The sequence below is a fragment of the Onychomys torridus genome, chromosome 4, assembly GCF_903995425.1.
Source record: "Onychomys torridus chromosome 4, mOncTor1.1, whole genome shotgun sequence".
Classification (NCBI taxonomy): Eukaryota; Metazoa; Chordata; class Mammalia; order Rodentia; family Cricetidae; genus Onychomys; species Onychomys torridus.
Genome location: NC_050446.1, coordinates 132904942 through 132975862, shown reverse-complemented (window position 1 = coordinate 132975862; position 70921 = coordinate 132904942). Strand labels below are relative to the sequence as shown.

Genomic DNA, 70921 nt, shown 5'->3' with positions numbered 1-70921 from the left:
ACTAATGTTGAAAGAGTGTAACCTTCCAAACATGCACAGAAGGGCCCCCACAGCAGCTCCAGGAAACCTGCCCAAGCACACCCAGAACTTTCTCCAGATAGATCACATTAGACCACAAAAACAATCTGAAGTTTAGGAAGACTGGGAATCATATCAAAGATGTCTTCCAGCTAAGGTGATATGAAACCAGAAATCAATACAGAAGGCATTTGAGAAAGTTGCAAGCCTGGGACGCAGACAGCATATTCCTGGACAATCGATAGACAGAAAAATAACGACCAATTATCTCGAGACTGATAGACGTGGGAGCAGAGGGCACCTGACGCACAGGTATAGTCACTGTGTGCTTACAGAGTTTGCAGGGGTAATAGCTCTGACAGCAAAGGAGAAAGGCCTGGAATCTGAAAAGCCACCACAGCACCTGGAAGGGATATGTGAGATTGCAGGAAACCTAGAGTGAGCAGAAAGAAGAAAAAAACATCAGGGCAGAAAGAAATGAAAGAGAGGCTTCAAAATGTTATCCATCTAAAACTCAGATGGGTGTGGTAGAACACACCTATAATTCCAGGCTTGGGGAAATGGAGACAAGGGTCAGAGGTTCAAGGTTGTCCTTGGCTACATAGTGAGTCAAAACCAGTCTGGGCTTCATGAGACCCTGTCTTTAAAAAAGCAATCAAACAATCGACCAAATAAACGTACTGGAAATACTAAGAGCTGGAGCTTAGTAACAACAAGTAATGAGGGGGATGGAGGGATGGCTCAGTGGTTAGGAGCACTAACTGCTCTTCCAGAGGACTGGGGTTCAATTCTCAACACCCACATGGCAGCTCACAACTGTCTGTAACTTCAAGATCTGACACCTTTACACAGACATGCATACAGGCAAAACACCAGTGCACATAAAATAAAAATAAATAAAATTTTAAATAGACACCTAATGAAAAGCACCAAAAACAACACAGCAAAAATTTAAGCTACATTGGCCATGAAGATAAAGGCAACACCCTACATATTAAAAAATGCAAGGCATTCTGGGTCCTTGACACCCTGGAGCAGGCTGGTTGGGCTGGCTGTGACTCCCTCTGTGAACAGGCATGAACTTCTCTCCCATTGCCCCAGGTCAAACATTTTGGCGTCTCTGGGACACACTAGACAAAGAATGTCATAGGCCACACATAGTTTAGTGTGTCACAAGAGGCCAACCCAATGAGCCAACATCCAAACCACCCAACATATCAATCCCCCATCATTTCTTACATCCCAGCCTATCTGAAATCAGCTCTCCAGTCCTCTTCAGGATCTCACTACCTCTCCTTCTGTTTTCTTTTCTTTCTTTCCTTTTAAACTGAATGTCTTTACCTATTTTATGTTTGTTTATGGAGGAGGGGCCACGGGCTGTGTGTAAGGTCAGAGGACAACTTGGAGAAGTCTGTTCCCCGTTCTGCTACATGGGCTCTGGGAATTGAGCTCACATTAGCAGACTTGGAAGCAAGCACCCTACCTCCTGAGCAACCGAGCTCGCCCACTGTCACACTGCACCATCATGGCATCTTTCTCAGCTTCACAGGGGTCCCTCTGTTCCCTCAGCCTCCCCCACTCCACCTGTCCCCAGAGCCACTGACGTAGTCATCACTTAACTGACAGCTTGGTATTTCTCTTATTATATCATCTTTACTTCTAATTAATATAATTCCAATTAATTATAACGAAACATAAAAATAATACACATTTTTGGTGTGGGTGATGTTTCCAAACTCGGCTTCCTTCCCTCAGTGTTTAGATCAGGCTATGCATCTTTGTCCTCAGACATTGATCATGCCTCCCTGATGAAAATATCCAAGATCTTTTCGTGAATCATTATTGTTGCACCATCCTTCTTGCTGTCAACTGTAATGTGGCGCTGATTGCTACTTTCTCCCTAGACCTCCCTCCTTTTTGCCTTGGCCCATAGAAGACTCCTGGCCTGCTTCTTGTGGCAGAGAGATGTGAAGAGTGAGGTAGTAAAGGGCCCTTGGGCCGGAAGAGGCCCAGATATTTGCAGAGACTGATGGTTAATATTGATATCAAGTACACAGGATCCAGAGTCACCAAGGGGACAAGCCTGCAGGCACACCTCTGAGGGACTCTTGGCTAGCCCCTGGGTGTGAATGTAGAGGTGATCTTGATTAGGTTAATCGGGGTGAGGTCTGCTCTAAAGTAGGGTAATGGTGTCCCAAGCCCAGGCCTTGGGCTACAGAAAGAGAAGAGAGCAGAATGAACACCAGCCTTACCTCCCTCTGCTTGACTGGCTGCCGTGGGCCGGCAGCCTCATGCTCCTGCAGCTGTATCCTCCCCGCCATGACAGACTGTACTCTTGAGCTAAAATTAAACTCTTTCCTGAAAGTTACTTTTGTCAGAGTAATGTTCCCACCACCAGGAAAAGTAACTAATACATAGGACCCAAACGCTGCTCAGCATTCTACTTCTCATGTGCATCAGTGTGTGTGTGTAGGGGCGGGGAGGGGGGGAGTGTGGTACAGATGCATGTATACCACATCAAGCCTGTGGGGGTCACATGACAACCTTGGGTGCCAGTCTTCTTCCACATTTTTTAACCACTGTTTTTACCACCGTGTACCCAGCCCACCTGGCCCGTGAACATCCAGGGACTCTCTTGTCTTTACCTCCTATCTCTCCCTAGGCACAGTGCAAACACAGATGTGTGTCACCACACTCAGCACTATGTGGGCTTGAGGGATCCAAACCCCTGTCCTCACCTTCCTACCCCAAGTGTTTTATCCACTGAGCTCTCTCCCCAGTCTCTGATCCAAGATCTAGTCAAGCTGCCAAGTAAGTCCTCTCTATTGACCTGTGAATGTTGCCAGCCATGGTGTCAACTTCCTTTGAGTCTGCTGTGACCCTATCTGCAGTGGTCAAGACCAGCTCTCCAGTGGTGTGTGTGTTTTTTGTCCACAACGTGATGTGCACAGGCGCAGGATGAAGCCTTTCTTCCCACACACAGAGACATGAGACTATTAAATCTGAACACTCTCATGTAGACTGTCTTTGTGTAAACTGGTTCTGCTCTGATTTAAATGATGTCCCAGGCACACCCCAGGACCTCTCTCAGACAGCTTCTCTTCTGCTATACCTACTTACTAAAAACACAAGTCTTACAGCCATTACAACTTCAATGTATTGCTGAAACTACTATAGGAATATTGGACCTTCTATAGGAGGATAATGGCAATGTTTATGGCCGTGGCTGGAAGCAATTACAGACTCCCATATGAGGTAATTTCTCAATGGATTCTTCAATAAGATACACTTTTATGGATGAAGGCTTTATGCTTTGCAGTCCTGTACTGTCCCTTTGAATGTAACCTGTGTTGCCCGCTGGTTTTTTAGATTCACAGTAACTGATGAAGGGACAGCCTCCTTGGGGGGGATTTTTATCATCTCTGTGTTTGCTTCTCATCCTTAGAGACAGAGCCATCCTGACTATTCTCTTAGAGATTACAAAGACACTCCAGTCTTCTCTTACAGTAGCACACACCACCAGCTAGCTCGGGTCCTCCGCATTTACTGTTTGCCTGTGTGAGCCTCTATTTCCTGAATTTCTGGCTTTATTATTGGCTTGCTAGTGGCCAGTCCACTGCTGTATTGTTGATAAAAATCATTTTCATTTTGGAATTGGGGGTGTGAGGATGGGAAATTAGCATAAAACTAGCCAAACCCTGCTGTATGGGGTACCCTTCAGGCTTTGGGAACCCAGGCGTTTCAACAAGCTGAGTCTCCAAAGCTCCTCCTGGAAGGGCTCCCCTCTCATGTGGCACTTTGAAGCTGATCAAAGTCAGTTTAGGCTATAGAGTGAGATCACTCTGAAGAATGGCTTCAGAACACCACCTCATCCCATGCCCAGTCACTACAATTTGCAAGGACCCCATTTGCAGCGATTTGTAAACCAAGCAAGCATGGAGGAGCAGAGAGAAGAGAAAACACTAGTGTGTTCTGATCCTTCGCTGTGTGAGGGGGTCCACACCCTGACTACTACTCCACCACCAACTTTGCCCCTGAAACCTACATCAGTGCTTTTTGTTTCCCATGAGGCCTGCCGCCTGGGGAAGAGGGTTGTGATGTCTTATGCTGTCTTCCCTTCTCTCCTCTTGGAGAAGAAGGAGTGGTACCTTCAGCCTGGCTCAGAGGTCCTTACTTCTGGGGGCTGCCACACTTATTTTCAGACTTGAACTTGACTGTGAAGCAGCATGGGGGTTGTCTGAGGAACTCTGTAAGCAGAATAGATTGGAGGGTTTCTAGACCCAACAGCAAGAGCCACTTGAGTGAGTTACCATCAGTTTCAAGAAAAACTGATAGGCAGCCCTTCCTTTTCCCAGGGGGCTCAGCTCATTTCACAACACTAGCACTCCCCTCTGTGTGTGTGTGTGTGTGTGTGTGTGTGTGTGTGTGTGTGTGTGTGTGTAATTTTATGGGTACCACATATATGCAGGTGCTCTTGGGGTTTGGCCAAAGGCCATCAGATCCCCTGGAACTGAGTTAAAGGAGGTTGTGAGCCACATGAAGTGGGTGTTAGGAACTAGACTCAGGTCTTCTGCAAGGGCAGTAAGTGCTCTTAGCACAGACATCTTGCCAGCCCTTTTATTATTTTTTTAATTTATTATATTTGTGTTTTAATTTTACACATCAGCCATGGGTTCCCCTGTCCTCCCCCTCCTTCCCCCCCCCACCTTCCCCCCCCCCATCTCCTCCCCTCCATTCCCATCTCTTCCAGGGCCAAGACTCCCCTGAGGATTCATTTAAACCTGGTGGATTCAGTACAGGCAGGTCCAGTCCCCTCCTTCCAGGCTGAGCAAAGTGTCCCTGTGTAAGCCCAAGGTTCCAAACAGCCAGCTCATGCACTAAGGACAGGTCCATGTCCCACTGCCTGGGTGCCTCCCAAACAGTTCAAGCTATTCAATTGTCTCACTTCTCCAGAGGGCCTGCTCCAGCTGGGGGCTCCACAGCCTTTGGTTCATAATTCATGTGCTTCCATTCGTTTGGCTATTTGTCCCTGTGCTTTTCCAATCTTGGTCTCAACAATTCACACTCTTACAGTCCCTCCTCTTTCTCAACAATTGGACTCCTGGAGCTCCACCTGGGGCCTGGCTGAGGATCTCTGCATCCACTTCCATCAGTTATTGGATGAGAGTTCCAGCAAGACCCTTAGGGTGTTTGGCTATCTGATCACCAGACTAGGTCAGATCAGGCTTTCTCTCGACCATTGCCAGCAGTCTACAGAGGATGTACCATTGTGGATTTCTGGGGACCTCTGCAGCACTCTGCCTGTTCTCATGTCATCATTTATCATGGTCTGTTATTCCTCATTCTCCCTTTCTGTTCTTGATCCAGCTAGGATCTCCTACTCCCCTAAGCTTTCTTTCCCTCAAACCTTGCCCTTCATTACTTCCACTGTCGTCCAGGTTGTTCATGTAGATCTCATCCATTTCTCTGTCATTGGGCGATCCCTGTGTCTTTCCTAGGGTCCCGTTTTCTAGGTAGCCTCCCTGGAGTTGTGTAGCAGTCTAGTCATCTTTGTTTTACATCTAGTATCCTACTATGGGTGAGTACATATCATGTTTGTCCTTCTGAGTCTGGGTTACCTCACTCAGGATGATTTTTTTCTAGTTCCATCCATTTTCCTGCAAACCTCATGATGTCATTGTTTTTCTCTGCTGAGTAGTACTCCATTGTATATATGTACCATATTTTCTTTATCCATTCTTCAGTTGAAGGGCATCTAGGTTGTTCCCAGGTTCTGGCTATTACAAACAATGCTGATATGAACATAGCTGAGCAAATGCCCTGTGGTACGATTGAGAATTCCTTGGGTATATGCCCAAGAGTGCTACAGCTGGGTCTTGGGGGAGATGGATTCCCAGTTTTCTAAGGAAGCACCATATTCATTTCCAAAGTGGCTGTACAAGCTTGCATTCCCACCAGCAGTGGAGGAGAGTTCCTCTTGCTCCACATCCTCTCCAGCATAAGCTGTCTTCTATGTTTTTGATCTTAGCCATTCTGACAGGTGTAAGGTGGTATCTCAGAGTCGTTTTGATTTGCATTTCCTGGATAATTAGGGATGTTGAGCAATTCCTTAAATGTCTTTCAGCCATTTGAACTTCCTCTGTGGAGAATTCTCTGTTTAGTTCTATAGCCCATTTCTTAATTGGACTGTTGAGCATTTTGATGTCTAATTTCTTGAGTTCTTTCTATATTCTGGATATCAGCCCTCTGTCAGATGTGGGGTTGGTGAAGACCTTTTCCCATTCTGTAGGCTGTTGCTTTGTCTTGTTGACCATGTCCTTTGCTCTACAAAAGCTTCTCAGTTTCAACAGGTCCCATTGATTGATTGTTTCTCTCAGTGTCTGTGCTACTGGTGTTATATTTAGAAAGTGCTCTCCAGTGCCAATGCATTCAAGACTGCTTCCTACTTTCTCTTCTATCAGGTTCAGAGTAACTGGATTTATGTTGAGGTCTTTGATCCACTTGGACTTAAGTTTTGTGTACGGTGACAGATATGGATCTATTTGCAGCCTTCTACACGTTGACATCCAGTTATGCCAGCACCATTTGTTGAAGATGCTTTCTTTTTTCCATTGTACATTTTTGGCTTCTTTGTCAAAAATGATATGTTCATAGGTGTGCGGGTTAATGTCAGGGTCTTCAATTCCACATGTCAGTTTTTATGCCAGTACCAAGCTGACGAATGTTATAAAATACCTTGGGGTTACTCTAATTAAGCATGTGAAGGACCTATATGACAAGAATTTTAAGTCCCTGAGAAAAGAAATTGAAGAAGATGTCAGAAAATGGAAAGATCTCCCATGCTAATGGATAGGCAGGATTAACATAGTAAAAATGGCTATCTTACCAAAAGCAATCTACAGATTCAATGCAATCCCCATCAAATTACCAACACAATTCTTCATAGATCTGGAAAGAATAATACTCAACTTCATATGGAAAAACAAGAAACCCAGGATAGCCAAAAGAATCCTGTACAATAAAACAACCTCTGAAGGCATCATGATCCCCGACCTCAAGCTCTACTATATAGCTACCGTAATAAAAACAACTTTTATTAATTTTTAATTGTGTGTGTGTGTGTGTGTGTGTGCAAGGAAGTTCTGTGCTTGAGCAGTCCGTAAGAGGGTGTTGGATCTCTTGGGGCTGGAGTTAATGGCAGTGGTGACCCACTTAATGTGTGTGTTGGAAACTGAACTCAGGTCCTCTTCAAAAGCAGCAAGTGGTCTTAACTGATGAGCAATCTCCCTGGCCCTAACCCTCTCATCTTAATAGTTATTTTCTATGGAATATTTGGGAGAGGGGAGTTATGATTTAATTAAATAATCTGAAAAAGAAAAGATAGTCTGAATTCTTTCTTCGGGGTTCTCAAGCCTTTCCTTGCTTTGTTTTATCTGTCCAACATAAATCATATGCTCACTACAATAATATTAATAGCATATGTGCAAGGCACAACTTCCTTGTTCCCTATTCCTGATGGTAGTGGAAATACCTTTGGAGGTTCTTCATTAACTAATATGTTGACTTTAGGAATTTCATATTCTTATGTTATATATTGTATATATATATTATATCTAGGTTTATTACATATGCTATATATGATAATTATTATATTTAAGAAAATATTAATTTTTATTGAATTTATAAAATATAAATTAGCACTAAAATTTGGCAAATATTACTGCATTTATTAATATCAGGTCAAACTTGAATTCCTATAACACTTGGATACAATATGTTTTATTTTTTAATACCATTTAGTATTCTGCTTGATTTTGTTTTTAGATATTTACATTGATATTCATAAAAGAGATTAATCTGTAATTTTATATAGAGGACACTGTGCTTCAGAACAAGTTATATTTACTATATAAAACTAAACTTGAAGTTTTCTTTTACCACACTCTGGTATAATTTAAATAGCATTGGGATTATATGATCCTTCAAGGCTTAGTACAATTCTCCTGTAAAACCATATGTGCCTGGTGCCTTTCTAAAAAGCTTTTCTTTCTTTTTTTTTAGTTTTTTCTTTCTTTCTTTCCTTCTTTCTTTCTTTCCTTCTTTCTTCCTTCCTTCTTTCCTTTCTTCCGTCCTTCTTTCTTTCTTTCTTTCTTTCTTTCTTTCTTTCTTTCTTTCTTTCTTTCTTTCTTTCTTTCTTTCATTTTAAATCAGATCTCATGGGCCAGGCTAATCTGGAACTCTCTATACATTCTTATATCCCAGGATGGCTTGGCATTCACAATCCTCCTGCCTCAGCTTCCTGTGTGCTAGGATTACAAGTGTGAGGGACCACATCTTGCTTGAATGAGAAGATTTTGAAATATAATACACATAAGCATACAGCTCAGTAAGTTTTCTCTGTGGAATATCTTCACTACTATCACTTATAGGAATAAACAGAGGCTATACACACCCAGAACATTCCTTTGTGTTCCAACCCCAGCACTAACCAGGAGTCTGTTTGTCATGGAGTGCTCTAATCATGACTTTTCCTCTACTTGGGTAACTTAACTGAGTCTGCTTAGATTGTTGTCTCTGTGGATGTCAATTTGGGAGACTAAATGGGTAGTCAATTCCTTTTTTCCCCCTGGACAATTATTTCTTCTTAGCTTCTAAATTATTTGTATTAAATTATGCAAATTACCCCTGAGGGCTGAAAAGCTGTGGGCTTTGCTCTCTCACCTGCAGGCATTAGGCTTCCCATCAAGGACATGCTGCAGGACATTACAAATGTGTGATTGTGGTGTTCAGCCAGCTAGTTCACCTGGCCATCTCCATCTACATGTTCCACATGGAAGGGAATAAATGGAAGGGCAGCTAAGAAAGACAGAAAGAGCGTTAGCTGGCCTGAGTGGCCCTTCTGCTCTCCACTGTGAGAGACAAAGAGCTGTGGCCTCGGCCCTGCTCATGGCTGCTGGAGTACTCCAGGAGAGACACTCTGAGGTAGAGAGTTCTCTTCTTCACAGTTGAACACATTCCTAACCAATATCGCCAACAGCTGTTCACAGAATCCCAACATTTCAAGAGAGGAAAATTATCTGGAGACACAAAGGTCTTTTCTAAAATAGGAACCTGGGTGACAGCGACTCCAGGACAGTACATATTGCAGTGACTCTCTGGCACTGCCCTAAATAAAAACATTGTTCATATATATTATTCACAGAAGATACACTTTATCTCTCTTGAATTTTAAGCTCATGGTTTGTATAATAGGATGGGGCCTGCCATCAGTCACAGTTTAACATCCTCCCAGGCAGCTAAAAAATAAAATGAGATGCCCTTACAAGACCCTTGACAGCACCTGGTCCATGGCAAAGCACTTAAAGAATACCAACCACATTCATTAATAGTTAATAACAACAATAATATTAATGATGACCCAGTACCAGAGCTAGAGTGGCTAGCTCTTTCTTGTCCTTTACACTCATGGTTTTAAAAACCTCACCCATGGGTTAGCATGGTACTCAGAGATTTGAGACATTGGCTTCTCTTGCAGAGGGCCCAGGTTCAGTTCCCAGCATTCATTTGGTGGTTCGCAACCATCTGCAACTCCAGTTCTAGAGGATGCAGTGCTCGCACGCGCACGCGCGCACATGCGCGCGCGTGCACACATACACACATACAGTCAAACACTCTTACACATACAATAAAATAAATAGTTATATATTGACCTCCCTCAGAGACCCTCCTCCACTCTCCCATAGAATGGAGAGCACCCTCAATTTCTTCTCATTGTCCATCACCCCTGACGTTTACCTCCTCAGGGGCTTTGCCTAAAGCTGTAAATGCTTTGATTGTTTATTTGGTAAATTAGAGCCTCTCTCTCCTGTTCCTGCTTGAACAGGAACCCCACAAAAGCCAAATGGCTTGCTTGCACAGATCCTATACTTTGTGCATAAATTGAATGAAAAATGACCAAAAGCAGCCCAATGACCTAAGCAACTGCCTGATGTTAGAACAGCTCTGTGGGCATCATCCTCTCTTTGCAGATAATTGTGACCAAATTTAAACTAGAGTGGAACAGGAGAACTTTCTGGGTTCTAGGTCCTCCATCTAAGTGAGGGACCTCTCATCTGCTTTTACATTTTGGTCTCCATAAGGTCATTGAAAGATCCTGTAGAACTCACAGCCTAGACACCTGAATAAAGTGTGGAACAATTTGTTACTTTCAGAAAATATGTTGTTTTACAGTCAAATAAAGGTTTAAAATTGAGCCTAAACACTTGAAAAAAATGATATTTTAATGAACCCCTGAACCCTTTTTTAATTCTCAAAATTCTAGAATTTTAAATAGTGCTATCCAAGTTATATCTAAGTATATAATATATACAAAAATATATGTATGATACAGTCATTATACATTAGGAAAGTGATTATTAATTTTTATTAGACTGTTAAAGTACAAATTAACAAATCTAGTTCCAGGGCAAAAGGGGAAATGGAATTAAAAATGTCTTAAGTGGACTCCTAAGGTGGGGGAACAAGGCTTGAACACAACTGAGTGAGAAAAGGGGTCCCTGAGACAAAGTGCAGAGTCTGCAGGGAGGAAGGAGCATTCCCAAGGCCAGTCTCCAAGGGGAGAGGATCCACCCTCCCACCAGATCATAGAATCCCATGGCACCCTATAGGATTTCCCCTTGGAGTCACATGTTCTGGACTCCTGACAATTGGCATTGTGGCAAAACACCAGGAGACCTTTTCCTGTCTTCCTGAATCTTCTAAGACAGCAGTGTAGGACAGTGATCAAGTAGCAGGATTTTTCTCCCTCAGTAGGAGGCTGTCTTCCCTGGGGCCTCTCTAGCCCTCCGTTATTCTCTGATAAAATGGCAGCCATAGCCAAATAATCACTGACTGAACAGTGCTGACACACAGTAGGCATCATTGTGCTGACCTCCTTCTAGAAAATATCATGATGTCTCTGCCCCCTTTGACCAGTAAGGTGGGACTCTAGGGAATCATTTGACATAACTGAGCCGTGGCCTGGGAATGTGAATTTTCATTCTGAAGCATAGTTGGTTCATGCTAAGCTATGTGTATTATCCAGAGAGGGCTCTAGCTAGAATTTATGTGGAGGAGGGGACCTTGGGACAGGGTCTGAGGGTTCAACCTTAGCAGTCCCATCAGGTGTCTGTGTGGTCTTGTATTTTCAAGTGAATACAAGAAAATGAGTTTTGTTTCTGAATTTGAGGGCTGTGAGGGGTTGTGGGAATTTGTGCTCTGTTTGCACAGTAAGCCTTCGTATTGAATGTTTATTATGTTAATTGAGAGTCTTTGGAGAATTAGGGGGACTAGGGGGTACGTCTGGCAATTATTTGCACAATAAGTCTCCATCTTAGATTGTATATTTATTGGATAGTTTTGAGGATTGTGGGAATTTGTGGGCTTGTCTTCTATTTGCAAGGCAAATCATTGGATTGAATATTTATTATGTTAATGGAGCATGTCAGTGGAGGATCATGAGAATTTATGGGTATATTTGGCTATCTACATAGCAAGTCATTGGGTTGAATATTATGTTGATTTAGGGGTCTGTTGAAGGTCTTTGGGTCAATGGGATTTGGGAGGTTTTCTGGGTATTTGTATAGAAAGCATCCATTTTTGATTATATATTCATTGACTAGTTTGGTAGGATTATAGAAATTTGTAGACTGATCTGGCTATTTGCATAGTAAGCCACCACCTTGGAGGGTTATGCTTATTGGATAGTTTTGAGGAATTGTGGGACTTTGTAGGTGTGTCTTCTAGCTATTTGCATACCAAGCCTCCAACTTAGACTGTGAATTTATTGGATAGTTTTGAGGGATTGTGGGGACTTGAAAAAGCTATCTTTTGGTGATTTGCATATCAAACAGCCATCTTGGGTTATATGTTCATTGGATAATTTTTGAGAGATGTGGGAATCTGTAGGCCTATCATCCAGCTATTTGCATAATAAGTCACTGGATTGAATATTATGATAATGGAAGGTGCCAAATGAAGACCTTGAGAATTTATGGGGTGTCTTCTGGCTATTTGCATAACAGCCTTCATCTTAGACTGTGAATTTACTGGATAATTTTGAGGGATTGTGGGAATTTGTGGATGTGTCTAGCTGATTGCAAATCAAACCTTCATCTTAAATTGTGCAATTATTGAACAGTTTTGAGGGACTGTGGAATTTTGGAGGGCGTGTCATCTGGAGATTTGCATAGCAAATCTCTATCTTGGATTATGCATTTATTGGGTAGTTTGTAGGGATTATGGGAAATTGTAAGTGTGTCTTCTATTTATTTGCATTCCAAACCTCCATCTTGGAGGGTATATTTATTAGAAAGCTTTGAGAGATTATGGGGATTTGTGGGTGTGTCTTCTAGCTATTTGTATATTAAGCCTCTATCTTAAATTGTGCATTTATTGGGTGGTTTTGAGGGATGGTGGGAATTTGTGGGCCTGTCTTTTGGCGATTTGCATAGCAACCCCATCTTTATTTCTATTGTATATTTATTGGGGGGAAGTTAATGAAGGATTATGGGGTTTATAGGGGTGTCTTCTGCCTATTTGCTTAACAAGCTTCCATCTTGGATTGTGCATTTATTGGACAGTTTTGAAGAACTGTGGGAATTTGTGGGCATGTCTTCTGGCTATTTGCACATCAAGCCTCCATCTTAGATTATATGTTTATATATACATAAAATTTGAGGGATTATGGGAGTTTGTGGGTCTGCCTTTTCACTATATGGATAGCAAGTTGTTGGACTGTTTATTGTATTTATTGTGTTTCGGAAGATTATGGGAACTTGATGAGGTCTTGCTATTTGCATATCGAGCCTCCATCTTAATTGGTTAGTTTGAAGGGATTGTGGGAATTTGTGGGCTGCTCAGACTATTTGCATAGTAGGTCCTTGGATAGAATGGTTTATTTTGGCTATTGGAGGGGTTGGAAGATTATAGGAATTCTTGAAGTCTTCTGACTATTTACACAGCAAGCCTCCATCTTGGATTATGCATTTATTGGATAGTTTTGAGGAATTATGGGAATTTATGGACTTGCCTGGACAATTGCAAGCCTGTATCTTTACTTGGATTATAGGGTCACTTGGACAGTTTGGAGTTTATTTTGCACCCAAATCTGCATAATCTAATTATGAGGTCAAGGCAATGTGATCTGGCTTTGGGCAGAGCTAGAGACAGAAATGGTAAGAGCTGCTTTTGTTGCCCTTCTTGGCAATCATTTTTTAGGTAAACCATACTAAAATTTAATCTGGCTGGGCTTAATTAATTTGGATAATAGAATAGCTAGTATATTTGTGGTCTTGGTTATAAAATTAACTTGACTCATGCCTCATTTGGTCCATTTCAGAGATATGATGTGCTGATGCTGGGGTCAACTCTGGGCTCTTCCCTACATGGAAAGCACAAACTTGGGGAATGAGACTGAAGGGCAAAGGTGAAGGGGGCACAGTAGATCTCAGTCCCAAGTCATAACCCAATTAGGCTTGATATTGGTCCCCCAGTCTCCCCCATCTCACCCCCAATCATAATATCTTCTTTTATTGAGTGATGACACCTTATGTTGTATTTGCAATTTTTATCTTTAGCAACTGCATCTCGTGTACTTTTCCCATAGTTTTGCTTATTGATTCTTCAGAATTCTTTACTTAATAGTCAATCCTGTTTATTTTACCCAGTCTCACACCCAGGATATTTTTATGTTATTTTTCATTTTCTTATAGCCATCCCCTCCAACCTCCTTTATGGCAAGAACTAAATTTTTAATTTAGACATGTGTAATTAATATGCACCCAATTCATCTTGGTGTGGAATGAAGTGGGAATGCTTTGAAATATTTCCCAAATAACTCCCATCTCCCCCACCCACAGATAGATCCCCTCCCCACCTCACCCCACTCCCAAAAGAGAAGGCTGTTAGCCTCAGAGGGGGAAGCAAGGGTTGCTAGGAATCTCTGCCTGAGGGAAAAATGAAGGATGGGGATTTTGGTACGCCAAAGATCAGGGACCCCTGCCCCACCCCTCACTGTACAGTGGTGTCACTTCACTTATAGCCCTGGGACCTGTCCTTTACCTTAGAGGCCCACCCAGTTGGTTCATAGACCAAATCCCACCTGTGGACACTGGGGCCCACTCGGCGCAAATCCGTCAAGAGTGACAACATACTTTGCTCACGTTTAATTTTTATTGATTTTTTAATGCTGCACAATACAATGTTTCATTTTGTATTTCATTTATTTCTTTATTTCTGTTTGTTGCTGCTTTTATTTTATTTACTGAAAGTGAGAGGGAACTTTTGTGGCCTATTTCTTTTTCTTTTTCTTTGTAGGCCGCCTTAAGCTTACTAAATTTGGAACATCTAAGCAAGCTGAAGGGAAGAGGGGTTTTCAGAATCACTGGGGAAAAAAGGAAAGGTTGCGTTGTTAATCATGCCCTATGGTGGGTGATCAACTGCTTTTCAATTACGTTTCACTCTTAATTAATTGTGCTTAAGGCTGAATTAAATTTGGGTGTTCCCTTCTTAGAGCAGCTCATATTGGCGGAGATGCATGCGCTGGATGATGTCACGGCAGTCGTTGAAGACACGGCGGATGTTCTCAGTGTCCACGGCGCAGGTAAAGTGAGGGTAGCAATAGTGGCGCCCATCTCCACTAGCGGTGCTGATTCTCTGTGGGCGGAAGAGAGGCTCTGTCAGCAACCCTTTCTAGGAACCCCTCACCCCACCATGGAGGACCAGTCATTGACGGTAAAATAAAAAATGGAATGCTGAGACGGTGTAATCTCCAAATCCAGAACTGACTGGAGAACCATGAGAAATGAAGGGCTGAAGGTTAAGTCCTACTTACCAGAAACTCATCTCGGATGAAGTACTTGGCCCGGGTCACGCGTGGGTCCTCTCCGGGCTCGGGAGTTGCTGCAAAAAAGCCACAAATATTATTAATTATTCTAATTAGTTTGGAACCATTGTAGCCTATTTCCTAAACTCTTGATCTCAGCATAAAAAGATGAGGTAAATAAGTGTCCCCGTTAGTGCCCACTCACCGTGGGAGGGAGTAGGGACTCTTAGCCACACCCTTTGCCCAAGAACCACCTGCCCATATCAGTGCGGAGCACGTACCATCCTCAGGAGTGGTGTAGCGAGCGAACTCTGGAAAGTAGTCCTCAATCTTCGATTTCCCAGCGAGGACTTTCTCAGCAAGCAGGTCCTGCTTGTTGAGGAAGAGGATCACAGAGATGGTGCGCAGCCATCTGAGGAGAGAGAACTGGGGTCAGAGCTGGGGCCAGGGCACACTGCAGACCTGCAGGGTGGGCTGGGAGACCCTACACACCTGTTGTTCCAGATGCTCTTGAAGAGGTTCAGAGCCTCCTGCAGGCGGTTGGTCTGGTTGTCCTCCCGAATGACCATGTTGTAGCTGCTGCTGGCCACCACAAAGATGATGGCAGTCACGTCATTGAAGCACTGGATCCACTTGCGGCGTTCATCGCGCTGGCCGCCCACATCGAACATGCTGGAAGAGGAAGGACCCTGGGTCACCCTGGGTCCACTGCTCTACAGGCCAGAGTTAGGACTTGACAACCATTCACTTACTGGAAGTTGACTTTGTCCACCTGGAACTTGGTCTCAAAGATTCCAGAGGTCAGGACACGGCAGCGAAGCAGGTCCTAGAACAAAGAGCAGGTCAGTGACCCTCACCCTAATTGCCCGAGAAGGGGGCCAGCAACCGGGAGCCACAGTCTTGAGGCCAGAGGCACACACGTACCTGGTCGCTTGGCACGTAGTCGGCCTGCTTGATCACATCAATCTTGTCCAGGAAGCTTGGAAGAAAGGGGATATGGTGGTCAGCAAGTGTGCCAAATGTGTCCCCGACAAGGCAAATGGTGGACACACAGAAACAACAGACAGCAAGGTGGCGGCAGCTAGGCCCTTGATTTTGATGTGAAAGGGAATTTTAAATTTTCAGCCCTTTCCTAAGCAAGGGTGTAGAGGCCTCTGCTCCAGAGCAAACCAGACTGCTCTGGTTACTCAGAACCAGCCTCCCTATCTACTTTGGAAGAATCTCATTGACTAATGAGAACCCAGCCAACAACAGTTTTGGGCATCAAGGGGCCCTTCTTGCCCTCTGCACCCTGAAAAGGAAGAAAACACAAAGTTCCTTCCCTATCTATTGGGCCTGTGAAATAGAACATTCCAGACACCAAACTTTTAGTTTAAATAAAACAAACAAACAGACAGAACCCAATCTGGTGAGTGTTACTTGACTCTAAACTCAGTTAGGGAAATTAACTTTTGCAAGACGGGGATAATGTAATGTGGAAAAGTGATGTACATGTTGGCTTGGAGGGTTTGTGTGTGTGTGTGTGTGTGTGGGGGGGGTAGTGGTGGTTGGAACTGTTTTAAAGTAAACTGACCAGAAGAGAGAAATCTCAAAGGAGTAGGGTCTATTTAAAGAAATCCTTTAAGTTTTTCTTTTCTTTTCTTTTTTTTTTTTTTTTTTAACTCCTTCCCCTTCCTTTTCACCAGTTCCAAGTTAGTCTGGCTTAGGGGATACACTAACTGGCCCAGTCAATCTTACATTACAGCACAGGCCCAGAAATAGCTCCCCAGCCACCCTGGCCGCCAGCATGTTGCCATGGCAACAGAACCACAATTCTATAAATAGATCCTTAGCACCAAATCTTGTGAGAAGACATCTGGAGCTGGGCCAGCCAAACTGCTGCTCAACAAACAGAGACCTGGCAGCTTAAGAAACAGCAGAGGCCCGGGGCCTGCCCCTCCAACACGGAGGCAGTTAAACAAGAAACGGGCAGCCACTGTGCATTCAGGGGCAGGGAGGCATCTTAGACAACTTGTTCTTGAAGTTTCTTTAAAAGTTTGCACAGTTGGTGCATGTAGTAGGGTTTTCAGGAGTATGCTGTACTGCTTTTGACAACAATTAAAAGCTTGAAAGTCGTGTGACCCCAAAGACGCTGACTAAATCACTGTTAATTAGAGAAAGTGCCCCTGCAATTCACCATGGGGTGGCTGAGCCTCCTTGTCTTGTATCTGTACTTAACTCCTGAACTGGATCCAGAATACAGATCACAAACAATTCCAGGATTTCCATTTGTTTTGTGTTTCTATAATTAGTGCTTCCAGCTTTTAGTACAAACTTTTGAGAAAAATCAGGAACTTTGTTGAAGGGGGGGGGGGGGGGGGGGGCCCATGGGGACTGTTTTTTAGTTCCTTGAAAGAACATATAACTTTGTGTCTTAAACCATGATATGACTATAACGTAGCAACCCTGAAAGTAACAAAAGAAGTCCCTGTGGAAAAGCTGGTCTAGGAAAGGGTCACTGCACCCCTCCCCCCAAAGCGGATGTGCTTTGTGCCTTATAAGGCACTGGCAAATAAAACTATCTGTGTGTTTTTATGACGGGACCACTATGTGCTTGCTGTATTGGGTATGGCCCCAAATGCTTAGAAGTCATTTCCATGAGTTCCCATTGAGTTCACCACGAACACCACTTTACTACAAGTAATTATTGCCTTGATCTAACAGGTATTAATTGTTTATGTAAAACATTATCAGTGTGCTATAAAGTACAATTAAGAGCTTTATAAAACAAATGAATCAGAACTAGAACTTTCTGAGTGCTGGTGGGTTCGTAGTCTCCGTTTCTATATGCTTGTAGTCTGTTTGGTGTGTGTGTGTGTGTGTGTGTGTGTGTGTGTGTGTGTGTGTGTGTGTTAGTGGCTACTTACTACTGGGCACAATCAATCAGCTGGTACTCATTGGAGCGCTCATAGCAGGCACGAACTCCCTCATCCTCCCACAGAGCCTTGGCGTGCTCATAGAATTCCTGAAAGAGAACAGGGGAAAGAACGTTGGTTAAAGGACGCGCACACATACCAATTGGGAACCCTCCTCCTGGAACTCCCAGGCCACAGTTCACTGGGTGAGTTCAAGTGTGAGCCCTGCATGAATCAACGCACGGGAAGAGCCTGAGTCCTGCTAAACACTAGAAATCAGCGTAATTAATTCCATCTTTGGGGAGCACTCATATTCTTTGGTGGCTGCTTCTGTTACTTTTGTGGGGGTGAGGGCAAATAAATGATTGAGTAAACTTTTTCCCCCAGAATCGTTTGTGTAGGAAGAATATGTACTATCTTGTGTTAAAAGCATAAACCAACACTAGTATCAGGTGTCAATGGCACCACCAGATGCATTCTGGGTAGGCTGCCATTTTGTCTTCTGTTCGAGACACACATCATGGGAACTAGAGGCTTGTATTATCCATGCTGTGTTTCCCACTTGACTTCTTTTTTAAATCAATAGCTATTTTTAAAAAATTATCTGACTATACTAATTTTCCTCATAAGTTGGTAGCCAAAAGCCATTAAAAATAACATAAACCCCCACAGAAGTCTAAGGGGGCGGTAACAGCTTAATTAGACAAGTCTCCCCTTCCAGCCTGAAAAATCTTTTTCCCTACAAAGGGTTGAAATGTACATGCTCAACATGGGGTAGTTCTACCCTCTAAAAATAGCTTTTAGGAAGCTAAGAGGCCCTTGTCAAGAGGGTCAGGCTCCCAGGCAGAGGCCTGAAGAGGAAAATCTTATTTCCTGTAATGTTCCATTTTGTGATTTATGTTTGGACTGGAACATTGGAAAGCACAGATCTGTGCTCAGCGTCCCAGTGTCTTAGGACACTTGTTTGGATTGACTGGACAATTAGGACTCTCATGCCATGTGCAACATGTACTTTGTCTTCAAGTGTATGAGGGGAATTAAGCCATGTGATATTTGCTTGTGAGTCAAGTAAACTGAGGTCTAGAAAAGGTGACAGAAGTCTGCTCATCCATTCTGGACAAAGCCCTAATATGTCTTTATCTATTTTAGTATTAAGCGGGTGCTTGGAATTAACTTATTCATCCACATGGCAAATGTGTGTCTGGTCAGTCTTGCCTACATGCAAGCTTCTCCCTTGTGTTCCCATGGGCCTTGCTCATGCTCAGGTGGTGGGGAGGGAACCAGAGTTGGGGTGGGGCTTACAGGTGGAAAGTCAAAGTTGGGCACGTTCATCACGCTCAGAATGTAGTCCACACGGAACTGGTTCTCAGGATTGGCCAGCTCCACAGGGGGCACCAGGTTGCTCATGGCGGCCACGATGGTCTGAAAACGGTTTAGCAAAATGGTCAGGGGGCAGCACCATGGGAAGAGGGGGTTGCTAAAAGACACAGTCAAGGGCTGGGCACATACTTCAATGGCCTCCTTCAGGTTGTTTTTGATGTCCTGCACCTTGGTGGCCTTCTCACTACAGTGGAATTGAAAAGAAAAAAAGAAAATCATATTGCATCCTGCCCACCAAGGTGTCACCTTCATTGAGACATGTCAACTAAAAAGCATAGTATTCTGTTCTCTAAGGAGTTGTGGGCTCAGATCTGTAGATTGGAGGAATTATAATTTCCCAAACATGTCCTGAGGACACGCCCAATAGGGGCCGATTCGTGATGTGGCATCGAGATCTTGATCAACTGTACCAGAACTTGCACCTAGTCCACCCGCTAGTTTAACCATACCTAAATGCTTCCTGAGTGGCCCCTTGACTAGGAACACATTGGGGTGGTGTGGAGGTAGGGTTAGTGCACGTTGGACTTAGGATTCAGTATATTATGCAACCCAGAGGTGATAAGTGCTTATTATTGATGTTAAGGCTTCCCATTCCCATATATTTATTTGTAAATTGATCATGTGTTTAAATAGCTATGAACCTATCACAGGGAGAAGACAGTGTTATGGGGAGATAGTGTTTGGGGCACTGTGGCTCACAGCACTTTTGCTTAACCGTGTTAATGCACACTGGCCTCCAGTGTGATTAGGTCCCCACGTTATTGGTAGGCATGGGGTTCATGTACATTGAGGGAGGAGATGGCTAAATGGTTCATCGCTTCTTAATTTAGGCAGTCCTTGGGTTAGCTTATGTGATCTTTCTGGGATGATCTGCATGCAGTGGGAGTCACTGATCCCACAGGTGAAGGTCACAACCTCTGCTATGGGAGGTGGGTGGTGTCCCCCAGACAGAATGTTAATTTATGGAGGTTACAGTGATTCATAATACTGTGTCTTTTTGGAGGCAGTCTTTATGCTAGACACAGCCAGAGGGAACCATGAGCTTGTCTTTAGGGGTACCAGCAAAGTCCCCCTTGCTTGGAGCAGATTTCATTTTGTCTTCTGCATGTGTAGTGGGGGATCAGAGGATCAGCATGCACAGCACTTGCAGGGTGTGAGGGCTGATGGCACAGAACAGGACATGGAGAGGAGCAGGCTCAATCTTTGTAATGGGGAAACTGAAGCAGAGGGCTGGGGGTGGTAGTGACAAAGGTAGGATAGAGCTGCTTTTGCTGATGTTTAGGATTAAAGGCACAAGATGGAGATAGTTAAACCATCCCTCTTCCTAGGAACAGGATAGAATACTAATTAGCAGGAATAAAAGATGGGGACCAGCAGCTACTATAGGCAGGAGGGATGGGAAGTGGGCCTCAGGTGGAGATCTGGGGGTCGTGTGCATGCACACCAGTAGGGGGGGACCTGGGGATCATGAGCATGCCCACCAGTAGGGAGAGATCTGGGTCATGTGCATGTCTGCCAAAGGAGTGGGGGATCTGGGGGTCATGTGTATGCCCATCAGTGGGGAGAGATCTGGGGGTCATGTGCATGTCTGTCTGTAGAGTGGGGAACTGGGGCTCATGTACATGCCTACCAAAGAGGTGGGGGGGGGATCTAGGGGTCATGTGCATGCCTATCAAAGGGGCACGGGGAATCTACAGGTTATGTGTATGCCTATCGAAAGGGTAGGGGGACCTGGTGGTCATGTGTATGCCTATCAAAGGGGTGGGGGGGACCTGGGAGGTCATGTGCATGCCTATCAAAGGGTTGGGGGCATCTGGGGGTCATGTGCATGACCACAAAGGTGTGGAGGGATCTAGGGGTCATGTGCATGCCTATCAAAAAAGTGGGGGGATCTAGTGGTCATGTGTATGCCTATCAAAGGAGTGGGGAGGATCTAGGGGTCCTGTACATGCCTATCAAAGGGTTGGGGGCATCTGGGGGTCATGGGCATGCCTACCAAAGGGGTGGGGGGATCTGGGGGTCATGGGCATGCCTATCAAAGGGTTGGGGGCATCTGGGGGTCATGTGCATGCCCGCCAAAGGTGTGGGGTTATCTGGGGGTCATGTGCATGCCTATCAAAGAGGTGGGGGGATCTGGGAGTCGTGGGCATGCCTACAAAAGGGGTGGGGAGATGTGGAGGTCATGTGCATGCCTATCAAAGGGGTAGGGGTATCTGGGGGTTGTGGGCATACCTATCAAAGGGGTGGGGAGATGTGGGGGTCATGTGCATGTCTATCAAAGGGGTGGGGGGATCTGGGAGGTCATGGGCATGCCTATCAAAGAGGTGGGGAGATGTGGGGGTCATGTGCATGTCTATCAAAGGGGTGGGGAGATCTGGGAGGTCATGGGCATGCCTATCAAAGAGGTGGGGAGATGTGGGGGTCATGTGCATGTCTATCAAAGGGGTGGGGGATCTGGGAGGTCACGTGCATGTCTATCAAAGGGGTGGGGGGATCTGGGAGGTCATGGGCATGCCTATCAAAGAGGTGGGGGGATCTGGGAGCCGTGGGCATGCCTACAAAAGGGGTGGGGAGATGTGGAGGTCATGTGCATGCCTATCAAAGGGGTAGGGGTATCTGGGGGTTGTGGGCATACCTATCAAAGGGGTGGGGAGATGTGGGGGTCATGTGCATGCCTATCAAAGGGGTGGGGGGATCTGGGAGCCGTGGGCATGCCTACAAAAGGGGTGGGGGGATCTGGGAGGTCATGGGCATGCCTATCAAAGAGGTGGGGAGATGTGGGGGTCATGTGCATGTCTATCAAAGGGGTGGGGAGATCTGGGAGGTCATGATCTGGGAGCCGTGGGCATGCCTACAAAAGGGGTGGGGAGATGTGGAGGTCATGTGCATGCCTATCAAAGGGGTAGGGGTATCTGGGGGTTGTGGGCATACCTATCAAAGGGGTGGGGAGATGTGGGGGTCATGTGCATGCCTATCAAAGGGGTGGGGGGATCTGGGAGCCGTGGGCATGCCTACAAAAGGGGTGGGGGGATCTGGGAGGTCATGGGCATGCCTATCAAAGGGGTAGGGGTATCTGGGGGTCATGGGCATGCCTACCAAAGGGGTAGGGGTATCTGGGGGTCATGGGCATGCCTACCAAAGGGGTAGGGGTATCTGGGGGTCGTGGGCATGCCTACCAAAGGGGTAGGGGTATCTGGGGGTCGTGTGCATGCCTATCAAAGGGATAGGGGGGTTTGAGGGGATCGTGTGCATGCCGACCAAAGGGGTGGGGGGATGTAGAGGTCATGTGCATGCCTATCAAAGGGGTAGGGGTACCTGGGGGTCATATACATGCCTACCAAAGGAGTGGGGGTATCTGGGGGTCATGTGCATGCCTAACAAAGGGGTGGGGGGACCTGGAGGTTGTGTGCAAGCCTATTTAAAGGGTGGGAGGATATGGGGGGGATCATGTGCATGCCTGCCAAAGGGATGGGGGGGATCTGGGGGTTGTGTGCATGTCCACCAATGGGGTAGCTATCTGGGGGTCATTTGCATGGCTACCAACAGGGTGGGGCTATGGGGGTCATGTGCAGGACCACCAATAAGCCCATACCCACAGAGCCCATTCTTTCACAAAGAGTTGTAACAAGTAATATTTGAATAGGGTTTCTTCTTTCCGTGCAGGCTTACAAATTTGGGGAGTGGGCTCTGTGTTCTGAATGATCTCACTACGTACTTTTATGGGTGTTCATTTCTTAAGTGGCTCCTAGACATTGATCTTCCACAGTAGGTAAGGGCCTGCAAGGTTTAGGGGTTGGGGATGTTCTCATCAGCAGAAGGGAGGGGCTGAGGGCTAAGGTACCAGGATTCTGACATGGCCTTGACAGTGGGAGATCAGAACTCCACGCCCACAGCTTGCCCAGAGGCAAGCTGCTTCTCTCTCCATATTTGTAATTAAAGCAAACCCACCCCTCACCCTCCACCCCCACCCCCAGAGACCAGGAAAAGGAGACAGGAGGAAGCCCTAAGGCCCTATGGCCACTGCAGGCTGCAGGGGTTGTCCTAGGGCTGGGGTGGTGGTGGCATGTAGGCTTGGGGGAGGGGCAAACACTTTGGATGTGGGAGTTGTGTACACCCTCAAGCTGCCTGGGGCCCTCAGACTCAAACTTCTACCACCCGGTACTTAAAGGCACGGGGTTTTCCACCCTCAGAGGACTGGCTCTCTTAGGGTGGGGAGGAGCGCCGCAGTTCCAGTCCTGGTGTTAGACTCTGAGACCAGTTGTAGGTGTCAGATTAAAAGCGTGTTGGGTGCCCCTAATACTCCAATTTAGAGTGAACAGTGAGCCTCCGCTATCTTGCCCTGGGACAGATCTACTCCCAGTTTTTAAACAAAGGGTTTCCAGCCAGTGGTACTGAGAGCCCCCAAGTCTCTGGTTTTAAGGCCCCACAACAGAAAAAATGAGGTTATCTGAGTATTAACTACTCCAATCAACCTACAAGTAGAAGGAAGCATTTCCCCAGGGAAGATTCCTCATTCAGTTTGATATTTTTTCTAAGTAGTAGTATGATAATTGGAAAGCTTCCAGTCTTAAAATACAGATATTCTGAGAACGTGTTCAGTATTCATCTACGTATGTGAATAGGTGTGGGAGTGTATCCAGCATAAAACAGCTAAAATAGAAAATCTACAGTCTAATTCTGGTGTGTAGTACTAAAACAAAAACCTCTCCATTGAAGAGATTACTATGTAGATGGAGCCGTCATAACGGGGGCTGGCAGGTTTACCCTCCTTTGTAATACGGCTTAATGAATTTAACATTGATTGTGAAATTTAGAGAGAATCCTTTAGATGTCTCTAAACTACATGTGCCAGTTCCAGGGTTCCAACTGACTGGAGTTGGGGCTGGAGGTCTCTATAGGATGCTGTTCCCCTCTCCACCCCCCCCCACAGCATCCCCCCCCAAAGTGTAAGGCAGACAGATTAGTGGGGTTAGCATTTTTAGTAAGTCCTGCCCCCTCCCTTCTGTTAAGTGGTAGGGAAGGCTTTGTGGTCCCCATCCTCCACTTCTATACCCTATCTTTGTGCTTGTGGAGAAGACAGACAAAAGAGGAGACAGAAGACAGACTCAAGATACAGGGATTGCTGAGACATGCAGAGAATTTTATTTATCAGGAATGTTAATACTGATTTTTACTTGTAGAGTCATAGGAGGAAAGGCGTGCAGGTAAGGTATTAGTAGGGTTGAAAGGCTGAGCACGACACAAAATACATAGTAGGCTCTCTCAGTAGGGACTTGCCACATTCCTCAGATGCCAACTTTTGGTACAGCAGATACTCAACTATCGATGCCTTTTCTGATTTCTGTTCTACTACACTGTTGTCAATTAAGGATTTCATTTCATCTTTCTGTTTTCACTTATATCTAAAGGTTAGGTAATAGGTAGGGACCCCACCCCCTCCCCCCCAGAAAACAGAATAGTATTCTTATTAGTTTCCTAAGACCGGGCAGTTCAGCATGCAAATTGGGATAGTTGGGAGAGGACATAGCGAAGAAGATGGAGGACTGTGGCCATCATCTAGTAGGGGTAATATATTCTAAAAGAAACAGATGAACAAACAAGTGTCAGTCACTTTGTTCCCGCCCCCCGTGTCCTTTGACCCTCCCGTGCCCGGTCTCAGAAGCCATTTCTTTTCGATGTCCTACACTAGAAGCTGTTCTATGAATTGACATGAGAAATAGCCGCTCCGTTCTGCATGCTGAGTGACCAAGTGGAGCTGGATGGATGCCTGGCATGCGTGTGCGTGTGTGTGCAGGCATGAGATGGTTGTAGAGATGAGAAAGCAAAATAATAAACAATGACAATGTGTGGGGTGCCGTCACAAATGCTCTTGTTCATTAGTTAATGTAAAGTGCCTTGTATTAAAATGTAAAATTTTTAGTTGTCACAATGGCCTGCCTCAAAGTGGCATGGCGTTAGGCATAAATTTCCCCCCAAGATAAAAAACTAGGCAGCAAAGAATATTTTTAATTGAGGAAAATTTTTTTTCCCAAAGAGTACTGAAATTTTAAGGCCAGACTGACCACTGTGTGGACAGAATTTAATGATTTAAATAGAGAACCGGAGGAAATAAAGACCATATGGAAAGCATTGAGTCTCAAAATCTTAAACTTTCCTCAGAGGCTGAGATGGCCAAGTTTCCCCCAGCTGTATCTAGTTATCCTTTGGGCCAAAACATTTTCTGTTTTGCACTTTACTTGTTTACACGTCATTTGCAAATGCACACCAAAATGGCTGATGGCCCTGAGATGATTTCTATTTTGTTCCCCAGTCTAGTCCTCAGTTTCCCCACTAGGATCTTCATGTTTGTTTTGTTTGTTAGAAGAGTTTTCTGGTTGGAATGTGCCTACCCATCGCTGTTGCTCCTTGCAGCCTGCGGGTCCTCTTCGCCGCCCCTTGTAAAGAGAGATTGAAAGCTCACCTAGCTGCAAGGCACTGCAGTTCCACACAAACCCCACACAGCCTCTGCATCCCTAGATAACCAGGTAAGAGCCACCTGACAGTCCTGGGCCATCCTCCCGGTTACTTCTTAGGTTGCTTTCCTGACTAAATGGGAATGTCTACTGAGACCGTAGGCCGTAGGGGAAGTGTTCTACACCGTCCTCGCTGCATTAGAAGGGCCCTCAGGAGACTCAGGCTGGAGACAGGAGGGACAGGTAATTATTTTTCTCTGCTTTCACTAAATGCACATGCACCAGGGAGCTGAGGCAGTGACTTGTCACTGAACTCTTGAGAATATGGCATTTCAGAAGGCTCCTGACCCTTGCTGGCCGCAGATCTTCTCCGTGCCCACAAAAGCACAAATGGGACATTCCTGTTCCTGATTTCCTGGTACAAAATGAATCACCTTTCTGTAGTGGTGGGAGCTATGTATGGGACATTAACACTCACCTTTGTAATCGATTAGCTCAACCAATGTTAATTCTTTCTGGCATTAAATTTCAGGAAGTTAGCTGTGAGTTAGAAAAATCTAATTCTGACCTCTGTATTTCTGAAGGTCAAATTAATATTATGTTATACTCTTTAAAAATGTAATGGCAGGCAGGCTACAGTTAAAGCATATTTAATAGCTCAGTCCAAGAACAGCCATGTGGTGTTGAGACCACCACACAGGAATTTCTAGTCAAGATGGGACAGCATTTAGTGCAATACTACAGTGAGAGAACCTTTGAGGCTTAGCTGGACCAGGTCAAAATAGTGAATCCAGACCCTAATGGAGGCCCCAAATATCACTTTCACGGGCTAAATTTATCATGTTGGATATCCACAAAGAAGGCAAACTGGGAATGTCTCTTCCTCTTTTTAGAGAGAAAATAGAAAAGAGAAGTTCTGGTTTAGAACCCTCAGCTACATTAACATTTAAGGAGAATTGGTTCTTTAAAAAAAAATAATAATAAGATTTAAGGGAAATTTTTAAAGTAATAAAACTTGATAAGGATGACATTGCTTCCATCTGATTCAACTTAAACAGTGGCTACTGCATCTTTTAAAATGCTAGCCATGACCAGATATTTTTGATGAAATATTTTGAGGTTCATGGCCAGATTATGTTTGCTTAACTAGCCTCATATTGAAGAATCCCTCTCATTGGGTTGGGGTGTTTTCATATTCTTTTTGTTGATGGACAGGTGCCAATATCCTTGGTTAGGCTTTTTGAGAAGGGCATATCAGGAATTAAAAATTCCAGAATTGGTTTCTACTAGGTAACAATGACTTACTTAACAGATTATAGGCGCATAGTAGTAATTGCGTCAATCCTAAAATTAATGAGCTAGTCCCTCCCTTCTGCATATTAACTAATCTTTGAATTTGGGGCTATAATTTAAGGAGCGCATGAACCCAAACCCTTCCCGTGGGTGATGTCATCTTTCTGTAACCCGATTAGTCGATCTAACAAAGTCTAGAAGTTTCCATGAAGAGAAGCCTGTGGTGTCCTGAAGGGTGCTGTTCAATTTTGTTTCCCCAGCACTTAGTGTGTGGTAGGGGACAGAAGCAGGTGCCCCTCCCTGGGGTGGTTAAAATACAACCTAGGGACAGATTTCCAACTGAATCCGGGTGAAGAAAGGGGGTGGGAGTGTTAACTAGCTAGTAATTGCAAACTAGTGCCTGTGAGTGTTAACTAGCTAATAATTGCAAACTAGTGCCTGCCCGTGTTTTTCATCTAGAGTTTAACCAGTGAAAACAGAGCCTAAGGAAGCAAGCTTAACCTGTCTCACGTCATCATTGAGAACAATGGAGGCTGAGCAGAAGAGGCAAATTCCCTAATTTACTGAGTGTTTCCTCAGTTGGCATTCTTCACGGAAAGCAGGACCCCATATTTGCCTCGTATGAGTCTCTCTTTTTTTAAGAAAAATCTTTATTCTCTCTCACTGCAGTATTGTATCGCCATATTGTCTTAAACCAGGAAGGTCATTTCAAAGGCAAAACGCCCCCGGACTGGCCAGACGTAGCTAGCTCTCTGCCTTTCCATCATTTTCACACTTTCTTTTCAATTGTTTAGGAGTTTTCCTTCTTTTAATTAGAGAAACAATTATTTGCCTATCATATTAATTCTACCGGAGTGAGGGGCGGCAGAAGCTTGAAGCTTGCCGGCAGTGGGGCCATGGATTCCAACTTTTAAGTGAAAATGTAACTGAAATGATGTTTCCTGATAATATAAAAGCCTACACCAGTTTTCTCCAGTGAAACCTCCTGTGCTGGCCAGCTCTGGCTGGACAAGGGGTGGCCAAGGCCCTGTCGGCCATGTTGGAGCCGCACTGCAGCAGACGGGGCTGCAGCAGAGGACCTAGCCTCAGAGACGCTGTCACCCGGCCAAGTGCTGTTCACTGTCCTCTGCAACCAGGCACCATTTTCCAGCTCGGGGGGCCGCTTTGGGTAGACACCGGTGCTTCTACTGTTATTCCTATTTGTTGCACCAAAGGTTGAGAAGAGGGTGGGAGTGTACCCATCAGCTCTTTCCTGGGCTGTCTACTATGCAAATTAGAAAAAAATAATTAGTGGCAAATAGCAGCTGTGCTTCCTAGAGGTTAGTATGTATACACACTCTGTCAAAAGTCCTGCAAACTCCTACAGGGCAGGTACTGGCCACTCCTGCTCAGTGCCCTGCATGGATTTGACACTTACTCTCCGTTAAACCCATTAACATGCAGGATCCTCATCTGCTTCACAATGGTGCTCTTGCCAGACTCTCCAGCACCTGAGAAGTAAAGTGAGGGCTTAGGTTAAGAGAGAGGCTTGTCACACTTCACCTGGATGATGGCCTTGGCAAGCAGCAAAGCAGCACACAACAGACACACAGTAACACAACTGCCATTTTACTTGATGTGACGACGCAGTGAAAAACAAACACGTCCAACTTAGTGTCTACCTGAAGTATCTTACCACAGAGTAACAAGCAGGAATTAAGGGCTCTGCTGGTTTTAGATGGCTTTCTTTCTTTCTTTTTCTTTCTGAGTTTTGCTGTTGTTGTTTTACTTTGTTTTATCTTTGGGTTTTAAAAATCATGAGGAGATGAAGGAATGACGTAATTGTCATTGGAGGAGTGAAAAATGTAAGTAAAAACTGTGAACTCAATATTGAAATGTGGTCAAAGGTACACAGAAATGCAGCAGCCACCTAATTTCCTGTTTGTTGAATGTTTTATGGTTAAAATACTCAGGACTGGCAGACAATGCCTAGACACTGCAGTCTCCCCCCCCACATCACGTCCCCCTGCAGCACTGCCCTCCCAACACCAATGCAGGGGCTCTCTAGCATGCTTCAAGTCCACCCCTAAAAGCACTGCTACATTGTATTCACTTATTCACTCCCTTTCCCTTCAGAAGGAATCTTTCTAGAGATACTTTTTTTCTGGATACAACTTGCAGAGGGAAATGGAAGACCATCAATTATCTGTCAGCAGCAGGGGGAGAAAAGCAAAAAACAAAGGAAAAAAAAAAGAAAAAAAAAGCAAATAACAAACAAAAAACACACAGTTTAATATCAAACAAGGCACTTGAGACCTTATTAGCATCAGGCAACATGCAACATCAACAGTCAAGAATTTTTCAAAAAGGATGACTTTAATTATATGCACAAATATTCCTGGAAACCCCTAAACTAGAAGATTCTAGGCTTTTCCCCAGCTAAAGGAGTAAAAAAGAGCACCCCCTCCACGGAGCACCACCCTCCATTTGAAATCACCTTTTGTTTGCTCTTTTAAAGTAACATTTTATAGACAACCCGCCCATTTCCATCAAGTTAGAGGGATGATAGCTATTCTGAAATTTCTTTTTTGCAATCAGTATTCCCTATGTGAACGGTTTCCCCCCTCCCACAGGCATCTCAGTGTTTTAAAAACCTTTTTCTTTTTAATTATATTGGTTTTGTTTTGTTACCCAGATAACAAAGCATCCCCCACCCTTTACATGTCCTCAAGGCTATAATCAATATCTGTAAAAGTTAAAATTGGTTTCCACAGAAGCATTGATTTCAAAGCAAACACCATCCTAATGAACAAAACTCTCATAAATTAAATATAAAAGGCACTATTGGGAGGCTTCCATGAAGGGAACAGAGAGTACTAATCAGGATCCTCAGTATTCTAATCTTAGAAATGTCAAAAATTGTGACACCTATTTTTTTTTAATAAGAACTAGACCCGTGCCTCAGTTTCCACGTTAGTGAAAAGAGAAAATTGGGCTTAAAATAACTGTGAGGGATTTTTGTGGTTCTGTAATTTACTTAATTTACATGGCAAAAGTTAAAATGGGCTAAAGAAAAGGGTTGTGGGGAATTAGGTTTCTTTTGTGGGGAGAATTATTTCATTTTACGAAATGCAAAATGTTGCTAATGGCCAGGGCAACAGATTTCTATGTATGCCAAAGGTCATCAATTAATTGTGGCACAATGCAGCCATGTAGACTAGGAGATCTGAGAAGAGACAGGGTGGGCTCAGAACAATAGTCTCAAATAAGTGGGGTCACTTGAAATCACTGTAAAGACACAAAAAAAAAGTGTTAGAAAATTAATGTGTCATTAACATCATCCTGGAGTTAAATCACATAAGCAAGAATGCACCATACAGAAGATTCTAGACTTTTTCAGGTGTGTACTTTGAAATCAAAGTGTGGCATATTAATATTTACAGCATTAATTATGCCTTTAGAAGTTTTAGATTCCACTTTTATATCCTCTAATTACTAAAATTGCAAATGCACCAACACCAAAGAGAATTATTTTCACTTGCTAATAATTTTCTGCTTTACTAAATCTGGCCCAGGGAGAACAAAGACTTGACCCCATCCAAAAAGATCAAACCGAACGCCACTACGAATGAAAACAGCCTTCTACATTTTATTTTTGATAACTAAAACTACTTTGTTGAAATGTGACCATGCTCCCAGAAAATTCACAAATTTATTCAGATATCCAAAATACCAAGCAGTGGAAAGCTTCCATTCTAAGTAATGCAGTGTAATGTGTTAGTGGTCATTTTGACAATTTTGCATGTGTGCCTTTATTGCCCCCCACCCAGCACCTTAAGAGAAAAAAGGGAGACAATCTTTAGTTTGGGGACCCCCGCCTTCCTTTCTCTTTTGCAAAGGAGGAAAAGACGCAGTGAAAAGAGAAGAAAAACCAAACAACCAAATGTCACTTGATAAACAACTAATTAATGGCTTTTCATTAGGTTCCACCCAGGAAAGTCTTCTCAGGGCGTTTATTCCCCCCTCCCACCTTGAAAAGGGCAAAAATTTTAAAAACGCCATTTCGAAACTAAGAAGCCATTTACAGACAAATGCCATTTACAGACAAATGTCATTTTCCAGTTTTGTCTTATTTATGAGTCTTTTAAAATTACGTTATTTAATTTTTCACTTTCGTGTTTTCACTCTCAAGGAGGCCGACTAACAGGAAAATGTGTGTTAATTGTTTGTTGTACGGGTCAGGGCACAGCTGGGGGGTGTGGGGGGCAGCTGCTACCATTTAATGCTCTTCTTTGCTTTTCAAAAAGCCTGCAAGTCTAGAAGGGGGGAAAAAGGTCACACTGTAAAATGACGTGTCATTTGGCTCCACTGAGCACTTTGCGTACTGTGTTTTGTTGTTTTTTTAATTTTTATTTTTTGGTCTTATTTTATTTATTTGTTTCTCCTTCTCTTCCTTCCACGGCCTGGCCTGGCCCAGGACACGTCTGCCCCGCGCAAAGTCGGTCCTGCCCGAATCGCCCCGAGTCGCGCCCAGAGTCCGCCACGCTCCCTCCTCCCTAACCCCCCCCACTTCGGCGCCACGACTAGCCTGCGCCCCCTCCCCCCTCTGCACCACCTTTACCGCCCTGTCCTTTCCGAGGGGCTGATGTCACTCGCCCCCCCCCCCCCGGCGGCCACTTCCCTCACCAGAGCCTCCCAGGCCGAGGCCCCCGAGTCCCCCCTGTTGCCCTTGCCTCTCTTTGGGCCCCCTCCCAACAAATCGCACTCCCCAGTAAGGCGGGTCCCGCTCCCTGGGCCCGCCAGCCCGTTTCCTGTCCCCAGCCCTACTCTGTCGCAGTCAGAGGGGCCCCGTGAGCCTCCCCTCCCCCTCCCGACACGCACCCCGGCCCCTGGCACCGTGTAGGCCTCGCGCAGACACGGAGCCAGGGGGGGGGGGGTGCGGACAGCTAAAGGGACGAGACTGAGCAAGGGGGACCCACGCCCTGTTTGCAGCCCCCGCCCGGCCGAATTTCGCCCAGGGGTCCCCCTGACGGCCTCGCCCCCCACACGCACACGGCCCAGCGGGCCAAAGGGCCGGGGAGAGAGCGCCAGAGCGCTAGGGCGAGGGGCGGGCTCGGCGCGCGCGGCCTTGCGGGTGCCCCGAGGGGCTCCCAGGCCGGGCCGGCGCCCCCCGCCCCGCCCTTACCCAGCAGCAGCAGGCGGTGCGTGGCCCGGTAGACCTGCTTGTCCTTCTGCAGCTGCTTCTCGATCTTTTTGTTGGCCTCGCGCTGCGCCTTCTCCTCGTTGCGCTGGTCCTCGGTCTTACTGTTACCGAGACAGCCCATGGCGGCGGCGGGGCGCGGCCGGGCTGCGGGGCGGCGGGGACGGGGCGGGCGGCCTCAGGCGGGCCGGGAAAGCGGGGAACAAGGGGAGGGTGGCGGCTCGGACTAAGGCAAGCGCGCAGCTCTCGGCTCCTCGCTCCGGGGCCGAGGCGGAGCAGAGCAGGAGCCGCGGGAGCTGCTGCCGCCGCCGCCGCCGCCGCCGCTCTTATTGCCTCGGCCCGGGCCCGACGCCCCGACCCAAAAGCGCCACGGCGGGCGGGGGGAGCGGGGGGAGGCGGAGGCGACGGCGGTGAGGGGGGTGGAAAGAGGAGGAGGAGGAGGAGGGCCGCGGCTAGGAGGGCGGGCGCGGGCGCAGGGAGGCGGTGCCCGGAGGCCGGGCAGGGGTCCCTGCACCCAAGTCCAGCCCGGGCCGGGATGCACAGTGGGGTCGCCTCCTCGCCCCACCCGCTGCTTGGGGCCGGGGCCTGACCGTGCGGCGGCGGGGCGGGGGGAGAGGGGGCGGCCCCGCGGTGGTGACGACCCCTCACACGATGCCAGCGCTCCACCCCCGGGCCGGGCGGCCCCGGATCCCCCTCCTCCTGCAGCAGGGCGGGCGGGCGCCGCCAAGGGGCCGGGGTGGGCGGAAAGGGAGGGAGCGCGGGCCCGGTCTTAGGAAAATTTCGAAAAGGAGAGAGAGAGAGACACTGAGAGAGCCAGAAAGCAGGGAGTGTGCAGAAAAGCTAGGAAAGCACGAAGCACAGGACAGAGCAACCGAAAAGGAAAATGTGTCCACACACAAGCACTAATAAAGATCCACACTACACAGCAATGGTGGTGGAGGTGGAGGTGGTGGTGGTGGTCGTGGTGGTGGTGGTGGTGGTGGTCGATGTGGATGATGATGATGGTGGGGGGTGGGGGTCTGACTAGATGAGCCGCTCGTCGCGCCCCCGGCGCCCGGTGCCCCTGGCCCGGGAGCGCCCTCGGCCTCTGCCTCTGCGCTTGGTGCGGCCACTCAGGAAGGAGAAGAAGGCGCAGCCCAGGAACACTCGGAAGCAGCAGGTCGCCCCGAACACGAAGCCACAGCCGCGGCCCTGCTCTGTGCGTCGCTGGAGCAGGAAGTTGAGCACCCACGAGGGGCTGCGAACGGAGAACACCAGGAACACCACAAGGGGCATGTGCGCGCTGAGTGCTCCAGCCTTGGCAGGCCCGGGCCGCCACACGACGCCTCCAACACGAGGAGGCGCGTAGTAGGCATCATCTTCGTCGCCCGACTCAGTGTCCCACCGGGCCCAGGCCCTACTCGCGCCCCCGCCGGCGGCGCCCTCTCCGAGCCCTGCGGCGCCCTCCGCGGCGCCCTCGTCTTCGCCTGCGGTGGCGGCGGCGGCGGCGGCGGCGGCCTCGGGGCCTCGGGCCTGCGCCCGGGATTCTGGCACATTCTTCTTCTTCTTCATCATCATCTTCTCCAACTTCTTCCTCTCTTTCTCTCTCTTCTTCTCCTCTTTTTTCCTCTGCTCCAGCAACTTCTTCTCTAGCTTCTTGCGCTCTTTGTCTGTCAGCAACTTTTCGGGCGGCACATCTCGCCCGGCGTTCGCGGGGGCCTTGACGGACTTGGACTTGGGGGGCTTCTCCGGGTCCCCGTTCTTCTGCGAAGCGAACGGTTCTGCCAGCGCCGCAGCCGCCACGGCAGCTTCGGCAGCCACTTCGGCGGCAGCCGCGGCTGCCTTCCTCTCGCTCTCGGCTGCTCGGGCTTTGAGCTTCTTGGCCATCTTCAGCATGGTGACCCGACCACCTCGGGGAGCTTGGCTCGCGCCTGGCCCGGGCGGTCTGATTGGCCCCGGCCTCGGGCTTCCCGGCTCCTGTGCGCCCCGTGTCGGGGGGCTCGGTTGCGGTCTCTGCTGCGCTGTCCTGGGGTCACCGAGTGCGGCTTCCCCGGGCTTCGTAGGGGGCTGTTGAGCTGGCTGCCTAAGAGTTAGCGTCAAAAAGGATGAGCAAACGAAAACGGGGGCGAGAACAAACCAACAAGCACCCAACAACAGCGAGAAACCAAAAACACCAAGAAATGCCCAACGACTCAAAAACGAAAAAAATAATAATAAAGACAAGAAAAAAAATAACACGAGAAAAAGGAAAGTGCAAAGGTGCAAATGACAAGTTTGCTGTTACCCTTAGGCGCTCCTGGGGTTAGCTCTTGGGGACGCCAATGGAGAAGAGAAAAGAGAGGAGAGAGAGAATTGGAGGATGCCCAGAGGCGCGAGGCAGGGCAGCGGCGCCAGGCGCCCCTGCCCTGTCCCGGCTCTTGCCCGGTGGCTCTCGCCCGCGCCGGGCACCTCGCACTTAGGCGGGAAGCCCCCCTTGCTCTCCGACTTACATGTGAGTGGGGCACTCACACGCAAGGCTGCCCGTCTGCCCGTCTGCCCGTCTGCCCGTCTGCCCGCCGCCGCCGCCCCGCGCTGGGACAAGGGTTCGCTCCAGCCGGTGCTGCAGCTCCAAGCCCGAGAGCAGGGAGCTAGCGAGCGCCGCCAGGAACAGCCACCTGACGCAGCCCGCTCCGCGGTGCCGACGCGACTGAGTGTCCCCACCGTGGAGCGGGTTTTTCTAACCAGCCTGATGACGCCCCAGCCTCTCCAGAGGACGAACCCATACGCGATGGCCCCTATAAAGCGAAGGGGAAGCGCGAAAAATCGGCCCACCGAGGACGCGCCTAAATGGGCTGCGCTGGAGGTGGGGGTGAAGGGCTAATGCGTCGGTACCTTTCGTATGGGTCGGGGGCGCGGGGAGCAGTGTGGTGGGGGGCACGGGTGCGCCCAAGACGGTGGGCACCCGACCCCGCCTCCTAGACCTGCCTCCCAATTTTCAGTACAGTGGTGTAGCCCTGGGCAGCGTGAAAAGTATGCGACGACGACCACGAGGCCGCTTACCCATGCTGTGCGCCTCCTTCCCGCAGCTTCCCAGACAGCGCGCGCGCGGACGGCGGCCCACCCCGCCCACCCAACGGCGCGTGCCCGTGAAGGTGGATGGCGGCGGGCGACTGAGTCGCGGTACCCCTCACTGGGGTTCGGATCTCCTCACGAGCAATACTATGCATGTGCACAGCCAGCATGGCTAGAAGAAGCGGGCGGCAGTGTGCAGGCGAGGCGACAGCCGAGGAGAAGAGCCATGGCGGTGGTGGTGGATGGCGGTGGTGCACGCGGGAGTCCTCCTAGGTGGGAGAGGCGGTGGCCTGGTTCGGGCGCCATGCGGGGCTCTAGAATCAAGGGGAAAAGTACTTTATTGAACACGAACTTTTTGGAGAATTGTTTCAAAACTCACACGTGTCCAACCCCACTCCCTGGCCCCCACGCTATGACATGGTAGACAGCACCGGCTAAGTGAAAGGGCAGGGACATTAATTTTGGAACCACTTTCCTCGGGTGCTGGGGTCTGCCACTGGGGTCTACTTGGATACCATTAATTCATTCATTCAACAATGTGCCTAGGTGAGCGGACAGAGCCAAAGGTCAGACTAAGACATGGTACCTTCCCCAAGTGGGACAAGGTGCCAGTAAACCCAGATCTGCCGAGCAATCACAAACTCTCTTCCAAAGTTGCCTTCCTTTCACTTTTGAGCATAGCTCGCAAAACCCGGGGCACTGGGGAGAATGAACAAAACTGTGCTCTGCATGCTACATACCCTGGGGCCTCAAGGGGAAGGGGGAGTGTGTGGCCTCGAATGAATTGTTGTGGACAGCTCTGTCTTTGAAAATAGGAAAACACTGTTGACCACTCAACAGAGTTTTCCGGGCCTCCTTTCCAAACGTTTGTCCAACTCCAACTCAGAAACGGTGTGACTTACAAAACTACACGCTGCTGATTGTCTTGGTCCCTGCTGGTCTACCGCTACTTTTGTTCTACGCTCTACCTTCATTTTATTTTTAACGGACTTAAGAGTACAACAGAAACTGATTCAACGCAACCAAGGATCTCTTGGAGTTAAGAGCAGGAAGCTAAACCTAACAAATAGGCCCTCCTCGCTTTTGGCTTTGCTGCCCAGTCTCCGACTTTATCTTCTCAAATGTTCTGTCTTATCCACGGCTGATTAAGGCCTCTCATCCACACAAACATACACTCAAAAAAAAAAAAAAAAAAAAAAAAAAAAAAAAAAGAAAAAGAAAACGAAAAAGAAAAAAGAAAAGAAAAGAAAAATGAAAACCTCAAAGGAACTAATGTACCAGGTTGATGCTTGCTTTCTTGCTTTCTTTCTTTCTTTTTTTTTTTAACTTAACCAGAATGGATGAAAAAGATTTAACTGCTCTCCTGTTATGCTCCAGTGAAACTTGAGTCCACAGGCATCTGCCAGCTCTGTAAGTTGTGATATGAAGACAGGGAACTACCTATTCCCTCTTCAACAAAAACTTCTTGGTTGAATTTGATTCATCTGTCATTTGTGAAATTAAAGACTTAGAAGAGAGAGGACCTGGCCAGAAATTTCTGTTCCGCTCCAGTTGTACAAAAGCCTCTTCCTTCCGGCTTCCAGTGTGCAGAAGCACCGATACATTGTATTTCAAAGGTAAGAGGTAAACAGTAGCCAGCACAATCTCCATGCTTATACAGTAACTACATCATACAGTGAGTAGAATGAAGAGTTTCTGCGCCTTCTCCTGTTAGATAAACATCACACCCAATCTTTAAAAAGAGTGACCTGTCTGATGGCACACAGTGAAACATGTTGTAACAAGGCACAATTGGGACCATTGTCCTAGAAACATGTAACACAAGGTCAGGATTTCCTCCGTTCCACTTCTAACTTAGCCATTCTTGAAAAAGTTAAAAAAAAATTAACTGTTAAGTTTTGCCTATATTTTGACTAACCAGGGATCCATAAATAAAGCATTTACTCTGTAAATAAATGGCAGCAGGTGGAATCAAGGGTTTATAGGTAAGCATCAGACACCAAGAGCTCTGAAACACAAGCTGGTTTGTGGTCTGTTCAGTTTTCTGTTTTCACTTGACACAAAGTGAAAGGAGAGATTTGATTTAATTGGTATGGTGAGCTGACACCATCTATGATTTTGGCCTAGCATCGACCTACACTACCCAAGCCCTCAAAGCTATGCATATGTTTGGTTTTTTTAAAAAGTCTTCCAGAGTTGTCTCTCACAATACAGAACTTATGAGTTGGCAATTGATTTTAATAGATTGCCTTGTGATTTTAAGCTCTTAAGTTTCTGCTTTAAAAGTAAAGCAAATGAATTAGCATAATTCCTGGAACACTGCACTAGAAGGTTCTCCAGTGGAAGGCATCCACATCAGTTCTGGGACACATGGACATTATAAAAATAGTGACATTATAGTTCCTGAGTGAGACCATAAAATATCCTGCAGAAAAGATATAGGGCCTTCCCTGGCTCAGGTGATTCACTCCATGCCAAAGTCAGCAAGTTGGGATAATAACACACCCTGGCCTGAAACACTGGGTCCCCTAACACACAGCTTGACCTCACACCTCATAGCTTTTTTTTTTCTCCCCTTCATAATGAATGAACTTGGGGTTTAATTCAGTGGCCTTGCCAGCTTTGTATTTATACATGGCAATTTGTGTTCCTCAGCCCTGCTGTAGCTTCCTTTCTGAGAAAGAATGCCGCATCTGCTTTCAGAAGTGACCAAATTACCATAGCTTAGAATCTTCTAAATATTATTATTACTTAATGATGCAACTGAGTTTTTGGACAAGAGTGTTCTCCTGGGCCTTTCATTAGTTGGGGTCATTGTAAGCTATTTTCCAAGAGTCTTGAGAAAATACAATTATAATATTATTTTAATAGCCCAGGAAACAATAGATAGGCTTCCACTGAGACAGAAACTTTAGCTCTAAGGCTTTAATAATAGTACTTAGTGATGCATTCTATCTTCAAAGCACATTCTGCACTTCATTAGCCAGATGACTGGAACTGTTGTTGTAGATATACGTTACTTGAAGCCTTGGCCATATTGGAGATGAAAGCAGGTATTGTAAAAAGTATTTTCTAGTCCTGGCTAATCTCCACTAGAAAGCTTTGATACTTAAGACCAGAAGGTTTTTAAACATCCAATGTCATGACTACCTATGGCTATTTTTTCTTGTCATAGCCACTGGTTAGTATTTCAACTGGAAAGTAACTCCGAACTTGCATTCTGTATTCAACACATTTAAATGTCACCTCAGAAGTTCTAAGTCAACTGCTGAAAAATGGATTCACTATGAGCCTTTGAAATCTCCCTACTTAATATCCACCAGCTACTCCTCAAATAGCACATCTTTAACTTACAACAGAATCTCACTGTAGTTCAAACCAAATGGAGAGGTGCACTGACAATTTCCTGACCCTGTATGTAGTTTTGAGATGACAGTATGTGTTTAAAATCATAGTTCAAAATAAGAAGACAACGGAGACTTTGTAGCCTTCATTGACCATCAACGACGCAGATAGGCAAGTGCCACCTGTAAGAGGGACTTCACGGTCTCCACCACAGAAGCCTAATTCCCAAAGCCATCGGAGCCTTCTGACTGCCTCCCTGAGAGGTAAAAGGGGCCAGAAAAGGAGACTATGGGAGCTCCCTTCCCTTTGACACTTAACTCTCAACAGTGCATTGATTCTCTCCATATGCAATTTAGATGGCAAGAGAGAAGAGGAACAAAATTTCTAAGAAAGATCTTAGCAGCGTAGCTGTGAGCCATGAGTGGAATAGGAAAGTCCAGAAGGAAGAGAGGGGCAGCTCCACTTACTTAGTGCACACCAACACCAATGGGATACCAATGGAGCGGCCTAGCGGAGTGAGGCTGCCTCAGAGAATGCCAGAGTTCTCCCCCACTAACAGCAGGAAAGTTACTTTTCCTAACATAAAACATCCCTCGCTTTCTTTGGGGGAAGTTGCATAAGGACTAAGGTAACGGGAGAACCTAGAGCCCAGAATGATTAAACTAATCCTTAAAGAAGGAAACTCACTGGGGATGGAGAAGGATGCAGGAAAATCGTTACACACGACTCTCCAGCCAACTTCTTCCTAGTTGACATCCAACATCTGAGTACACAATGAGAAAACAAACAATCTGGTAGGTGCACTGGGAGATGTGATCTTGAGATGGCACACAAAATATCCTCTCTCAAACTTTTACATTTTAATTATTTTCAGATTCTGTTGAATTTTAACTCCTGGTCCCTGGCATTCAATTCTTCATTAGTACTATCCTAAGAACTAAGTAAAACACGAGTAGGCAACAATGTGACTTTGTAGGTATCCATTTACCTCTTTGGTTTTTACTGACCAAGATGTATTTTCAAATAATGCAATGACTTACTAGCTCCACTGTGGGACAACTGAGATTCAGATGGTGATCCAGGGGTCCTTCACTTTCCACAGCTTCCCCATTGTCTACTGTTAGGAAGCCCCAAATTAAGTTACAATGTGGCAGAACTAGCCACATGTTTGATTCATCTAGATGTGTAGGCACCTTTTCATCCTCTTGTGTTTGCTCACACATGTTGAAATTGAAAAATGTATAATTACTATTTAGCTCCACCCATTTCCCTAAGGGCCTAGACTACATAGCCCTTCCAAAGAGGAAGGGGGCTGTGCAGGAGTTGCTGTCTGCCTCCTGCCTGGACTCACGACTCAGTACTTGCTGGGAGATCAATGGCACTGCCCTCAACATCAGAGAGTCCAGACGGCACTATGGCTTTCTGAGGTCCCAGCTCTAGAAGTGCCAAACAGGAGAAAAGTCTACAGCCAGAAAGTTCTAGGCATTTATTTGTAAGAGGCCTGGGGATTGGATGAAAGACAAGGCTATGTTTTATGGGCTATAGACCTCAGCTGTAGCCACATTCACATCCAGGGGTCTCTGATTGCCACTCAGTGCTGGGGAAGTTGTTTCGGCTCAGTCTTCAGCATTTCTGTCTGTCCCTTGCTTTACTCTCTGCTCTCAGCTCAGATTACGACTCCTTCTAAGCTAATTCCACCCCCTAATTGAAAGAATGTTGCTGGCTTCACGAAGAATACAAAGCAGACTGGCTTTAAAAACTAAATATAGCCAATTTCTTTCAGGTTCAAAGATCTAGCTTCTGGGGGGTACATCATTAAAAATGTGTCTTGATTTTGGAGAACATTTACATAAAATGATAAAGTAAATTAAAATTTTCTGAGGATGACAGGCTGGTTTAAAGTTCCATGGAAAGAAAGAAATGGAAGCCCCCAAATGTTGAAGGACATGTCTGTCCCCTGTGCAGTGAAAGTACAAGCAAAAGGAGAGGAGAGCTCCCAGCCTCTCCTGGAAGCCTCCTGCTAGAGCCACAGGGTGAGAGGATGCTGTGCTGTCACCCCGCTCCACCATATAAGAAATGCCTTTAAGAGGTGTGGTGGCTCACATCTGAAATCCCAGCAATCTGGAAGCTGGCACAGGAGGCAGGAGGATTGCTGTGAGTGAAAGGCCAGCCTAAACTACTATCTTTAAAAAAAAAAATCTTAAAGAAGATGGAATTAAAAAGGAAATGTTGTCTCTATCAGCCAAACAAATCCCAAAGAATCCCCTAAAGGTTAATAGGTGAACAATGTTAACATGGAATGGTTTATTCTTCCTAAGGAACAGTAAATTCCTAGCTAATGCTGAAAGAATGCTACATCTGTGACCTTTAGGGCTGAATGTGAACACTGGCTTAAGTGACAGGTGTACCCATTGCATGCCCAGCTTGCCTGAAATTGAAAGACCTAACTCAGATTTTCCTCTCAATTAACTGATGCCAACATTACGACCAGCCAAGAAAGAGCCTCTAGCCAAAGGCACAGCAGACTGTGTGTTCTCGGTCTTCAACATTTCAACAATAGTGCCAGCCTTGGGGGAGAATAGAGTTGGGCTTCCCTGAGCATAGAGATGGCCCTGCCCTATTGAAAAAGGTAGGAGAAAGTAGCTCCCTGATGCTCTCAGCTGAGGGACACTTTCAGTGACTGAAGCGAGCCCAGGATTCTAGGAAACATGTCACCAGAACTGGTATTATTAAAGGAGGTGGCATAAAGTGAGACAGCCAGTGGTGAACTGCAGCAGACTAATTAGGCCTGTTTTCACTGCTAGGTTGCAGTGACCTTCACACTAAAACAGAAAGACTGGGGAAGTACCCCTTTACCTACAGAGGAGGCCAGTACCTGGGGTGAGAAGTCAGCAGTCACCTGATGACCTTAACAACAGAAAGAGGGCCAGGTGCAACAGCAAACCCTAGAGTCTGGGAGATGGAAGCCAGCCGCTGGTGACGCTGGGATGTTAAAGAGCAACCTGAACTAAACACAAGAGGATGAGAGCATGTTTGATGAGTCAAGACAGACCGAGTGGAGGTCCTGCTCTGGCCCTGGACTGTCTTTGGTCAAGATGGTTGAAACACATAGTGGAGTTGATTGAAAACTCAGTTGTATTCTTCTGGCAATTTAAAGACACACCAAAGTCTACAAGCCTACCTAACCCCAAAGCAGAGAGAGCTAGAAAGTTCCTGAAACATAGTCATTTCAAGTTATTGTCACTTTGAAAAAAATACATGAAATACTTGAAAAATACTTGAAAAAAGCCTCATAAATAATCTTTACAATTAAATTTCTATCAATGATAGATTAAAAGTAAAAACAAAAATGTAGATGAATATGATCCCTCAGCAAGCTTAATACTATAATTTATAACTATACCTTCATATTTCTTCTGCTTTCTCTGTTCTTAAATATATTAAGTACTGCTCCCTCAACTTTGTAAAAATGCCATGCCCATTAGATTGGTTGAGAGAGTGGGGTTGTGGTGGGGGTTCCAACACATATTTCATCACTAAATGGAGGCTATGACGAGAGAAACCATAGATAAGACTCTTCTAAATGAGAAGGCTAAATGGGCGGTGGGGGTCGGGGGAGTAGAGAGAATGGACAGAAGGAAGGAGAGAAGACAGAGAAGCAAGAAAGCTAGCTAGGAGCAGCCTGAAAACTTCGGGGAGAAAGGCATCAGTGATTTTATCAGAGGGGCCTTGCTTAGCCTTTGTCCATGCACTTGCCAGCTCTGTGAGAGCCACCAGCTTCCACCTGCTTGCTTACAACAAGGCATTGATTTGCAAAGACTTGTTATTAGAATCCTAAGGCCTCTGCCTAACAGGGCTTGGGGGGGGGGGTGGGGTAGGGGGGGAAATCTAAGTCATCAGCTCTTGACCTTTTCGGTTTTCTACTCAAAACTTGGTATGTGATAAAGTGTGAAAAGCTTATGTTCAAAGGGCTGTGACTGTTAAATAAAAATAAAGGATCAGAGCTGGACTATGGAGATTGGGGCTCTGAACCCCAAAAGGAAAATAAGGAAGATGGGTTGGGAGTAGTGTCTGGGGGTGCTGCCTGCACCCTCTCTTTTGACTGAGGTGCTTGCACATAGGGCCAAAGCACAGAGGGAACTGCCACCACCCTTCTCCTCTCCCACCTGCCTAGCTTTTTACTGCACTGATGGAACAGGAGGGGGACGCCAGCATAAACCAGGCTAATTGGTCTATGTAGATGAGAGGAGAGAATTGATTATCTCATCTCAGTTTTGATGGCTGTGAGATTAAAAAAATAATAATAATAATGGGGGAGGAGGGTCAATTTGTCCCCAACTAAAATTATAGACATTTTTTCTTTTGTGATAAAAACATTTCTCACTGTTATTTTTTCATGAACTGGATCAAGCTGGCTGTTACCTAAAACAAAGCAAGGGCTAATGGCTTTTGCCTCCTCTCCACTCTAAGATGGCTGCAGGTGATACACAGATCTTGACTCTCATCATGCTGTGAGCCTGGCAGATGCACTCACTCTCCCTGACCCACCTGCCTATAAGGACCAGGCTGCCTCCTCATCTCCACCTTCTTCTCTATGCAGCAGTCTTCAAATGGCTACCACAGAGAAGGCAAGAGACTCCCATATCTTGTTCATGCATAAGCTCCCTTTCCTCAGCTACCAGGATATGTTTCCTAAAAATTAAGGTGGTAGCTGATCAGCACAAATATTCAGGCAAACTGACTGCCTGATTTCTTAGCCAGATGATTTTTCACAATTGAACTTTCAACCAGATTTGTAGGATGCCTTGGTGTTTAGAAGACAAAAACTCAAGTCAGAAAGGCTGGCAGGACAGGACAGGGACGGATAATGGAAAGCTGTAGGACAGCAGCAAGTGCTAATTATTTCCAGCAAGGAAAACTGGGGTGTTTAGGTTCCGCCAAATGACTCAAAATTCACCAGAGCCAGCTACACAGATGAAAGAAAGAACAGCTTTAAGGTGGTCCTGTCCACGGGGGTTTGGTGAGGCTGGAACAAGGCTAGCAGCTTCCCTTTATTCCAGTGTCTATAAAATGCAAATGAAGAACCATCTGCCAACATTCATTCTGACATGAGGAATGAGACCAGTCCTTCAGACATCATTAGGATCTCATGACCTCGGTATTTCTAAAAAACCTCCACTTTTTTTCCCCCCAAAGTGCCTGCTTACTGTTAAAAGGGGACAGACTTCTCTAATAGCTTCCTTATTCTGACACTGAAAATGCCAACCTTCTAACAGGCTTTTTCTGCCCCCTAAGCTGGATACCACTATATCTGAGGTATCTGGGATATTTTTTTGTCCTCCAAATTATAATCATTCTAAAATGAAATATCTAAGCATGCAGAACAATAAATTGCGATCTTGTCCTTGTTATCTTTCTTCTGGCTCCCCAAATACTGCTTTACAAATAGAAAAGAAACATAGGGTCTATTATTTTTTTTTCAAGTGTTTTCCCCAACATGGACCCACTAAAATCAGAGAGATTGCCGTTCCCATTCTCTGTTGCAGGCAGTGGCCCTGCACAGTGTCAAGAACTAATTCCCTGCTTGGACTTGGCTCTGCTGGGAGACTGCAGTTGGTCTGGTGAAACAGGTTCTGCATCCCTGTAGTGCCCCTTACCACTCCAAGACTCCCCACTCCTCCCAGAGGATGCTGCAGATGTGGCAATCTGCCTGTTAATCCTCCAAGTGTAGAAAACAAAGTGGTTGTGGTTTTATTTGTGAATGCCCATAATTCACCTACCACAAAACCCTAAGTCCTTGCCGGTTCATTGTCAGCTGCCGGCTAATAATCAAAATTATCAGTGTCTGTAACAGTGTGTCAGCTGAGTGAGGGGAGTAGGGGCCTGAGGAGGGGGTCATAAATTGCTTCGAGGAAGTGACTGCATGGCGTGTATTCTGGAGTCGGGTGGGATATGAAGCATGGCTATCGGTGGTAGATTCAAGGCTGGGGTCCCTCTCAGAAGCCACATCACTGCTAGCAGACATTGTGTATGTAATGATTGCACACAGGCAGCTGAGATGAGAGCTCAGACCCTGTCTTCTGCTCTCTGCCTCCCAAGCAGCCTGCATGTTATGTTACAGCCACAACTGAGCCCTAAAGCGGGGGGGGGGGGGGGGGGGGGGGGGGGGGCAGAGAGTTGGTGAAAGCAGTGCACCTTGCCTGTCAGCTTGTGTGTGCCTGCTGCTTTCAACTCCAGGGATCTCACAGCTAACCTTGGATGTGTGCGTTTTACTCCTTTTTCCTATTACTTCCCCATTCCCAGATGCCGAGACTCTAAGAAAGCATTTAGAATTCATTTTTATTTCTCTTCTGGACCATGCCAGAGTGTTTTTGGGAGCTTGGAGCAAGCTGAGTATGTTCCTTTGCTTAAGATCATGGGAGGATTATAGATAAGGCCAGAGGTGGAATGGGAAACAGCGGACCTTTCTGATTCTTGCCTGACCTGAACACAGGCTCAACATCTGGGCCCATGACTCCTCCTCAGCCCTACGACATGGGCTCTGCCACAGGGATTCCTATCTCTGGGCCTGCTGGCTCTGTGTCCTCCAGTTCTAAGGCCCTTCAGTGTCAACTGGAATGGCACATCTGACCTAGACACTGACCTTAAAGAAAACATAATTTTCAACAGTGGGTGTGTGGCAGACCACTTGAAAAGCCTTCTGGACACTGAAGCTAAGCACCAGCCAGGAGGATCAGACTGAGGGCTAAAAATCTCATCTCACCCTACAGAGGCAAAGAGAGAAGCCAGCACCTTGCAGGTGGTTGGCTTGGCCTTGCCCTTTGGGCTCTTCCTTTCACAACCCTCCTAGTAAAATACAGTAAGATGGTGAAAATTTGGCTGGAGTTGCCTGACCTGCAGGGAAGGGCTGAGCTTCTCTCCAGGGGCATCTATCACTCAGGGGTGACAGGTGTCTGCTCTCCAAACCCCAGCAGCCCCTGTCCATTTCAGAGGTCTCTTCCCTCCCCCTTCTACAAGAATTCTCTATAGAAAACATCTTGTTCTTTCATCATAATTAAAGTGCTGTCAGGGAAATGGCTGGGGTTTTTGTTGTTGTTGTTGTTGTTGTTTTTGCTGCTGTGTGGTAAGCCTCCTCACAATTCTACAACTCTATCCCTTTTTCTCATTTGCTAAAGTGCTCCTCTCTCTGCCTGAAATCAGCCCCTTTGCTGATGGCAATTTTAGCTGGTAGCTGAGAGTTCTAAGTAAAATCCTAACCTTGGGAGGGTGGAGAGAAAAAAAAAAATCCATGTTTTGAGCCAGACTGTGTCTGCTGCAAAGTGCCTGCAAGGCCATTTTTCATGGTGTGTGTGTGTGTGTGTGTGTGTGTGTGTGTGTGTGTGTGTGTGTGTCTGTGGCCATCTCTGCCTTTGCACCCTGTCATTGTCAGGACTCACAATTTACCCAACTCAGAAGCCAATTCTCCCTGTTGCCTTAGCTAAGGGACAAGAGGAAGCTATTTAGAAGGAAGTGTAGAAGTTTGATCAGGGAAGATAAAATCCAAATGCCTTTAATGCTAGAAGGAAAGCGTGAGTGTGTGTTCTATTGTTACCAGCCTTCCTGCTGCAGGCTTGCACTAATACATGCATAATTAATCCCCCTGTTCCTAGCTGAGAGTCACCCAGCTGCAGGGAGGGTCATTTCTATGTGTTGTGGACACTGGGCTACTGGGCTACTGAAGGGTCTTTCTGCAATAGTGTCTCATCTTGTGACAATGTTATTCTTGTCCTATTAACCATCACAGAGCTTCAAACAAGGCACATTGCAGGTAGGTGACATTAAAACAAAACAAAGAACCTTACCCTGAAGGATGCTGAGCTCTCTCAGCTGCTAGAAGATGACAGATATTCAAACATACATTATGGGTGGGATTCATAATATTCATGCTAGCCTTCAACTACTTACACTATAAAGAAACTCACATGTCAGGAGCTTTCAAAATTAAACTTAATTTCTTTTTCCTAAACATCATACATCTCAGAAAGGCCCATTTAAGTGACACTAGGGAGCTTAATTGGCAGGCTTCTGGCTTTCTAGAGGGTACGCCATTATCTGGCAAGTCAGAATGGCCACCCATGCCTCCCTCAGTTGAATCATTATTTGTCAACACAGCTCTGAGTGACTCGAGGCTAAGGTGTGCAATCAGCCTGTGCTACTAAGCACCAGGTTGTCCTCCGGCTGTAACCACACAGCCAGAAGGCCAGTCATGAAGTGTACCAACAATAGGCTGTTGTGTGGTGTGTTTCCTGGCCCAGTCTCCTTTCTTGTTCCTCTCTCTATGCCCTGCACCTTCTACTTCTTGTTTAAAGAAAGCAAAGTAACTACACTACAAATGCACCATGCTGTCCTGGATGTATGGGGCCACAGGGGTTCTCACATCCTGGAGTCACAGGAGACAGGAAAACCTGTTTGCTGCACTGGAGTTTGCTGGGCAGTTGCGGTCCCCAGCAGGGAAGAGTGAGAGTTAGGTGAACAGGTAATGATGGCCGAAATTGGCCTCCCTGTCCTCCTCGATGTCCTTTCCTGAGTGCTAGGGTTTCATTATTAAAAATGTGACTCTTTCCTCATTGTGGCCTCACAGAACTCTTTATTAAGATGCAAATGTCCCTAAACAGTAACCTTATAAGCCTTTGGCAGCTAATGGGATTAACTGAACAGAACACAGCCACCTGCAGGTCTGTAAGGAGGCCTTGGTCAAATCCCCACCTCTCAAATTCACTGTGAGCTCATCCCTGAACACCCAGAATGGGAAATCCAGGCATCCCTGTTTCAGTTCTCTTTGAAGTATGGAGATTTAAAAAGAGAAATCAAAGTTTAGAATTTTATAAACCTGAATTTTGTTTATTATAGAAAATTCCTTAAAGAATTCCTTCAGTTCAGTTCTCCATAATAACTTGCTTATTTCTAATAAAAACAAACTGTATGCATACATATATGTTTTAAAGATGCATATATGTATATATGTAGCCTACCCAGGCTGAACATTAGAGACCTATAGGTTAATATATACTATTCCAAGGGAGATATGTAGTTAGCCTACAAGTGTTTGTGAAAGGAAAGCTGAAAACAAATTCTAGATATTTTTCATTCTATAGAATGACAGTATTTGAATATAGACTTTCTGTCTGTTTTAGGGACCAGGGAAAATAGGCCTTAAGTCCAGGCTCTAAGATGGAGAGATAGAGCTAAAACGGAGGCCAGGATCTAAAATGGTGGATCACAGCTAAGATGGCAGGCCAGGATGTAAGATGGTGGATCAGAGTTAAGATGGAGGACAGGCCAGGATCTAAAATGGTGGATCAGACATAACATGGAGGGCAGGCCAGGATGTAAGATGGTGGATCAGAACTAAGATGAAGGACAGGCCAGGATTAAGAAGGAGGATTTTAAATAAAATAGAGGACAGAGGGTTGTGACCAGTGTGAAAATATTCTAGAGTCTCTGACTGCAGTTCATAACTATTTCCCCATCCTAACAGCTAAATAGCACTCCTTAACATAGACAGAATATTTTAAGGTTGAGTGGGAGAATTGTGAGCCCACTCCCTAAGAGAATTTCAGCCCTGAAATGTATACTTTGGTCCACATCAAGCAGAAATTTAAAGTGAGAGCTGGCTAAAGGTAGTATTTAATACCATATATAACCTAGCACCTTCTGGACCTAAGCCTACACCCTCAGCATGGCTGTGACTTTCGAGACTTCACTTTCTACCAAAAGACCTTTTCTGGTACTGTGATGAACAAGTTATCAACACTAAGGTTTACCCAGTGACAACAGGCTCTTCAGTCACAACTGCCTACACATAAATCCTCAGCCTCAAGTTGGCATGGAACTATGAATGGTTGGTTGTGCTGTGAATGTCTGGATGCAGAGTTTATTTTGACCCAAGAAGACAAATTCTTCTGGGTTTTCTGCAGTTTAGTTATCTTTCCTCTTTGGATGAGTTCCTCATCTGTGAGCAGTGCATCTATTCTCACAGAATGCCTTCACAGAAATTACCTCCATTGTCCAATTCCTGTGTCTGTTTTTAACTACAGGGCCATTAAGGGTAGCAACCATGTCTTAGACGACTGACTTCCTCACAGGGAAGGGTACACATCAAGCTTTCATTGTATGTCTATTGAATGATTGATTGAATGAATGAATGAAGAATAAAAATGCCCAAATCAAGGCAGACTCACCAACCCAGGAAGGACTCATCCTCTTGAGAGGCGTGGTAGACACGTGGGCAGCTACTGCGTGCATAGTAAGGCTACTAGATGAGCAGAAAGGGAACAACATTTGACACACAAGTTGACTGGGAATTTGGGGGCAATTTATCAATGAGAGAAAATGGGTTCATGTGTAGAGCAGACTAGATAGTTTCCCATATTCTTTGCCAAGGTGAACATACTCTTCATTTGAGTAAACCCGAGCTCTGCCAATGGTCAAAAATGTGAAAAATTAGCTTGTGACAACTGTTTTCATTTGGAACCATGTAAAGTGACTCTCTTCATAAACCAGGCATGTCAATTTTATGCTCAATTTCCACTCAACGCTTCCCACCAATCTTCCTTTTTTCCTTCCTAAAGAACCACTGTGACACCCCCTACTCTAGTGATCCCAAAATGTCACAGAAGGCTCATTGTATGAGCATACTTGTGGTGAGTTCCTTCTTTGGGCTATTAGAACAGCAATTGTGTACTCCCCCCCCCCCACCCCAAGCCATTTTGTTAAGTCTCAACGCAATACAAATTCAGCTCAAATCAATTAGTAACACATTTCTAACTCTTGACACTTGTTGGGGAGGATCAAGACCTTTTCCTGGTAGGGGGATCCAAACTGTGTGAGAAGGAGCTCAGCAGAGTTAGCCTGGGAGTGCCTTCCTCTCTGTGGTTCTGCTTCAGTCTAAAGACCCAAATGTAGAAGAACAGGGGCCTAGCATGACCAGCTGGGACAGGATTTGTGTAGGATTTTTCATTTTTTGTTTTGTTGGTTTTTTTTTTTTTTTTTTTTTTTTTTAACTTGACCTAGTGAATAAAGCGCAGGACACAGAGAGGCAGCTGACAGAATCTTTTCCTCCCTGTAGCCAGGAAGCTAAAGCTGTGTTCTCTTGACTTGTGTCTGACTATGATGTCTCCCAGCCTGTGCCCTGACCCCAGTACAGAGCCATCAATCCTGTCCTGTCTCCTCTGGTGTAACCCCCCCTCCCCTTACTCTTCCTCACTGGAGAGAATTCTTTTCCCTCTCAACTGAAGGTACCCCAAGAGAATAAAAGTTGTTTTTCAAAGCAGGGTGGTGGGGTGGAAGAAAGGACGGAAGGGAGGAAGGAAGGGGGAAAAAGGTAGATAACAATGCCTATATGGGACCTAGCTGGAGCCAAGTTCTTGAGGATATCAACATGTAAACCTCTCAGGATTTCCTTGATTTTTGAAATGTATACTTAATGTACAAAGTGTTCGTGTTTAACCTTAGGTTTGGCCTGGCTTTGTTCTGGGTAATTATTAAATCAAAGGACTCACGAAGGTTTGGGTGGGTTTTTTGTTTGTTTGTTTTGTTTTGTTTTTCTGCTTGACAAAAAGGTCTGTAGTGTGCCAGATTGCTTAAAACAAAATAAAACAAAACCACTAAGTGGGTAATGCATGTAGAAGCACTTAGAAAATCAAGTTGCGGTAGGAGGGATGTAGTAGGGATAATCCTAACTTCAAAATTAAACAAAACCATTTCAGTTCAGATAAGAAACTTTGAAGAAAGCGAATGGGGTCTGTTGGGAAGGAGAAGCAATGGCCAGATCTCAGAGGACCATGGTGGCTCCATCCTGCCTCTTCTAGCAGCCTCCGGGTCCCCTGCTTTCCCGAAAGGAGCCTAAAGTTGGCCACACTTCTGAGCTCCCCCTTCTTCTTCTTCTTCTTCTTCTTCTTCTTCTTCTTCTTCTTCTTCTTCTTCTTCTTCTTCCTCTTCCTCTTCCTCTTCCTCCTCCTCCTCCTCCTCCTCCTCCTCCTCCTCCCCCTCCATTAAACCCAGCCAGCCTCAGCAGTCAGCTGTCTATCCCAGTTTGGGTGGCTATTATTACTTGAAACCTGATCTCCTCCAAGACTAGAAGTTTCGACAGGACAGGGACTTCATCTGGAGTTCAGCACTGACTTGGCGAAGACGTTTCTCCTATTTTCTTTTTCCTATCCCTTGCTTTGACTTTGGTTTTCTTACTTCATTTCTGTACTTCTTTTTCTCTCTCCCTTTGTATATCTCTCTCTCTCCTTCTTTTCATCCCACCCCCAAAATAAAGAACTGGCCTAGGGAGTTGATCTTAACTTACAAGTAGTTCTCAAGGGCCCTGGGACTTCAAATGCTCGGGAAAGAGGGAGAGGAGAGGAATCCCTGTTCTTTGCCCCTTTCCCTACCTCAGCGGAAAGGCTAAATGAAGACAAGGATCTGTGGAGAGATGACAGAATGGAGAACTGGCCTCTGTGTGTGCTTGGGTGGGGGCAGCCAAATCAAAACCCTGAAAAACACTAGCTGCACATCTCGGGGAGGAGCCAGAGACAAATAAAATCAAAGTAGGATAACGGGTGGGGTGGGAAACCTAAAGAAAAGGGGCCAGGCCAAGCGTGGGGGCTGGGAGGTGGGTTTTCAGTCCTGGGGGACATGCAAGTGGGCATTCTGTCCCTAAGAGAGCCTAGGGGCTCTAGGAGGGTGCAGTCCCTGATAAGGGGAGAATTTGTGTGTTTGGAGTGGTGCTGGAAAAGAAACTCATCAAATAACAACAGAAAAAGAAAAAGAAAAACAAAACAACTATGTCCCCTCCAAAGCACAGAGTGGCTCCAATGGTGTTCAAACTAAGCCCCAGGGACCCAAGACAGGATGGCACTCCACCCAAGGACACCCTTGAAATGTGGGGCTGTTTTCTATGTTTGATCTAGAGAATTCTACCAGTTCCCACATTTGCAAGCAGACGTAGTTATTCAGAGCTCTTTGCTGACCTCTGGTGGGTAGGAACTCTGCTGGCCCAAAGAAAGTGCTAGAAGGGGACTGCTCACGAATAGCCATAGCCATCTAACCCTCAGGGAGGGTGGTGCTAACAGCCCACTGCCGACCTTGAGGGTCACAATCAGAAGCCCTGGGGGCAGGGGTAAAGGATCAAGAAAAGCGTTTAAAATCTAAAGGAAAAGAAAAGAAACACCGGCAAGAGGGGAGAATGTGACAGTCAAGTTTGGAAAGACAATTTTGAGTAGCAGAGAAGGGGAAATGTTTGCCTCAATTAATACTTTTTATTTTGTTCCTCTGACTGTTGCATTTTAGAAGAATGATAGAGGAGGAAGCCTATCAGAATGGAGCACTAAGGCTGGCCTTAGTGAGGAAGGGCTAAGTTCCTAGTGGAGAAGCTGTGGCCCCTGCCTGGGAAGTCCACGTGGCCTTCATCAGCCGCTGTGGTACAAAGAGGATAGCAGCTTCAAGGTAAGTGCAAAGGTCCTGTCCTCGGAAACCAGGGACCACAGTGACTGAAATGCCCTGTCCTCCAGGGAGGCTCCTTGGATTTCTCCTAGAAGCCTAGGTCTGTATCTCTTTCCTAGCCTTCAACTGGATGGGAAAGAAAGAACTTCTGAACTCTGCTGCTACCCAGAGACAATTAGTCATTTGGTGAAGGACGAAAGGTGGTCTAAGATGTTTTCCTACACCCTTTGCCATTTTGGTAAGGACACATTCAAAAGTGCATGTATGTGATGCCTAGGGGTACTGACAACCCTCTTCCACCTTAAACTTTTCTTAGGAGAAGTAAAAAATTCTAAAATGAGAAAGATCTCCCCCTCCCCCTTTTCCCAGAGGAAGAAAACTGGGATCCAAAGGGACAAAAAGATAGGCCCAGAGTCTCAGAACTGGCTTCTGGCAGAACAAGGGCTCTGCACTGTCAATCAAGAGATCAAAGGCTGAAAGTAGAGGCTGCCCGTTTGCACTCCGTTTTATTTTATCTTTCTGGCCTGCCTAAGGTCTACAAAGCTCCCAAAGTGGAGGTACTTGTCCCCAGATACCAACTGCTGAACTGAAAACCTTAAAAAAGTAGATGTTCCTAGGCCTGGGGCGGGCTGCATTCCTGGGAAGGTGAAGGGAGGGGCCCTCACAGTGCCGCCTGAGGCAGGCGCAGGCGCAGACGGGAGTTTTATGAAGCCAGGCTCTCAATTGTAAAAGCCGAGCGCCATCTGCCAGCCAGTTCTGAACAGCTTTGCTTTGCTAACTTTTTTTCTACTTCCCAGCCCTAAATAGTGGGTGTTCTCCTTTCTTTCTTTCAAAATAAATGTATATTTTATAAATTCTGGCTCAGGAATGGTCCCCTACACAAAAGATCCTACTTTTAAAAAAATCTGAAAATAGAAAGAAAAATAAAGTAGGAAGAGAGAAAGAGAGAGAGAATGGGAAGAGGGCAGATGTTCCTTAGGGTTTTATTTCCTTCTCTGGATTCTGAGCTCTGGGAACTTCAGGTGCAAATGAGATGGCTCCCTTCTTACGTAAGGCAGCCATGCTAGCCTTTACTTCTCTTCCCTGGAAATCCCACTCTCTACTGGGAGCTTGCTTAACATGTGATCTCATCAGAGTCTGGGGTGAAGGTGTTTGCTTCCCATTACCTTGAGTTTGGGAGTGAGCCTTGACTACAAGTTTTAGATTTGTCTGCTGAATAAGTATGAGTTTCTGGTCTGCACCCCGCTTTCTATAATGTTCCTGCCTAACCCCACTTGGTAATGCTTTATATACATCAAGGTGGACATGGGGAGTTTCTGGCCTTCCTCTTAAACAACTCATCAAATTTGGTCCCTCTTTGACCATGGCAGAACTTCAGGTGAACTTGAAGCCTTGTCAATACTTCAAGACTCCATTGTTAGCTTTTCTACATCACTTGGCAAGTACATGGAATCCTAAAATCAACCGAGGTCCCAGGAACCCCTGATGCCTAAGCCGGTGCTCTCCCCATCATCCTAGGACCCTCTTCAAAAGTTGCTTCTCTGCCCACCATCCCCGCCCCCGGCCCCAGCTCCCCGCCCCCATCCCCCAATTATCAGACTCTCTTCTCCATTGAGACAACATGGGGGAATGTGACAACATGGAGTCTCCTTGGGAAATTTCCAAATATTCCCATAGAAAAAGGGATCCCTCTTAAGTGTTCGTCTTAAATCCTCACTTGCATATCTGTTTGAAAAAAAAAAAAAAGATTGTGCTTTCCTTCTAATGGCTAAAAGGAAAGAAAATGAAGTCACATGACTGCTAAAGTATAAATAGCCCACAGTTTTTTGGCTACCCAACTTTAAAATTCCCCCTAATGTCTGGCACTGGATGGGGCTCTGCCCTGAGTCTTTTGAGCATTTCCTGGGAAAGATGCTGTACTTGGCCCCAGGCCAAATCTAAAAGTCAACATTCTGAGGGTTTCCCCTGAGTCACTTCTGGAATTGGGCAGTGAGAAGTTTTTCCTGGTTAGGGGCACTTCAGTTAGCAGAACCTGGGATACCCAGGCATCTGCAGAAAGTTTTGATTTCAAATGATACTTTCCCACCTTACACGGCCAGCATCTAACTGCTCAAACCACCAATCTGTTTTTACCTTATCTTTACCCAACTAGCTAACTTTGAGGTATGAAAATCTTAGGTTCTTTAAGATGGAAAAAAAGATGAGAGAAGTCTTTGTTTTTAAAAAGTTTTAAGTTGGGAGTGCAATCCAGAGACAACATGGCATAAAACCCTGGATTCAATCACCAGCTGCCAAAGAGAGAGAGGTAAGGTGCATGTTGGTGAGCTGGGTCAAATAAAGTGACAACTGGCCCTCATTCTATTGGGTGGACATGGGTATAGATGCTACTCGTAGATGAAGAGGGTCAACAGTTTTATCAAAGACCAAGTACAACATGTTCGACCAGGAAATGTCTTTGGTCGGTTTCTTCTATTGGCATCATTGTATTCTTTCTAGAAGATCTTTGTCTTCCTCAGCGTAGTTACTTTGCTCTTCCTACACTCCCCTCAAAGGTGACAGGTCACCTTTCCATGGACAGATGACTGTCTTTGGAGTCCATATCCTTATGGCTGGTGTGCACAGGCTAATTCAAGGTGCTTTTAATATTTGTAAGTAATAGAAGGTGCAGGCGCTGCCATTGTTATCTGGACATCCCTTCTACATTGAGAGAGTTTACTAGTGCACACCAGACAGAGGTGGACAGGTTAACAGGATGCCAATGAATACAACCTAAAGAACCCTATGTGTGATGGTTAAGGGTTAAAAGTCTATGCATGCCCTGATCCTGACTGCCCATTAGTAATCAGACTCTTAGATCAATTCCTTGTTTATTTGCCTGAAATAATTCCCTCTTCTCTTCTATTCAGGGTCATCTAGGGGTCACTCTTGGGAGATTTGTGGAAATTGCTTCTATCCAACAATGCAGGCCACCAGAATTAGTTTGCATGTTACTGACTGGTTAGTAGAGGGGGACCTTTTCTTCAGAGGATTTGTTTGTAGGTGTACAAGTTATGCCATGTACATGTCTAGCTTTTCCAGGATTAGGGATGGATGTCTAGGTAGCAGCTCTCAACTTTGGGTGACATTTGGTAGTGACTGGAGAGTTCTGGGTTTTCACACTTATGTGTGGGGAGGTAGTGGTAGTAATGTGTGTGTGTGTGTGTGTGTGTGTGTGTGTGTGTGTGTGTGTATGTGTGTGTTGGTAATAGTGGAATATCTGTGTGTGGCAGTGGTTATGAGGTATTCTGTTGATAGCAATGGATATGATGGTGTAATTTGTGTAGTAGTGGCTGTAGGTGGTGGTGGTAGGGTGTGTGTGTGTGTTGGTAATAGTGGGGCATCTGTGTGTGTGGCAGTGGTAGTAAGGTATTGTGCTGGTAGCAGTGGGGTGTGTGTATGTGGAACATGTGTAGTGGCTGGTGGTAGTGGTGGTAATAGTGCATGTGTCTGATATTAGATATCAGAGATACTCAGAAACATCCTACAGTGCACAGAATGGGGCCCCTGCCATGGCAAAATGTTAATTGAGTTGCTCAGAGGACCCCTCAGTTAACAAATCCCCTTTAAATGTTCCTGAAGTCTCAGTGCATAGCTTAAAAGAGTAAGCCACTGCTTAAAATACCAAAAAAAAAAAAAAAAAAAATGTGGGTCTGACTAAACTTTTGGGGCCATATGGGCCTCATCTTTGGGGTGGAGACAGTATGAAAGTAAAGCAGGACCCTTCCCCACCTTGCTGGCTTTCCCTGTCCTTTCTCACTTACAATATAGACCCACCACCTTCTTTTGCTTATACTGTCTCACCATCTAGTGGCCACCTGAAATATCAACCCATATTTACTGACTCTGGACTTTTCTAAAGCCAGCCACTGAAAAATTCTTATCTGAGGGGATAGTGGGCAGGAGGCCCCGCATGACACCTGTGGTTTTATTGATAAACTATTTGAGCATACACTGGGCCCAGTAGAGCAGCCATTCAAAGTGCAAATGTAAGGAGTTAAGACGTACACTTCCCATACATGCTAAAAACAATAATAGCAACAACAAACAACAACTTAAGGGACTAATTGCAAATCAGCTTTGCCTTTCCTAAGAAGTAGCCCTATGAGCTTTGGTCCTAGCCCTTTGGACACATGGGATGACCATATATAATTATAGATTATAATTATAGATTGAGGATAGTACTGTTTTGAAAGGATGTGTTTGAATGATCCTCGGCACCAATGTACCCCAGTAATACCAACTACTCTCTTGACCCCTTATCCTTTGAGGGGTAAGAGGAAGTCATTTCTGTTTTGTTTGGTACGAGTGAGACTGGTAAGCGACTTTTACTGCCTTAGGAGCTAGGTTCAGACCTGAGAGTTGAGTCTCAGGCGCCTAGGGGACTCTACATGTCCACCAGGTAAGCTGCAGGACACTTGTCCCCATTTACTTTGCTGCGCTGGGGTCCCAGACTCATCTCGGTGCCTAGCTCTGGGTTTTGTGTGTCACTGTGACCATTACTGTTGACATTTGTTTAAAGAAAATCCAGTTTGGGACTTACCTGTAAGAATGTCTTCATCGTTGTTAACACATTAGCAACCAGTTTGACAAGAGGGCAAACTGCTCATTTAGGGAGCGGGAGAGAGGTAGCCAGATCTCTAGACGGAAGGGACAGGCCAGAGCCAGCAAGTCAGGAGAGAGGCTCCAGCTGACTGCTCTGATGCCATCTTCGGAAGTCACACTCCCTCAGCAGTGGCAGTGAGCAAGCTCGGCCATGACACTCCTGAGAAGGTAGGTACATAAGCTTTTTCCTTCGCATTATCAACTCATTCAATGAACTCTGAAGCACTTAATCTGTCCCCCACACAAAATGTGTGTGACAGGTCAGCAACACTGACTGACATCAAAATTTAAATTATATAACAATTTATATTATTTTGATACCTCTCTCCTCGTCCCAAATTGAATTATTAAAATTTAGTAAGGTACAAATTTGGGTTTGGTGGGCAGTACTCTTCAAGTCAAAATACTCCTGAATTCTCCTGAGCTTTAATGGATCACTCTGCAATGCATTCTGGGATTTTACCTCTAGGTACAACAGAAGCACACTTCCTCAGAGTTCGTTGTTCTGTCACAAATCACTTGCCTGATGCTCCTCCTTGGTTACAGCTTCCAGTGTGGCACATAATTCCAATAATTCTAACTTGTCAGAGACCAAAGCATTCAAGCCTGTGATAGTTGGCAATAACTGAAAAGTTAACATGGTGGGGGGCATCCTTACCTCTTTCTTGGGGAGTCTTGTCCTCTTCCTGTCCCACCAGCTGGTCTGCTTCAACGGTGATCTGGTTATTGGGAGGGAAACTAAAGACACTTTTTTTGCATGTAAAATAACCACATTCTGCCCCCTGTGCTAGGTAACAGTACTGAATTAATTTATACACAGGTCACTAATGACAGGAGGGTGGGGAGGAAGGGTGAGCAGGAATGAGATGATACTTGTTCAGGATGGGGGAAAGTGACCCTCTCAGGTCTTTTCCTTCCTCTTCTGCCACATCACCATACAGTCCTAAATTTGGCAAGGTGTCGTGTGCCTATTGCGTGAGTTGACTTGTTTGCAAACCCTGCACACAGAGGGAACTATGGAATACAGAAGCTGGAAGCGCAAGGTGCCTAGGCTTTAGTTAATCTCTCATTGAGGATATACAAAAAATTAAGACCTCACCTGGAATAGAGAAAGGGGGGTAAGAAGTTGTAAACTCAACATTTAGGGGCTCTCGCACTGGAAACACACTGGACTCGAAGCCAATAAGAAGCTTCCTTCAGGATCTGGCTCTTCTTTTAGGGAATTAAGAAAAAGTCCTCTTCTTTGGAAACTAACACCCACCCAACCCCTCCCCAGTCAGCTTTGTAGACTACCCACTAGTATTCTTAAGCTGCATACAGACCTCAAAGAGACTTCATCTGAAATTACAATAGAAAGGCCAGAGCCTCTTTTCCTCATTCCCTCTAAAGAGCTTGATCCTAGGTCAGGGGTCCAGAGGTCAGCCTAGGGATGTGGTGGCAACAAAGGCTGCATTCCATCCAGTGCACTAAAGAACTTGCCAAGGTGGGTGTCAGGACCAGATCCTGTGTGCTGCTGGGAGGCCCACAGACAATGGAGTCCATTGCTCTTGAGTCTCCTCCCTTTGGCCCTTCTGTGAAGCTTTATTTCAAAATAGCAAAAACAAAACCAAAAACCAAAACAAAAAACATACTAATTTTAATTTCATTAAAACCCTGATAGGGGGAAAATGTATTTAACCTGTGTCATAGGTTAAAAAAAAAAGTTCAGAAACTAATTTTCATTTGCTACTTGTGTGTCTCCTGAAAGGCACAGAGATGTTTGAAAAGCTATAGTTTTGCTGGGAAGGGGGTGAGCACATTTTATTTTGAGGGGAATTGATTTTAAAAAACAAGGGAGTATGCCTAGCACGGGATTTCAATTTTAATCAATTAGGCTATCTTCTTAAAAAAAAAATTTTTTTTTTGTTTAATACAACTTTCCTGAATTAACATAAAACAAATGCTTTTCAAATCATGCATGGATTCTTGATAGATGGAAAAATGGGACTCAGCTGTGAATTAAAAATAAGGATTACTTTTAAAAAACCAGGAAGAGAAAGTTATTTGGGACCCTGTAATCCTTTCACCAGAATTCTGTATACTGTAGCATTGCCCATTCAGAAATATACACATGAAAGCAAGGGTATCACATTGTTATTATTAATTAATAACAATATTATTAATATTAAATCATGATTAATAAGCATATCATTATTAATTAATGATAATTGCTGTTGTTGTTACTAATGTTGATGTTGCTATAAGCTTGAACCCTACTAAAGAAAACTATTGGGAGATTTTTCTCAGAAAAGATATATATATATATATATATATATATATATATATATATATATATATATATATATATAGGAAAAACCTACATTATTAACAAAAAAAGAAAGGGGGAAAAAAGCATTCTAGTTTTTTTTTTTTTGGGGGGGGGAATAAGATGAAGCAAATGTGGGTATTAATCTTTCACAGCAAGGGCTCCCTTAAATGAGCAGCATCCATTTCATGCTTACTCGGTAGACAGTTACGGTCAGTGATCTGCCAGGGCCTTGCTAGAATTCAGAAAGCAGCAGGCCGTTAGACACCTGTCATTAAACAAGGGATTTGAAGATCACATGGAGCGCTCACAATAGTCATGCCCTCGGTTCTGAGAAAACCATGTAGAAGCTTTTGATGGGCTTGGTGAGAGGTAGGCACCACAGAACTAGAGGCCTGAGTCACATACTCACCTTGCAACCTTTGGTAGAAAAAAAAAAGTCCCTAACATTTAATCCCTGTGGGTTGAATGGATATGCTTATGAAATGCAATGCTATAGTTTTTTTTATTGCCCAGAACTGTTGCAATTAATATGTAGCATTAATATGACTAGATATAATAGTTTTAAAAATGCAAAATGCAATTAGAACATATCTCCATCATCATCACTGGCCACTAATGATGTTGAGAGCGTTGAGGTTTCCCCTACCCTTTTCAAGTCAGGAAGGGACATATAGGTAGGAGATGTCCCAATTCTCTATGCTTCATACCATCTTTTCATGATAAATTGTAAGAGCAAGTTAAAAATAAAATTACCCATTTAGGAAAAAAAAATGTTTTTGAGATAAATAGAAATTTCTTAAAGGGCCTCTGTAAAACAGGGATGTTATTGGGAGGCAGGGAAAGGCAAAAAAAAAAAAAAAAAAAAAAGTAAAAAAGGGGGGGGCAATAAGCTATGCCCTTCCACGGCTAACAGTTCAGTGGAAGCATACTGAATTTAGAAAAAAATGGCTGCATTTAAAAAAAAAAAAAAAAGAAAAAGCATTTCACATGCTGAGATGCAGTGCAGTATTCTACCACTTGGCAGCCAAATAAATTATTATACAATTAATTGTGATTCACTATATAAATAAGGTATCACTACAGAGTGATTTTATTATGTATAGTGTTTACCTACACAATTGTAATAAAGGCAGGAGATACTAAAAATTTCTGATCCAGTAGCCCTGTTGTATAACTCAAGGAATAATAACTAAATGTGCTTTTAAAAAGAAAGAAAAAAGGTCTAACCTACAAAATTATTTTAAACTAACAGAAACCTGAAAACAGTCTGTCATTAGGTTACATTAAAAAAAACCCTCAGCTCTCTAGACATTATAGAATTTTTATTAAATTACCTTTATTTTTCTATTATCTATCATCTATCTTTAAAAAATAATTCCAGCAATGTGATGTTTGGGCAATAAAAACAAAATATGCACACAGAAAGGCACTTTTTTTTTTTTTTTTTTTTTTTTTTTTTTAAGCAACAGATGAACCTACATATGACAGGTGAAGAGGCATGCTTTAGGATGGTCATTTGATCTGCATTATCGGGCTGCAAGGCACGATGCCTTCTTTAATACGGTGGAGCTGGAGTGTTAGTAAAAAGCCTTGTAAATGTGAATAAATCCTTCCCTTCTATTTCTCCCCTTCCCCAATCAGTAACAGGGACCAGGATACAATCCCTGTCTTGTCCCTTTAGCAAAGTGACACCAGCCTGGAGGGAACTGCAGCCTGCTTTGACACACAGCATTGCTGCAGTCTCCCAAAGCAGGGAGCGATGGCCATCTTAGTTCAGATTCAGATGAGGCCTAGGCCAAGGCTGAGCAGCCTGGCCAGCTCTGGATGATGCTGCATCCAAAAAGTATATAATGGCTGACACCCACAAAGCACAAGCAGGGTAGTACCGAGGTACCCCAACAAATGTGCTTCTGTTTTGGTTTAATTATACCCTCTTGAAAAAAAAATCTAGGGGAAGCAAGGGAAGCTTCTACAATTCTGAACAAACCTGGCCCCAGACGTGGGGTTTGGTGCAGAGAACTGCATTAATGGATAGCATAAGCTTCCACCCCTTCTCCCTGCATTGGGGTGGGGGCTAGACAGAAGACCCACATCCTGGTGCTGGAGGGCACTTTAATGAAAATTTCTTAGGAAAGCTTTGTTTCTCAAATGAAGCAACGGAGGCCCCAGGATGTTAAGGCATACTGTATTCAGAAGTGCACAGCCTTCTATCTGCAGACATCTTCCCCCCACCCCCACCTCAAATCACAGGTCAGCCTCCTAAAGTATGGAAATGAGCCTTCAGTGAGAGCAGAACTTTGTCATACAAGGTACTATACTTTTCATGTAACGGGGACATTTGAAATTGAAACCTACTTCCCCTTTTTGTGTTTGATTGAATGATACCAGTATTTCCCCAGGTAGGCATAAACAAAATGACCATCCCATCTAAAATCATGATTTGTGGGAGGCACATCACAACATCACAGTCACATCATCAATGTCTTTAATAAACACGGTCACAGATTATCAAATATTTAATAGACAAATGTAGCACAGCCTCAGAAACTGTGATCCTGAGATCCCTTGACAGGTCTTAGAGAATAAAATAAAATAATCGTAGAGATTCACTCGTGAAGATTTTATTTAAAGCCACAGATTCAGACCATTGTTAATTGCTGTTCTGATTAATCTGGCAAGAAGAATGAATGCCTCAGGTTGGAGATGAGAAGTCTGGAGGGAGGAGGGACTCTGGCTGTGGAATGAGGGGAGGGGTCTTCACAAGGGGAGGGGACATGGAAAGCTGGGCAGCCAGTTGAACAGATGAGGGGGGAGGGAGATGAGGGATTCCAAAGGCACCCATCTGGCTGGCATAACGTTTGTTTAATCTTCATCCTAAAATCTTTATTTTTTTTAACCCCAAACTGATTTAAAGAAGATCTTACCTTCCATCCTCTTTCCCTCAGCTAAAGCTGCTTGAAAAAGATTCACATGCAAACATTTACACAGCTCACAAGTAATATTTCCAGGTTCCCATGCATTGTCCACACATTCAGTATGCACTCAGATTATTTATTTTGTTTATTTTAATTGCAATTAAAATACAAAGGCAACATTGCACTCCCAACACAACTCCCAACCTTTTAAAACCAGACCCCTCCTACAATAGGCTGTAAAAATGTAAGTGATTGGCTTACCTCAGGTTCTTCGCTAAGAAGAAAATTATTTCATGTATTTTTTAAACCCAGCCACGCCCACCCCCTTGAAATCAACCCTGTGTGTTTACAATGTGGCCTTGCCAACAGGGCTAAAGTGTCCCCCTCCCTCTCCCCCCCCATCCCTCCCCCCAGGTGGGCCCAGTGTGTGTGTGTGTGTGTGTGTGTGTGTGTGTGTGTGTGTATGTGTGTGTGTATGTGCGTGTGTGTGTGTGTGTGTGTGTGTGTGTGTGTGTGTGAGTGTGTGTGCAGAATACAAAATACAGACGTTATGAATAACCCCAAAGCCCCAGATACCTGAGTGTCTGGTTTTTCAACCGTTAAGGCGGGAGGGTTTGACGTACGTATTGAGAAGTGAGGAAATGCTTAGCGCAAAGGAAAAAAGAGAGAAAAACATACAGGGGAAACAGGTTATGGAGGCCCGCGGCTGCGGCCCTACTCCCCCCCGGCCAGTGGCCCTGCAGATTACCCAGTATGCCCCACCACCTTTCCCTGCGCGTTTTTCCCTCTGCTAGCTGCAGAGAGTCCACACACAGATAACACTGAGTGTGCCAACACGGAAAGTTTTGCTCGCGCCATGGCGCAAATCACAAGACAGCCCATTTCAGAGTACAAATACACAATCGGCGGGTACATTGAAGGTGCCAGGGATGGAAACTGGGACACACTGAGCATGTCATGCACAGGCGAACACAGAAAATGGACACCAACACACACTAACAACAAGCTGTCTGAGTCGAAGCAGCCGTGCCAGGCGAGGCGGGGGCGCGCACCCCGATGGCCCTAGCCCACCGCGGTCACGAACAATAGAGCCGGGGGAGCCCCGAAGGGCCCTCCCCAGCAGTTCCTGGCTCACCTCACGCCCCCGCCTGTCCAGCCTACGACCGCTGGCGCTGGCGCTGGCCTCCGGCCGGTAACGACCCTCAGTGTGGCTCGGCACCACTTTTCTCCCTGGAGGGCATATACTTCGGCCACCCGAACCCTCCAAAAATCCCCTCTTCCCCCCCACCCCAGGGCAGAGTTGGGGTCCCTCCCTGGAACTTCTAACAGGGTTTCCGGACCCCTCCTCCCGTGGTCAAGGCCCAAGCCCCACCGGAAGGGCTTGCCACCCCCTCCCCGGGTGCCCGGGGCGGCCCTACTGCCCAGTGGCAGAAGCTGCCGCATTACCTAGAAGCAGCAGGCGGTGCGTACACATGTAGTCCATCTTCTCCTCCTCCAGTTGCTTGTCGATGGCCTTGCTGCGTTTCTTGTCTGCGCGCATCCGCTCTCGCATCTCAATGGCTTCTTTGCGCATCTGTTTGCGCCTCTCCTCGAAAGGATCCTTGACCTTCCCGGGGCTGAGGGAACGGGATCTCTCGGATAGACCGAAGCAGCTTCCAAAGGCTCTGGTGAAGAAGTTGCGGATTGGGTTGCACCCGACCGAGTGGCGCCGGAGCTGGCCGGGGCGGCGGTTTCGCCGCAGAAGCCACTGGAAGCAGCCGTTGGCCCCTTCTTCCGACTCATCACTAGAGGAGTCGATCTCGCAGATGACGGACGACGCCTCCTCGTACCTGCAGCCGCTTCGGCCACGCTCATACTTGTCTGGCCAGGCAGCCGGCCTCGGCCCAGGCCGCGGAGTAGGCGGGTCAGCCACCTGGATCTCGGGGCTGGGGGGTCTAAGATGGGCTCTGCTTGGGGCAGGAGGGAATCCCCGGATAGACATGGCCCGGGCTTCAGCGATCGAGTGGCCGGCAGCAACTGCCCGGGCAGCGGAGGCTGCCCGGGCGGCGGCAGCTGCGCGGGCAGGGAGACATGCCCGGGCCGCGGGAGTCGCCGAGAGTGACCTGGCTCCCCAGACCAAAGGACCTGCATAGGCTGCCCTAGCGGCAGCTGCCCTAGCGGAGGCTGACATCGCTGGGGCGCCAGGGACTGCCCCCGCAGCTGGGTGAGCTCTGGCAGTGGGGATTGGCCGGGGAGCGGGCTCCGGAGGGGTAACAGGGGCTGCCCGGGCGGCAGGCTCCGCCGAGGTGGCAGAGACTGCCGCGACTGCGGGCTCCACCTGGATGTTGGGGGCTGCCCCGGAGGCAGACTCGGCCTTGGCGGCAGGGACTGCCTCGGAGACTGGCTCGCCTGCTGGCTCCACGGCTGGCTCCACGGCTGGCTCCACGGCTGGCTCCACGGCTGGCTCTGCGGCTGGCTCTCCGCCGCCTTCAGACTCGGCACGGGTGGTTGGGGCGACCGGGGCTGCCCCTCCGTCAGGATCTGCGCGGACAGCAGGGGCTTCTCCGAGTTCTTCGGGATCGGCTTGGAGATCCGCGGGTGTTGCTGTGGCTGGAGGAGATCCGCTGGTGGCTGCGTCAGGTTCGGTGACGGCGGCTTGGGCATCAGGTACTGGGCTGGGATCCATGGCTTCGGGCTGGATGAAGGATCCGTCTCTTCTCTCCGGAGAAGGGACTTTTCCTTCCACCGCAGCTGCGGTGGTAGGGCTTCCTTCCATCTCGGCTGCTTCTCGCTCAACTGGGGGTCTCTCTGCGCGCTCGCTCTTATCTGGGGCTCCGGAGACTTCGATGGGCGGGCCATCACTTGCGATTGGGGGGCCGTCCATATTGACAGTGGTGTCGTCGTCGACCCCAGCGGAGGCTCTGCCAATCTCAAGCAGGGGTCTGGAGATCTCCATCGGGGGGGGTGTCGCATGCGAAGTTGGGAGGAGATCTGATAGCCTCGCTGAATGGTCTGTCAATGGCGCTGTGGACCCAGAGGGGAGGCGCGTTCTCGCCGGGAGCGAGGCTGAGCGCACTCGGGACCGCGACTGACGGGAACTCGCCTCCAATGCCGATTTGTCGCATGACTCGGGGGAGCCCTGGGGGTGGGCTATCGCCCCCAAATTCTTCTCCATCGAGCCCAAATGGCACGGACTCTTCAGGTGGAGGGCCGTAGTCATCTCGGAAGCCAGCATTTGCAAATCTGAAGTTCCCGGGCTCCGCGGGAAGCGCTCTGAGGATCTCTGCTTCCGGACCTCCTTGAGCACGGATCGGGACTTGCAAGGGCGACTGGCTACCATCTTCCCGGGCAGGTTCGTTGAACTCAAATGGCATAGATTCTTCTGGTGGGGGGCTGTAGGTTCCCAGGCCTGGGCTCGCACTACTGGGGGTCCCGGGCTCCAAAAGCGCTGGGTTGAAGGTTTTGAGGCCTGCTTGGGTCCCAGATGTTCCAGGCTGCTCCAGGACGGGCCAGAAACCTCCGAGGTTGGGCTGTGTGGTCTCAAATGGCATGGCTTCCTCCGGAGGTGGGCTGTAGTCTCCACCCACTCGGACTTCCTCGAAGGCCTGGCTGAGGCCCTGGACATCAGACCTGGAGACTTCAGGGGGTCCACAGACCTCAACGCCAGTCTCGTCGGGGATGGGCTCATTGTCAGTCGGTTCGGTCTCCATTTCTTCGGCTGGGCCAGGCCCAGCACCGGGGGCAGCTGCCCCTGGGGCCTCCAAAGGTTCTTGCTCGGGCTGCTCCCCGCCTTCAGCGGGGATATTTGGTTGTCCTGGCATATTGTTGCCGTGGAGGCAGTTGCGCATGCCCATAACACGGTGGCGGTTTTTCAAAATAAATTTGGGGCCCCGTAAGACGGAGCACCCAGCCAAACTAGGGTGAAAAAGAATTTTTTTTTGAAATATTGAAGTATAGGCTGGAAAGTTCTGCAGCCTCGGTTTCCAACCGTTGTAAAGACGGATACTCAGGGGTTAAAGCCCCAAACCATGGCTGAAGTAGCTCATTTCTTGCTGATAAGAGTCTGGAGCCTTCCTAGTCACCCTTACCCCTTCGGGCTGTGGTCGGCCAGTCACGCAAAGGACTTTTCTCTTCTTTCTTCTTACTTTTTTATAGTTTAGCCCCGCCTACTTGGCAATTAGGAGCGTGCCGATTCGTCTCGAAAATCGTAAGCAAAACTGTTTCTCTGCCGCCAGAGGACGCCGGTCTCAGTGCTGAGCCGGCTCCGGGAGCTGGCTCCCAGTGCCAGCCGTTCCCGACTTTGGGTAAGGGGGCTGATGAGCGCAGGCCTCGCAGGGACGTTCAGCTCCTTCCTCCTTCCTCTCCTCTCCGGGAATGATTCTGAGTCTCTCTTGCTCGCTTTTCTCTTGGCCAGAGAGAGAGCGCGCTCTCGTGCGCGTTGCTGGGACACGTGACGTAAGACGTGGGCATTGGTCTGTCAGAGTACGGGAGCAGAAACCCTCCCGCCCCATCTGATTCTTCTCGAGGGGAGGAGGGACTGCAGGAGGGCTCCATCACCCCAGATTACCCCAGTATGCGGCAAACTCCTTATCTGAAGACCCCAGACTCAGGCAATTATCCATATTCAGCTCCAAATCGGGAAAATGAGCCTTTAAGATACATGTGAAGGGGTAGAGGCGCGTACGTACAAATGCGACAGGTGGTCGTGAGCCCACCGGAAGGGCGGCGAATAAGAAGGATAATAGGCTCCCAAATGCGAACATACATTTTGTTTTTTAAAATGCTCCGGGGCTGTTTTATTAATTAATTAATTGATTTTGTTTGCTGTTTGCGGAGGATAGCTCTGGTTAATCCCTTCAACATTCCCCTTCCCCATTACACTTCAGGATCGGGGTTCTCAGTAGTGATTTAGCGTGACGCAGTCAAGGCTCGTCTAGTTTATGTGGATGGTGACGCAGTAGAAATAAGGGTCTCGGCGGTGCACTGCGGGAAAAAAAATCAAGCGAGGACCCCTATGCAGTCCGGTGGATGCCGCTGAGGCTGCCGCTGCCGCGCAGATAGGGGAGGGGGAGTGGGGCTTACCGGAAGACCCCCTACCTAGAGCGGGCTTTGGACTTCTGCCTTCTGGGGAAGGGTAAAGGGTGATTTGGGATGTGGTTGGTGGCCTATTTAGAGTGGTCTTAAAGACTAGACAATCCGATAAGCACTAACCCACCGACCAACCGTGCCGCGGCAGTAACAGCCACCAAGACTCGTGGCTTCCGGCCTCCGGAACCTGCTGCCGATTCAGAATTCAGTTCATCTAGCCCCTCTCCAACGGCTCTACAGCCCCCCTGCCAGTCCCTCTCTTTCTGGTGTGAGCACCGTAGAGCAGGTGATGCACTTTGAATTGCAACAGTCCACCCAAGCGGCATTAAGCACAGGCTGCACGCCCCTTGCGGTGCCGCGATGGGTTCAGAGCCGCAAGAGGTAAACAGCCGCATTGCTCGGTGGGCTCAGTGAATTAAACACAAAATGCCGTAGGGCTGGGGTCTACAAAGAAATTCAAGGCAGGGGCAGGTTCTTTTTGCTGTTGTTTTGGATTTTTTTTTTTCTGCCGCTCTCAGATCAGAGCCTGTAAACGCAGCACGCGCACCGAGGTCATTTTGCCAGTAGGCAATGGCGCGAGGCATAGTCTTTTGTTGCAGTGCAGCTAGGCAGTGGGCAGGTGATTGTCTGGCCTGCAGGACCCTGGGGGAAGAGACAGAGTGTGGAGTGGTACACGGGGTGGATTGCTGCAATCATGCACCATGTAGATGGCTGTATTGCAAGACACATGCGGGTGCACCGAGGCAAGCTCTAATTCTCCGAAGTCTAACATGTCCCTCTTCTCACTGCAGGCTCAGCACACTACAGACCCCTGCCTACATCATCCACGTGGTCGCCCCGAGTAAAGGGAAGCAGACAAACTGGACCCCTAGAAATTCCTGGGACCTCCCGAAGGCGTATCACTTCAGCGACACGGTTCGACACGGTTCGACACACTTGGTGCCGAACACTTTGAACTTTGGTCCAAAGTTCGGTCAACTACCCCCACGCAAAATGGCGAAACAATTTGAACACACACTGAATGGTCCAACTGGGTCTCAACCACCAACCCACTCCCCTCCGACCCCAGCGCCAGGTCAGCTATTGGGCTGGGGTCACGCCAATCATGGATGCTTGGCGAATGAGCAGGGGGCTTCGGACCGGAAACCGGATATGGGTGGGAGGTCCAAAAGGGGGCGCCGCGTTGGAACGCCCAAAGAGGTTGTGCTTGCTGGGTTGGTGGGAAGCGGTTGGCGGGCGGGCGTATGGCTGCCAGGCCTAGAAGGCCACGATCGCGGTGAGTGCCTTGAGGGTTAATCTTTTTGATGCCCTCAATCGCCAAGGCCAAGTAGGAAGGTCGGGGTTTCCCATGGACCATCCCTTGGGCTCATGATGGCGGTGGGCTAACACACTTCACAGAGCGGGCTAACGCTGAGACACCGTGAAGAGGCATTTCCAGGGCCTGAAGGTGGTGATCCAGGCCCCTGGAGAGAGAAAGAGACGAGCAGGACAAGATGGACAGAGTTCATTTTCCAGGGATGCTGAACCCTGCACAAGGTGGAAGGTCAGTAGACGCTGAGGTTGGAAACCCAAGGAGACCGCCACGCGGACTTCTTGTGCTCCCCAGGCCTCTCACACCCAACCTCAAAGCACCATTCATCGAAAAATGGGTTCAGGTTCTCTTTGTTCAGACATTCCTAGGATCTGTGGGAATCCTTTGTTCCACGTTCTTTCTTATATCATGCTTCTCTGACTGGGAGAAAGATCCAGATCATGTCAATCTCCTTGCGAAGGAGCAAAATGGCATGAAAATGCAAAGAGAAGACCTCCAAAAGGAGGGGTTGGAACGACCGAATGGAGAAAATGGCGCCTGGAATGGTTCTCCATAGAAAGAGGTCTTGACTATGAATAGTAGGGCGGGGCGGGGCGGGCACACCTTCACCTATCTGGAACAAAGAGTCCAACCAAAGGAAATGTGGGGCCTAGTTGCGTGAACAATCGGACACCTTTGCTCCTGTAGAAGCAGTGAGAAAAGGGGGAAAATGGATGGGCTTTCTTTGGAGTCCATGGAGCATCCGGGCTATTTTGGCAGGAAGTGAAGAGGAGGAAATGGATTAGATGGTAAAAGGTGTGTTTTCCGCCCCTTTGCAGATGAGGATTTGAGTCAGGTATTAGAAAAAGCAGAATCAACATGGAGGTTGGTTCCGATGAAGGGAACAAAGGAAGGGGGGGTGTACACAAAGGGCAGCAACTGCGGAAGTCCCTTAAGGAGAGACTCAGACACAATGACAAAAGGGGGGGGGGTCCCGGGGCCTCCTGGAAACGGGTCACAAAAGGCGGAAGAGTCCAAGACTAGGAACTGCATAGGGAGTCAGGGAGGGGCTGGTGTGGAGGCTGTCTGTTTGATTTCAACATGGCAGATTTGAACGGAAGATGAACGGTTTGAGGGAGATTTTTACAACCTATTTCTGTGAAGGAAAGGTCTGAAGTTTAGGAGACGGGTAGAAAGCATAAATTCACATTGGCAATCAACCTTTACTAGGATTTGAGATCATCGGCGAATCAGATAAAAATCTGAGAAGAGCACTTGGAGAGAGGGCAGGGAGCAAAGGCTCCAGGGCCAAGTTGGGAGCAGCTCCTGCCTGCACCCTGGCTTCTAAGCCTCTGCACTAGTGCCTTGGGTTGGGATAATCCTCTGCTATGGTGAATACCCTATGTGTGGCAGGAAATTAAATGACTTCCTTAGTCTATGCCTACTAGATAGCATCTCCTAAGTAGTTACAATAAAAATGTCCTCATGTTTTGTCCAAATATCCTTTGGGGTGCAAAATCACCCCTAGTTGGAAAAAAAAAACTGAGAAAGAATCCTTACACTTGACTAGAAACCACTTTAATTGAAAGGTAAATTTATACTAGGAAAAACAGCTCAGTACTTAATTCTACTTAATTCTAATCGTCCCCACCCTGCTCTCATTTTCCTGTAGTGACTGAGCAAGTCCAAGTCAGTTGGATCAATGGAACTAAGGGCTAAGGCTCTGTTGTATCCGTGGTTCAAGAAGGCCCTGAAGGGGAACCAGGCGTTTGAGACACTGAGCAGCACAAAAGATAACTGGATGGCCTGGCCAAAGGACTTGGGGAACCCAGAGTGGTAAGAGCTGGAGGTGATGAGCATGCAGGTTGACTGGGGGTCACCTTGCTGGGTTGGGCTGTGTAGTGAGCCCGTGAGGGTTGGTGACTTTGCTGGCTTGATACGGAAATGTGCGCCTGACACGGCAGGGAAGAATCAACTTTGGTTGTTGGTGACCACCCGAGCCGGGGCCTCACCCCTACTAGGAATGAGTTTTTTTTCCCAGTGGTCTCCCATTATAACTATACGCTAGTAAGGGATCTTTTTTCATCCCTTTTGTGTATGTACACGCTTGTGTGCATGTGCTTGGCAGGGCCTGGTTCTGTCCACCACGTGGGTTCCGTGAATCAAGCACCTTTGTCTGCTTAACCATATCACCACTCCCTAGCAAAGCGTGTTCAGATACCTTCCCTGTTCCAGTTGACTTTGTAATAGGGGAGGAGGTAAATGTTTATAGAGGTGTGAGTAAAAATAAGGAGTGCAAGCTGACTCCAGTCATGAAGCAATGGGAGAGGAAGTCAAGTGTGGGAGTGCCCAAAGAAGGGTAAATAGGTGTGAAGGACAAAAGCCAAGCTCAGGGTCTTGGCCTCATTCACATGAGGATTGTGCTAGAGTGAAAGGCTGTAGGGAGATAGTGCATCAGTTGAGGAACAGCGTTGGCTCTATTAGAAAAGAATGGTAAGTTTTGCTCATGCTTCCATTAGGCTCTGAGGGAAGTCAACCTGCTCGGTGCAGCTGACCCAGATGTTCAAGTGAGAATTGGATGTCCTTTTGAAAGTAATGCCAACTGAAACTTCCTCAGCTTCATTAACACCTGAAAACATGTGGTCCCCCTTTTCCATGACACCCCAGGCTTTTAAAACTTGGGCTCCTGGTGTTTGTTTGTGATCAGCAAGTGTGTTTATACGTACATTTTAGGATTTTTTTTTTTAACTGCCAAAAGCCCAAGGCCCAACCAGA

At 46.6% G+C, this 70921-nt stretch overlaps 2 protein-coding genes and 1 long non-coding RNA gene across 8 annotated transcripts; 1 reads left to right on the top strand and 2 right to left on the bottom strand.

The window, feature by feature from the left end:
- Positions 1-14210: 14210 nt before the first annotated feature.
- On the bottom strand, positions 14211-34751 carry LOC118581993 (guanine nucleotide-binding protein G(s) subunit alpha). 6 transcript variants are annotated; one of them, XM_036184407.1, is made up of 13 exons: positions 34548-34751; positions 32065-34366; positions 28318-28390; positions 25545-25589; positions 19285-19339; positions 19078-19197; positions 17788-17885; positions 15806-15860; positions 15634-15707; positions 15374-15553; positions 15163-15293; positions 14891-14958; positions 14211-14712 (listed from the first exon to the last, which is right to left on the bottom strand). In XM_036184407.1, the coding sequence occupies exons 2-13, from the start codon at positions 32201-32203 to the stop codon at positions 14566-14568; spliced, it is 1185 nt and encodes a 394-aa protein (XP_036040300.1). In that variant the 5' UTR covers positions 32204-34366; positions 34548-34751; the 3' UTR covers positions 14211-14565. The 6 variants fall into 6 exon arrangements, with proteins under 6 accessions (XP_036040300.1, XP_036040304.1, XP_036040302.1 ...); XM_036184411.1 differs by having other exon boundaries at positions 34343-34366; positions 34548-34750; XM_036184410.1 differs by having other exon boundaries at positions 14275-14712; positions 19285-19342; positions 34343-34366.
- Positions 34752-36330: 1579 nt separating this feature from the next.
- On the top strand, positions 36331-52611 carry LOC118581996. Its single transcript, XR_004944723.1, has 3 exons — positions 36331-36725; positions 51772-51927; positions 52044-52611. It is a non-coding gene; the product is annotated as an uncharacterized LOC118581996 (long non-coding RNA).
- A 10132-nt stretch (positions 52612-62743) lies between these two features.
- Positions 62744-65621, bottom strand: LOC118581992 (guanine nucleotide-binding protein G(s) subunit alpha isoforms XLas-like). The gene is given in 4 exon segments (XM_036184405.1): positions 62744-63018; positions 63235-64215; positions 64270-64729; positions 64731-65621. Coding segments are annotated over 4 exon segments (2607 nt in total).
- Positions 65622-70921: the final 5300 nt, after the last annotated feature.

Coding starts and splice junctions, on each gene's coding strand:
- LOC118581993 (XM_036184406.1), bottom strand. CDS start 32,203: ATGGGCTGTCTCGGTAACAGTAAGACCGAGGACCAGCGCAACGAGGAG. Junction 14,959..15,162: donor CTACACCACTCCTGAGGATG/GTACGTGCTCCG, acceptor GCTTTTTTGCAG/CAACTCCCGAGCCCGGAGAG. Junction 14,713..14,890: donor TCATCCGAGATGAGTTTCTG/GTAAGTAGGACT, acceptor TTCCGCCCACAG/AGAATCAGCACCGCTAGTGG.